Here is a 72,089-nt window from a genome sequence, read left to right on the forward strand (position 1 = left end):
ACAGAGTTGTTCATTGGCAGAACAGAGCCGATTTTATCTTGCTCCTGGATTTATCTACATGAAAGCACATTGTATTTCTCTTTTATATACTACCTTCTCAGAGTATCTGCAGTTTTACTGTGCATCCTCCAATAATATTTCTGAAAATAAATGTGTGCCACTAACAGTTTACTTCCAAATAGAAAGGAAGAAGGAATTTTTTAACTGCATGCTTTATATTCAGACATGTAATTCTTGTCCTAGAGAGGAGTTTGGCGTGTGGAAGTTACATTATGAGCACTGGAGGCAGTCTGTATCCTATGAAAAGTGCTTCATATTTTACAGAATTGTCGTCTTTGCTCAGGGTCAGCCAACAGCATATGTGTCTTCTGTCGGTGATATTTTTCGAGCAGGTGTGAAATTCAGTCACATTTGCCAGTTTCTGGTAGCAATCTGGAAGACACTGTTTGTTAAGGGATTGTTTCCCTCGCAAGCACTGAATCAGCACATCAGTTGTCTTACAGCTCTAGGTCTGCTTCTTGTACTATCAAGTCAGGCCACAGATCCTCATAGCTCGATGTGTTCTTTATAGCAAAAGAATAAATTAGCTTTTCCCAAATCCTTTGATAATTCTGAACACAGAATAGTATCAACTCCAGAAGATTTGTAGGGGTGACTGGGAAATCTTCAAGTATGTTTTTTCTTATGCAGTTGGCTTCCTCTGGAAGAGTATTTTTATCTTTCCTTGGCTAACTTTAAGGTTCAGGAGCCCAGTCAATACAAAATCTCACGGATGATTGAATACCTCTGTAGAATCCTGTCATATCCCAGCACTTTTCCAGTGCCTTTTCATCTTTAGATTTTTTTAAATTTTTTTTTTAAAGCTGCTTTTGTGGTAGACTTGCTTACTAAGTTCCTATTCCCTAATTTAAGGTCTTAAGATGACCTTTTTTAATAAATAGCTGATCATTTGAGCTGTCTAATGTAAACACAAAGAAAGTCTGAATATTATCCCTTGCTCCATGAGTGGGCAACATCATTTGAAAGGGGTGTTTATATACTGTATTGATAGTGAACTGTAAATTTCAGATTAAGTGACTGTTTCTTTTGGTTTTCCTTCCAGTTCCATTCTCCCTTCCCTTAAATCTAATGCAGCTGCACTTGTCACATAGTATAATTTATAATTGTAAGCAGTTTTATTTGTTTTTTAGTGGCCTTATTATGATGTATTTTCTTAGGAGTTTTCACTATATTGGCAAAACAATTAAAAATAATTATATGGAATATAAAGATGTAGGAAAATTTTTGTACTTAAAAATTCAATTTGGAAATGCAGGAGATTTTTGTCATACTTTTTGCTAAGAAAATAGTTGAAAAGCTACTTTCAACTCTTGTCCATCTTTCTTGTCAACCAAAATGTACCAACAAAAATAGTCATTTTATCCTTAATACGTATCATACAGATTTAAGCTAAGCAAATATTAATACAGCCATAAAACCATATGGCTGATTAATAATGGCATATATTTAGGGAAGGAAATGTGAACCAAATATTTCTTCAGGTCTTTTTTTTCTTTGCAAAAGTGTCTTTACAAAAATTAGAAATTTAGTTTGTTAAAAATTCTAGTTGTGTTGCTAAATTTCCAATAAATTAAAAGGTAGTACGGCTTCTGTTTCTTTAACGTAGTCTGTTATAAGTGTTTAAATGTTGGCATTGCCCAGGATAATTTTGAATCTAAATAATCATACGTTTCATTTAAAATGTAATCCTGCTTAGATCACCTGCCTAGAACACCTGCTTAGATCCTGCCTAGATCACATATGTAAGAGACTTCTAGCAGAAGCTTTAAGTAGATAAGAATTTTTCATTTTCTGAATAATCTTTTTCTGGTTAGACTTTTACTGGAAATAATGCTTGATCAGGAAGCGAGCTGAATAAGTAGCTTAAGGTCTAATAAAGTGGTTATAAAGGTCTTGATATAAGCAAATAATTTGGTATTTACATATATTCCAAATTCCTCAACTGTTTGTTAAACAACTATATCATGTGAACAAGCTTTAATAATTATGTATACAGATACTTTTCAGAATGAAAATCTTTGAAGGATGGATGACAAACTCTTCATGGATAAGCCTCTAAAATTACAGATACGAACCTCAAAATTTTGAAATGTATCAAAACTAGTTAAGATATTTTGTTCTGACAAGTTACATGGACATCTTTCAAGAGCTGTGCTTTCTGATCCATGAACTTTTAGAGGATAAGATTATCTTTTGGGGAAGTATCGCTACCTGCTTACTTGTTTCTTAATCTCCTCCAGGCATCAGCTTTAGGTCATTACTGGAAAAGGATTCTAGCTGAACTAGACCTTTGTAAGGCCATTCATAGATTCACAGGACATAAACAGCATAAACAGAAGAATTCCAATTCATTCATTGGAATGACCATTCCATAACGATTGGAAAAACATCAAGGCAGACTGTGAAACACCTCTGTGACTGAAAAGTTACATCACTTGTTAAATGGCTTTATGTTAGGGCCAACTGATTATTTAATGTCCTTTCGTTGGAGTTAAGATAAAAGTTTGTAACAGGAGGATATGGACCTTATTTTATTCAAGATAGTTCACTTCTCCTAGACTGACATAATTTAATGTTTATCAAAAACCAGTGTTTAGTTCAACAAATTATAATTGGCTGTTTTTGATAAAGAATTATACCTTAATGCATCAGCAGCTAGTTGACTGCATTGTGGTTATTTGTGGAATAAGATGTTCTAAAGCAAAGCTACCAGGTGGACATATTCTTAATTAGTTCATAGGTATTCTAGGGTATTTTTTTTTTCTCTTTGGGAAATCTAAGCCAAAATTTCTCATCATAGCAAAAGCTTTGACAGTCATTATAGAGTATTAAACTAGGCTGAGAGTTGGGGAAGAAATTCAGTCAATGACTAGGTGATAGACTATCAAGAAACAATTTGAGTTTAGATCTGAACGCTTATTATCAAGCACCTCTTTTTAACTTCACTTTTTATTACTATGAAGACCCAGATGCTTTGTTCTGTTTCTCTCATGGCGTTGCATACTTTCCCTGAATTTGTTGCATTTCAAGCAAGGAGATCAGAAAGGACTTTTTGGACAGATGGTGGTGCTGACTCTGAGTTGTAATTCATATGCAGGCTTTGTCCAGAATTACATTTGTGCCATATGCACTGACTTTTACATTCCCTTTGGAAATGGTTTTAAGTGCAGGAACAAACAGAATCTCAAAACATGTCATTGTTTTCTCCCCCTGTGGTTATACTAAATGCACCTCTGTAAGATGTTAATGGACAAGGTGTCTCTCAAACCTCATATCACATCCCCATAAGTGTAAGACCAGCCTCAGTTGCTGAGGACAGGTCTCCTAGGAGAACTAGTTATGCAAAAGATGGAAATTAACTTATAATAAGAGGTGAAATTGAAATGAGATATGTAAATTTTAGTTGATATTTGGAGCCAGATACACTACATGAATTGTGGTCCAAAAATCTGCCCCTCTAAAAAGTAGAATTGAACAGAAAGCAGGAATATTTTTCTCTTTACGAGCTGTTATATTAGACTTCCTTCTCCTTTTAGTAACATGAAATGTGATGATTGTGTTTATGAGAATTCATTATACACAAAGATACAGAAGGCAAAATACTATGTTCAAACAGTGCACTTAAAGTGCAGTTTACATTCAAAGGGTAGGGCTTTAGTTTAACAGCAAGATCAACCAAAGGTAGGGCAGACAGGTTAAATTTATTATTATAAATGTATAAACAGGCTACAAGATACAAGGCACACACTAATTGATGTAATTGGGAAGAAAATTCCTTTGTGCAGATTACACCATATTTTACCTCTACAGGTGATTTTTCAGTTTCCATGAATCTTAAGTGGAGAGGTAAAGCAGGCAGACAATACCATCAGGTGAGACCTAACATTAGTCATATTTTTAAAATAGCACCAATTATTTTAGGCTTCTTACAATTTACGGGTCAAATCCTCGACTCTGTCAAAAGAGGATTAGGGAGTCCATCCCTGACAATTTTACAGGTCATTTGAGGATTTCCCTGTTACAGTTATAAAAGAACAGTTCTGGTATTTCATCACCTTTTTCACAAAAGCCTCTGGTAGCAGAGTTATAGCTGCAGCATCTCAGGGAGAATTAATTAGGAATAAACCGTTGGAATTATATTGTTACAAGAAATACTTTTTTCATTTTCCAGTCAGAAAACTGTTATGATGTATTTTCCTGTTAGGAGAATTGAAATTATGACCCCTTGAGTCTCTGCTTTGGAAGTCTTCAGTTTTATTCTCTTTTAGAGTGTCCTGGTTTCAGCTGGGATAGGGTTAAATTTCTTCCTAGTGCTGTGTTTTGGATTTAGTATGAGGAGAATGTTGATAACACACTGATGTTTTCAGTTGTTGCTAAGTGCCCTCCTAGTCCAAGGACAGCTCCCGTGCCTACTGACTGAGCTAGGTACACAAGATGGGAGGGAACATAGTCAGGACAGCCAGCCCAGCTGGCTAATGGGGTATTCCATACCATGTGACGTCATGCTCAGTATATGAAGGGTAGGCGTGATCCAGGAAGTACCGATCGCTACTTGGTTATCGGTCAGCGCGGGTGGTGAGCAATTGCATTGTGCATCACTCATTTTGTATATTCTATCATTATCATTATTATTTTCCCTTTTTCTGTTCTATTAAACTGTCTTTATCTCAACCCACGAGTTTCTCTCACTCTTACCCTTCCAATTCTCTCCCCGTCCCGCTGGGGGTGGGGGGAGTGAGTGAGCGGCTGCGTGGTATTTGGCTGCCTGCCAGGTTAAATCACGACATAGAGAAAAAAGGTAATACATTGCAGGACAGACAAGTTGATCAGTATCCAGGTTGTTCCACATTATGCAACCTATCATCTGGTAGACCTAGACGTAGAGAAGTATAAGTCTTTTCTTTAGGCTTCTTAATATGCCAACACACCTTAAGCTGCAGAAGATACCAAAGAGGTTGTGTCAGAATGTTACTATTTCCTTGATAACTCCCATTCTGTGCATTTAACAAGGGGGAAAAAAGAAGAAAAAAAAGAAAAAAAAAGAAAAGAAAAAAACCCAAAACAATTCAAGACTGATTTTCAGAAAGAAGAAAAGGCTTTAATATATATCTTGTAATCTGGAATGTAGTGGGATATTAGGTACTTTAGACAACGAGGTAAAGCTTGTAGAAGAGCAATGAAAGTCATAAAGATGGTCAGATGAAAATAAAGTAATATTTTTCCTTCTTAATAACAGAAACAACACTGAAATTAATTTTTTTTTCCAACAAGCTTTTTTTTTCATACATGGATTTTACTTGCCTCTGAAAACAGAGCAGTATAAAGGAAATTGTTATTTCCTTTCTTTTAATATTGTACGGTTTAAAAATGCTATTTACAATGACTTTCATGATACTTTCTACCACTGCAAAATATAAACCAATTTCATTATAATGTGATAAAATAACAGGTCCATAAGACATCATTGTGGATTTATATAATAAGACTTGTTTCTGTTTTTCAGATGAAATGTTCTTTTCAGGTCTTGTTAAAGGGAAATTTTGTTCTATGCATAGCAGGTAAGAAAAAATAAAATTCATGTGAATAAATATGCACTATGTATGTAATAGCAAAAATATTCTGTGGTAACTGCCAGATGTGGCCTTTGTTATATTTTCTGTTCCTTGAGTGTAGTGAGAAAACTAAAATTTCTATGTGCTATACACCTTTTTGTCAGCAGGATGGGGAGCTTTCAAGAAACCAATGGGCAGCCTCTGAAAAGCACCATTGGTAAATTTTCATCAGATTCTTACTCCTATTACAGCAATGTTATTTACTGCCTTTTATTAATTATCAGGATTGCTAGTTGTTTTTTTTTTTTACTTTGTTTGTTGTGGTGTGTTTGTTTGAGGGGTTTGTGTGTTTGCGCATAATTTGTTTTTCTTATTTGTTTGTGGAGTTTTTGCACCAAGCTTGGTGCTAAGGACCTTATCTCACCCTGGTCAGCCTTATTGAATCTGATATTCTCCCTCATTAAGTTGATATGATTGAACCCTTGCCAAGTCACCTTGATCTTTAATTATTCTATTAGCAATGCTAGCATTATCCTGAATATGTGTCTTGGGAGGAGGGGATGTGTGTTAATGTTATCTTTAAATTACTTAAATTAACTGAAGAGAAATTGTATTATTCTTAATAATATAAGCTGCCAAAATCTGTAAAGAAGGCAACATTGAAGGGATAAAACAAAAGACATTATTTCTAGTCAGTTATATTTTGTTATGTAATTTATCATAAATATAATGGATTTTGCTAACATTTGTTTACATGTATTTTGACTGCACATTTTTCCAGCCCCCTGCTTTCTTCTTGGAGAGGAGGAGGAATTTCATAAAGTCTGATCTCTGAAGTGAAAAAGATTAAAATAAATCAATGCTTCATTCTTTTACAAAAGACTGTCCCCAAATTTTCAGTAGTACTAATATTGTCTAGTCTGATGGATCCAGTTGTAATACCTTGGAGTGCTAGATATCTAAAGGATCAAGGAAAATTAAGCCTTTTTATTAATGAAAAATTATCACAGCAGATAATTTCTGGATAGAAAATACAACTCTCTGATCTTTGTTTATTACAAAATTGTTGTCTGTATTAATACTGAATTATCATCTTCTGGTCTAGTGTCTCTAAAGATGGTAAACAGGTTTTACCTGGAAAGATTTCTGTCAAAAATTATTTTTTCAAGTAGAAAATAAAGGTGATTATTTATGACAATATTTTAATATAAATTTATATAAAACACTCAAGGGAAATTTTTATTTGACCTGATATTTTACAGTGAATTTTATCCTGGTCTGGATTAGGAGGACCTGTTGCCAGCAGGTTGAGGGAGGTGATCCTTCCCCTCTCCTCATCACTGGTGAAGCCACACCTTGGGTACTGTGTACAATTCTGAGCTCCCCAGTGCAAGACAGACATGGACACATGTCATTATAATTTTGTATTAAATGAATTTTTATTAGATGTCTTCAGTTTTTGCAAATATACAATATGTGTTGTGTATTCTGGAGATTTTCAGCCATAGTAAACGTATATCCACCTGTTCCACTGAAATATAATTGTCAAAATCTTGATTTTCATATACAAGGATTGGAGGTCAGTCCTCTGTCTAAACAAGACAAGAGCACTTCAAACACATGTATTTTATTTACACTGCTTTTTAAAATATAATTTCAATGGGGCTCAAGTTTTCCAACTAATTTTAAATAACTCATTTTATTGTCAGAGAGCAAGGAGTTGACATAATTTATAACAGTGAAATTTAGAGTACTTCAAGTGAAGTCAGTGGGACTGACTTCAGTAGTGAATCAGATTTACTCTTGTGTGCTTCAGATCAGAAATAAAGTTTAATTTATTATTCTGAAAATTAAGGAAGAAAGCGGAATTTGTTATATTTTTGTGAGGAAGAAGGTATTTGGAGAGAGCAGTATTTCTTTTTTTCTCTGTCAGTACATGATTAGTGTATAATAGTGAAATTTCTGGAAAATTTCTGCTGCAGTTGTCTTGCTGTGAGACCATGTTTTACTATTTTATCAACTCTGCCTGAAATGTCTTGTCATCAGTTTTATCATAGATGGATGCTTTTCTGAGGAAAGCTAAAAAACGATCTCTAAACTACTATGAAAAATCCAGGTGAGGACATAGAGGTCAACCTGCACTCTCAGCTTTTTGTTTCCTCAAGTATAAAACTGTTGGCATCCTTTTTTAAAACCTTTAAAATGCCATGTAATTGAGGGAAGAGAGGTTTGACCCACAACTCTGTATGGCACAATGAATGTGGATATCACATAGCTGGAGAGTTAATGAAGACAGAGAATGCCTACCTGCACTCTACCCCTGACTGCCTGGATCTCTGGTAACCTTGTTTCTGAAATAAACAGAATGGACATTTTTCCACAGGAGACATTTTAATAGGTATAAGCACGGTCAAATATTAGTGAAAGTACTCTCTAAAATGACGGTGTCTTTAATTTCCTAGTATTTTTAAAAATTAATTTCTACCTTCACTTTGCTCAGGTAGTGAGGAATAGCTCTTCCAACTGCCAGCTCCGAGACTTGCTTCTGAATTTTAAAACTGTTCTTTGCAGCCCATGCTCGGTTGTGGCTCCTTTTTAAACTAAGCTTTCTGCTGTGCCTATGCTCTTGGTAGTGATATGAGGTAAGCCAACGCTGAAGTACATGGCATTGAACAAGAAAAGAATACACCTATAGGTGAGTCTGCAGGACTTGCACTGTTGTTTTCAGTTTTTACAGTGTGAATTAGCTGAAACTAAAACTCAGTGGGAGCTTATAAATGAAATTTCAAGATGTTGTTTTCATAATATACTTTGTAGACGAGTGTGTAAGAGGTGTGTTTTCTTCCTGCACTTACTCTTTATATTAATGTTCCAGTTTTGATTTTATAAATATTTACTGCTGACTATCACGACACATTGGTCTTCTCAAAGCCAAAGGGAAATCTGCCTTGGAAAAGAAAGGAAGCAATGTTTGAGTCTCAACTCTCCTGTACTTGATATTCTTAAGCAAAAATTCTTAAGCACTATTCCTGCACTAACTCTTGCAAACAGACCCTATTATCAATTTTGCCTGGTTTATGTGAAATGAATTTACCTAAATTCAAAAACGTCTGTAAATTGTTTTCAAGATCAGATGTAAAATATCAGCCATATTAGTAATCTAAAGCCAGATTTAGTTACCAAAGAAATAAAGAAAATAGTAAACATGTAAAGTAAACTCCTGCTGGTATTTATTTCAGTCCAAAAGAAAAAAAAAAAAAAAAAAGAGCCTATATCTCTATAAAACATTGCAGTTGTCCTGTAAAAAGTAGTTTGTTGCAAAATGTGCTTAATGGCCAAAGATCTACATGTAAGTAAGCATGTAACATACTGGACATTTACAGAGTAACAGGGATTCAGGAAATCCTGCCAATGAATTGCAACATATATATAAATATAAAATTCATTGTTGTATTGACAGTATAGTTCAAACGAATATCTTTCTGCAGATGAATAAAGAAAATGCACATGTTCTAGTGACCAACTTTTTAAAAGGCACCTTAGAGTTATTTATAAAAACAGCAATGGAGAAGTCTGGGAAATATTTTAATCTGTTAGATGGTTACTGATTGTCTAGAGAAAAGAAAACTTATACTAGTATGGTACCTATAACTCAACGGCACATAATATCACCAGAGACAGTACTAGAAATTATTACCAGAGTAATAATTATTACCAGAGTACTGTGATAGAAATAGAATTTCTTATCTAGTGTGTTGAAGTAAATTAAAGACCTTCATTGATGGAAGTATGCTGTTGGCCAAACTCAGAGCAAATACTAAGTTGTAACAATGACACAGGGAATAACAAATTTGGGAACTAGTAGTAAACAGTAATGAGAAGCTAATGAAGAAACTAAAGGTTAATGTACATTCATAAAATGTGCTGCTTTGAACAGCAATGACCACACAACAGTGCTGTAAATGATGCACAGAATTGTGTTTTACAGCAAATTACCTTTATTTAAATCAGAAGCTTTCTAAATTCAAGGAAAAGTAAATAAAGTTGTCATTAGCAATGTGTTGCACTAGTGAAGATAAATTGGATAGCTGGTCAATGAGCACCAGTTTAGATTTAAGATTATGAAGAGCTTGCTGTTTGCTTTCCCTGTGGTTTTTCTTTAAGATAGTCTACTCACTGACAGAATTAATACTGAGAATTAAAATGGTAACTGTAACAAAGAGATGAGATTTAATATAAAACCATGTAATGTATTTTAGCAAAGTTGAAAAAAATAAATATTTTGGTTAAGGCTGTAACTGAATACTGAATGTCTGGAATGTTAATTCAGAAGATTCATAAGCATGTTGTAGCTGTATAAATACATAGGTGTTCATAGGAATACATGGATCTTAGAGAGAGTATGGTGAAATGTGGTTCCTTATTGAATGCAATATTGTTTTTACAATGTCATTGTATTAGCAATAATGATGAGCCATAAGCCTTCACAGGTCTCTACAAAGAAAGGGAGAGTACTTGTAGTAAAGAGCTTGCTGTGTCTTTGAAGGAGAAAGAAGAATCCTAGACACATAATGTTACTTTTTTTTTTTTTTTAATCTTAGTAAAAGTACATAGAAATATATCTTTACAAAATATGTCCCACTTGGAGAAAAGAAGATTTTACTTTACATTCTTCTTTTTTCCCCCAACCAGATTGTATTGTACTGTACACCTGAATAGTTCTGTCAGCTCCAGATAAAATTCTTAGTACAAATAAATTTGCCAAAACATACGCTTTTCCTGTATTCAGGCTCATAAGATACTTTGCAGATAAACATAAATAATCGGCTTTTGCCCCTAACAACTGGAAATTTATGCTAGGGATGCCAGAGAACATCAAACTCTACAAAGAGAGGAAGTAAAGGACAGGAAAGGGGCAGATATGCCATAGAATAAATGGGATTAGAAAATCACAAAAGTAATTTGTCAACATGTTTTTGTCACACCCAGAATACACCGATTTTAAGAGAAGGTATCAGGTGTGGGATTTTTTGCCAAATAAATAAGCTTTAACTGTGGCATGTTATAGTCTAAATTCCTTCAGCACTGCAGTAAGGCATTCCAATTATGCTTGGGTAGAAAAGAAATTACTATGTGTGTTATTTTTCTTGCTACTGCATAATAAATTATTGGTTTAAATCTGCAGAATTTTTACCAACAAAATAAAACAAAGTTTTCTTACAAAGACACTCAAATCAACTAGGATGTATAGATGATTGGAATATATGGACTATGATAAAAGTCCTCAGAAAAAACGTAATAGGTGATGTGTTAGGGGTGAAATATTCCCCAAATGAATTCTTTTTAATAATGAATAAATATTTTTTATAAATGTAAGTATTTTACAACTTTGATGTGGAAATTAGGTGCAAGGAAGGATAGCAATGAATAGAAAAAAGGCAGATGGAATTAAGTCAGAAAAGAAGAAAAGAGTTCTGAGGAAATTACTGATTCACTGAGGTTAGTCTTGTCAAAACACAAGTTTAAATTAAATCTGAAGTCTTGGAAAAAAACACTAAGGAAATAAAGTTTAAATTGAATTGTTATAATTTCACATCTCACTCAGGCTTTGATATACTTTTTTTTTTAATTTTTAGAAATAAATTTGTTTCCCTTTTTTCCCCCAATAAGCCAGATATTTGGAGATTTCAAATAGTTCTGAGGAAAATGCTTATGTAATGTGAAAAAATCTAGAGGAAAAAAAACATCTTTCAGAACTTTATAAAGAAAATATTCACTCTTTGCAATCAGTTTTGCTAAAATTGGCCCCTTTCCTCTACAGACTTGAATCCAGTCATTCCCCTGATGAACCTGCACCCTTTTTCTCATGGAGGCTTAAGAGGTAAAAAGAGCCTTTTCTACTCAGTACTGAACATTATCATCCCCACACACGTGACCTATCTTCTCACCAAATGGTCATTCAGAGATCCACAGGGATAATACCCTGCCCTGTTCTGAGGAAAAAAACTGGTTCCCAAAGCATTTGGGTAGAGATGGGAGGAATGAAGAGATGTTTTAACAGGCCAGATATGTTACCTTTTCCTATTGGTGCTCCTCTGCCAATGATGATATCTGTACATCTAGAGAAGAATTTTGATTAAGGTAGTACTTGTCATGGTTTAACCCCAGCCAGCAACTAAGCACCACACAGCAGCTCGCTCACTCCCCCCCGGTGGGATGGGGCAGAGAATCAGAAGTGAGAAAACTCGTGTGTTGAGATAAAGACAGTTTAATAGGTAAAGCAAAAGACACACATGCAAGCAAAGCAAAACAAGGAATTCATTCACTGCTTCCCATTGGCAGGCAGGTGTTCAGCCATCTCCAGGAAAGCAGGGCTCCATCACGCGTAACCGTTTCTTGGGAATACAAACACCATCACTCCGAACGTCCTCCTTCCTTCTTCCCCCAGCTTTATATGCTGAGCATGACGTCATATGGTATGGAATACCCCATAAACCATCAGCTGGTTTAGATGTTCTGACTATGCTTCCTCCCAGCTTCTTGTGCACCTGGCAGAACGTGGGAAGCTGAATAGTCCTTGACTATAGGGTACTTAACAACAACTAAACCATCAGTGTGTTATCAACATTATTCAACATTATAAATCCAAAACATAACACTATACCAACTACTAGGAAGAAAATCTATCCCAGCTGAAACCAAGATGGCACTGTAGCAGATTTTCCAAGGACCCTTAGAGCTTTGATCTGCAGGAGGAGTTGAATCTCTGTTGGAGATGGGCACATGACTGGTTTCCTCTCCGAAGTACATGCAGCATGCATGCATGGGAACGAAGAGGAGAAATTGGAGATCTGTGTGTTATGGTTGCTTTGAGATGAAAGAGGTATGGTGGGATAGGTCATACAACTGAAAGGCTGCATTGAGTGGATATAGATTTTTTAGGAAGGACAGGCTGGGAAAGTGAGGAGGGGGAGTCGCCTTTATGTGAAAGAGCAGCAGGAATGCATGAGCTCTACTTTGGGTTGGATGATGAGCCACTTAAGAGCTCAGGATTAGTGGGCAGACTAACATGGGTAGTGTTGTGGTGGGTACTTTGATGACAACTTCCTGGTACAGATGATTGAGAAGCGGATGATAAGAGGTGCTCTTCCGGACCTAATACTTACAAAAAATGAAGTACTGGTGGGAAATCAGAAGGTTGGGGCAGCCTTGGCTGCAGTGCTTATGAGACGGTAGAGTTCAAAATCCTGGGACGGGGTGGGGCAGACAGGAAACAAAGGCAAAAAGCAGGATCACAGCCTTGAGCTTTAGGAGAGTAGACTTAGGCCTCTTTAGGGACCTGCTTGGAAGAATCTCATGGAATACAATCATGGAGAGAAGAGGTGTCCAGGAGAGCCAGTTGATTTTCAAGGGTGATCTCCTCCAAACTTAAGAATGGTCCATCCTGAGAAAAAGAAAATCAAACAAAGATGGCACAAGGCTTGCATGGATGAGCAAGGAGCTCCTGAAAATACTCAAATATGAAAAAGGAATTGTAGAGAAGTGGAAGAAGGGTCTGGTGACCAAGAAGGAATATAAAGTCACTCTCAAAGTCTGAGGGAAAGGTTTAGAAAGCCAAAGCCCACCTGGAGCTTAATCTGGCAAGGGACATGAAGGGTAACAAGAAGGACTTCTACAGATATATCAACAAAAAGATGCCTTCAGGAAATGAGTTACAACATTAACAATTATCAGAGGGTGTTTGACACAAGTCATACATATGGCATATGACATATTGTGTTATTTAACAATTCTGTAAATGTGTTGGTAAAAGAAAGTGAAACTTTTTTAGGCATTGAATCAATCATAAATCATAAGAAGGAAAGAGGACTAAGTTCAAAGTTCTTGTGAAATCTTTAAAAAATAATCAATTACTTAAAAGTCCATGGAAGCACTTTACCTTTTGTTGCTCTCTGGCAGGTTGATGACTGAATCAGTAGTTCTGAATGAATTTTGTGTAACTTTGGATAGAAATGATATATCTAATGCTAGAAATGGAATGTCAGAAAAATTTATACGTGATAGTTGAAATGAAGGGCTAATTTATTTTGGTTATGTATTCCAAATGCTTTTTTTTTTTGCAATCTGTTCTATTACAAACCCATGCATGCAAACAAAATATGCTGTGATAATTCAGTGATTCAGAGGTATAACTCAGTGTTTTGACTGAGAATCTTTAGGAGAACACTTGTTGCTTGGAGATTACAAAAGTTTCTGAAATGAATTGCCAAAATAATTCAAAGGGGTTTTGAATTGTTTTAGTGGTATAAAAAGTTCTTCAGAAATGGAAGAAAACAGATCTGCTAATGGTAACCTAAAAGGTCAGTGTTGTGAAGTTCAATTTTACAGCCAACCACTGAGGAGATGAAAAGTTAATAAATGGCAAGAAATAAAAAAATTAACTGTCAGCAGCAGGAAAAAATATCCCCCTAACAGGGTAGGGGATAAAATATGGGACCATCTAAGAACATATGAGTATTAGAGAACAGGTGAGTAAGTTAGCATGGATTTCTCTAAAGTACAAATGTATGAACTGTAAATACAGTAAGATAACAAAATAACATTACTTTATATAAGGCAAAATCAGAATTGACAAGTTTGTGCTCACAGTGTGCCAGGCTCTTCTTACTTTCATTACACTGAACACAAAGCAGAGGTGAAAAAGGCTTGTTGAGCAAACCCATGACATCTTCCAGAGTTTAAGTGAGATGGAACCAATCACAAATAAACAATATTGGAAGAGCTCACCTCCTCATATGATCATTGTTTTGAAGTCCTGTTCAAGTTTTCTTTGAAATTTTCATACTGGGTGTCTGACTGTATCACAAAGACATCTCTTTCAGACCTGAATGAAAGTGAAAGACAGGGACAAGTGATGAGATTCCTAATATTAGCTCGTTAGTTTGCCTTATAATATCCAAGTTGTTGTACTGAGATAACTTGCTTAGTGTGGTGCAAGAACTGCTACCGCCAGAGAAATATGTAGGCTCCAATTTCAGAGGAGGAAATAAATATATTTTTACATTGAGAAAGTTCTCTTAACGGTGCCGAAAAAGTTGTTGAGAGTAATGTAGTTCAAGTGTCATTTCAGTCATAGCCCTGAAGAAAATTATCCATGTTTCCTGTCAAATAAGTTTGATGTTAATATTACTGCCTTGTGGTAATGAGCCGCAGGGATTCTATGTCCACGGACAATCTAAGCCTTTTCCCAAACATCTGTGTCAACAAGGTATGAAGAAAACGGACTGATTGCCTGATAAAAATATACAGCACAAGCTTAAACCATTATGCAAAAAACATTACCACACATAATTTAGAGCAGCCTGAAGTGGTGTGTTGCATTGGATTGACTTTGGTAATAAGTACAGGCAGGTACAAAGTTTGTGCTTCTTCAGCCACTAAATGCCTAAAAGAAATATCCATATATTACATAAACACACTATAACCACCTACAGTGTAGATGCTGTAATATAACAGAAAACAATGCCTATAGGTTAATCTTCTAAGGGAAAAGATTAAACTGCCCAGCTACAAGCCATGGTCTTTCAGTGATGCTGAACAGGCATCTGGAGAGAGGGGAGGTTGGGTTTTGGATGTGAGGTTTTTTGTTTTGAAATCATACTCTTCACTGAACAGTTGGTAATTATGAAGTCTGTGTTTAGATGAGCATGAAAGGCATTTTTTGCGTCCTTCCAGCCTTCTACAAAAAGTGACATTTCCTTATAAAAATGCATTTACTGTCAGACTCACACTGGCTTTCCATTGTATTTTTATTTATTTATTGAAAAATCTTCACACAAACCTGAAAATAGGCTAAGACCATCGTGTGAGTTATAATTAATGTGAAAGAATCACAAGTATGTTCATTTTAGTATTCAGTGTAAACTGCACTGAATTCTTCAGTAGACAAAATGTTAACGCTCTTGGCAGTGTCTGTTCCACAAAAACTTGGGAAAGCCCACAATGTTTTTTATTATAAAAACTCATTACTATATTAAATTAAAGAAGGAGATGCAAGAGATTATTTGTGATGCTGTTAATGATTTCCTTAATTTCACAGAGATTTTTTTCCTTTGATTTTTCACAGGCAAACCAAGAAGTATCTCAATGAAAGGCTGAATTGAGCATCTAAATGCCTCCAGCCATAGGAGATAGAGAATGACGCAGCTGGAAACCAGTTTGCAGCTTAGTGTGGACACAGATAGGAGAAAAGATTTGTACTAAATTGTCAGACCACTGGACACTAACTTTTGCTCTGTTGTGAAAAGTATTGAGACACAAATGTAAATGGGATGTTCTAGGATGTAATTCTATCTTGAGTTTTGGTTGAGAAGTATGGTAGGGTGCAAAGTGTTTTTTTCAGGTTTGTTTTGATTAATTTTACAAATCAATGTGCAATCTAAATGTTTCTGAAGAACACGCAGGCACCCATATAAGCAGGAAATCTTTGAATTTCAATTTTATTCTGGCAAGTTAGGAAAGAAAGGAAGAATCAGATCAGTGACTCCACTACGGTTGGGTGCTATTTATGAAAAAACAGAATTAGTTGTCAGAGATATCCCCAGCAAGACAAGTTATTTTCGAGCACTCTGAGAAGCTGATTTTTGTAAACATTACCCACATCTTGCTTCCCCAATGAAATTTTAGTAAATTATTCTCATACCTATGCCCAATAAGCACAGAAAACCGCCAATGGGATGTTACATCTTTTCTGTGGTCGTTCAATCATTTCTGGTTTTTGCTAATACACAGTCCTCAACAGTCCTGGCAATTAGAATTAATTAATCCACAGATAAAGCTACTAATGTGTAATAGTCTTTAATCTGAAGATGGCGGATTGAGAAATTTACTCAGTTGTGAGATATGTGAAGCAAATGAACAATCATGTTCCAAAGTTGCACCTGCCTTTGAGCAAATTAAAAATGCATCCTATTATGTAATTAACATCATTTTGAGTGAAATATGCTGTATACTACAAAAAAGTCCAATTAGTTCCTACTTCTGTATTATTTATAATGAAAGTACTTGCTATTTGAATATAGTTTTCTGGGAGAGTTAATTAAGTCCAGATGATCATTTGTTCCTCAAGAAAACGAACTGTGTTGTTCTTGTAAGGTTTTTATTGCTATTATGTAATTAGTGTTTTTTTGTGTATATATATATTAGAAAAAAGCCATAATATTTCAACACTTTCTACAGCCCTCCCTCCCCCTTAAACTTGTATAACTACTGCAGAACAATGTACTCCAATGAGAGCAGAAAGGTTCTGAAATATGAAGGTGAATGTTAGATACATACCACCTTTTTTGTGCACTTGAACATCACCTACAGAGTCTCTCCAGAAGCCACCGTTTACTGCAGTAATAGAAGAATAATTGTATTACTTACTGGTCTTCTGCAATAGAGTGAGTTAAACAAAGTAAGCCCTGTTAATGAAGGAAGTATGTGCATATTACATATCAAAATCAAACTAGAAGACAATTAAAATGATGAAGAAAGCACCTGAAATTTCTGTTTCTTTGTGTAGCTATTCTTTTATTTTTGGAGAAAAAGTGTATGATCCATTATGAAAACTACAGTAAAGAAAAGACTGTTTTTCTGTAAAGGAAGATTTCCATCTGTAAAAGAAGATTTCCATCTTCTACCTGGGAGCCTCTGCCACTCATGGTCGCAAGCTGTGAAGGGCCACAGATCACCACTGTAATGAAATCTGAGCTCAGCAGGATGAATGTGTCATTCAGAAACGCAAACTCTTACCTTGTCCTCAAGAACAGTAGTGCTGCATCATAGCAGCATTTAGGGACTACAAAATTCAAGACATGCTTTGTAAATCATTAAGCGCTATAGGCAGGGCAGCAGGATCATGCCGCTCTCACCCATTTATCAGATGAAGACAACTTTGAACACACTGGTGGTACCTTGATACCCTGCTACTGTAACTCAAACAATGACTTCACTCTGACGCTTCCAAGGACTCAGAAACAGGCACCTGCCTGAGTTACTGAGAGCATTTCCTTTGGAGCTAGGACCATGAATCATGAAGCAACCTGCATCCTGGATCATGTCAGCTGATAAGGAACCCTAGTCCTGGCTCCTTTTTTTCCCTTTTGTGGCTTCCTCTTGTGCATAAAGTCACCATAGACTTTTCTTCTCTTTTTCTAGACTGTCAGTGAGATCATACCACACTAAACCCAGAATGCTTCTCTTCACAAAGACAACTACTTTAAAATGTCCTGTCTTTTTGGAGCAAAAGTGGTTAGAACAAAAACTCATGAACGAGCAGCAAACTTTATGCAAATGTGATGACCGTGATTTTTTGCTGCTTAAAGGGGTAAAAAGAGCAATCAATCTTTTACAGTTTCTCTGGAGTTGTTAAAGTTACCGATTCAGGTGCTTTTCATTCAATGAAAAACTTTTGCAGTGTGAGAAACCAGAGTAGTTCCTGTGTTTAACTTACTCATTAAACACAAGATTGTGCTGAAGGGTCAAAAAAAGTGCCTTGTCAGGAAGCTAAAGCCATTCCAGGTTCACAGCATAATGTTGGAATATTCACACTATTTTTCTAAATTAAGCTAAATTAGACTAAATTAGGTTGTCAAAGTAAATTAGAATCAACTATACCTTCTCTTTTTTTTTTTTTTTTTAACTATTTGCTGTATACCAAATAAGTATAGCTTGAGCATTTACTAATTAAAATTTTGAATTACCAGAAAATGTAATTCATTGGAAGACTTTTAAAATTTTCAACATTAGGAAAGAATGAATTTTTAAACATTTGGAACCCAATAATCATTGAAAAAGATAGACCGAAAGAGAACTTCAGGCCAGAGAGTCCAACCTGCTGCTCAGAGCTGGTGAACTCGGGCCAGGTTGCTCAAGGCTTCATCCAGCTGGATGCTGAAAATCTTCCATTTCTTTCCATAAATTTTAAAAATTGTAAAGCAATCAGAACTTTAAAGACTTTATTCTTTCAAATTACAGTGTCTTCTAGTGTCATCAAATTTAACTGGCAAACTAAACCTTCAGAACTCTGCCAATGAAGATGAATGGTCCCCTTGGTGGAATGGAGAGCTCTCTTTCACAGCTGTTCTCTTCTTAGAGCACTCCTAAAAAAACCACAGAGAATTAAGGAGTTGTTTGATGAAAACTGTCACAAAAAAAAAGGGCAATATAGTCTATTTGAAAAAAAAACAACAAAACACATAGCTGTATGTTTCCATAGATAAAATGAATTTCCTTGTTAATGTGCTGACAGATTGTTGTGGTTTAACGCGGCAGGCAGCCAAACACCACACAGCCGCTCACTCACTCCCCGCCTCCCCAGAGGGATGGGGGAGAGAATCGGTAAAAAAAAAAAGTAAAATTCGTGGACTGAGGTAAAGATAGTTTCTTAGAACAGAAAAGGAAGGATAATACTACTACTACTACTACTAATGATGATAATAATAATAGAATATACAAAATGAGTAATGCACAATGCGACTACTCACCACCTGCCGGCCAATGCTCAGCCTGTCCCCAAGCAGCGATTGCCCCTCCCTGACCAACGCCCAGTTTATGTATTAAGCATGACATCATATGGTATGGAATACCCCTTTGGCCAGTTGAGTCAGCTGTCCTGGCTATGCTCCCTCCCAGCTTCTTGTGCACCTGGCAAAGCATGGGAAGCTGAAAAGTCCTTGACCATAGAATCATAGAATCATTAAGGTTGGAAAAGACCTCTAAGATCATCGTGTCCAACCGTCAACCCAACACACCATGCCCACTACACCATGTCCCTAAGGGCCTCATCTACACGTCTTTTAAATACTTCCAGGGATGGTGACTCCACCACTTCCCTGGGCAGCCTGTTCCAAGGCCTGACCACACTTTCAGCAAAGAAATTTCTCCTAATGTCCAATCTAAACCTCCTGTGGCGCAACTTGAGGCCATTTCCTCTTGTCCTATCGCTAGTTACTTGGGAGAAAAGACGAACACCCACCTCGCTACAACCTCCTTTCAGGTAGTTGTAGAGCGTGATGAGGTCTCCCCTCAGCCTTCTCTTCTCCAGACTAAACAACCCCAATTCCCTCAGCCGCTCCTCATAAGACTTGTGCTCTAGGCCCTTCACCAGCTTCGTTGCCCTCCTCTGGACACGCTCCAGCACCTCAATGTCCTTCTTGTAGTGAGGGGCCCAAAACTGAACACAGTATTTGAGGTGCGGCCTCACTAGTGCCGAGTATAGGGACACGATCACCTCCCTACTCCTGCTGGCCACACTATTCCTAATACAGGCCAGGATGCCATTGGCCTTCTTGGCCACCTGGGCACACTGCCAGCTCATGTTCAGCCGGCTGCCAATCAGCACCCCCAGGTCCTTTTCCTCTGGGCAGCTTTCCAGCCACTCTTCCCCAAGCCTGTAGCGTTGCCTGGGGTTGTTGTGGCCGAAGTGCAGGACCCGGCACTTGGCCTTGTTGAACCTCATACAATTGGCCTCAGCCCATCGATCCAGCCTGTCCAGGTCCCTCTGCAGAGCCTTCCTACCCTCCAGCAGATCAACACTCCCGCCCAACCTGGTGTCGTCTGCAAACTTACTGAGGGAGCACTCGATCCCCTCATCCAGATCATTGATAAAGATATTGAATAAGACCGGCCCCAAAACTGAGCCCTGGGGAACACCGCTCATGACCGGCCGCCAACTGGATCTAACTCCGTTGACCACAACTCTCTGGGCTTGGCCATCCAGCCAGTTTTTTATCCAGCGAAGAGTGTACCTGTATAGGCCGTGAGCTGCCAGTTTCTCTAGGAGAATGCTGTGGGAGACAGTGTCAAAGGCTTTACTGAAGTCCACATAGACCACATCCACAGCCTTTCCCTCATCCACTAGGCGGGTCACCTGGTCATAGAAGGAGATCAGGTTGGTCAAGCAGGACCTGCCTTCCATGAACCCGTGCTGGCTGGGCCTGATCCCCTGGTTGTCCCGCACATGGCTCGTGAGCGCCCTCAAAACAAACCGCTCCATGATCCTCCCCGGCACCGAGGTCAGGCTGACCGGCCTGTAGTTCCCCGGATCCTCCTTCCGGTCCTTCTTGTAGATGGGCGTCACATTGGCAAGCCTCCAGTCATCCGGGACTTCCCCAGTTAACCAGGACTGCTGGTAAATGATGGAGAGTGGCTTGGCAAGGTCCTCCGCCAGCTCCCTCAGTACCCTCGGGTGGATCCCATCCGGCCCCATAGACTTCTGAACGTCTAGGTGGCGTCGCAGGTCGTTAACTTCTTCCTCTTGAATTATGGGGGGTTTATCCTGCTCGTCGTCCTTGTCTTCCAACTCAGGGGGTTGAGTACCCTGAGGATAACCGCTCTGACTACTGAAGACTGAGGTAAAGAAGGCTTTGAGTACCTCAGCCTTATCCTCATCCTTGGTGGCAATGTTCCCCCCCTCATCCAATAAAGGATGGAGATTCTCCTTGGCTCTCCTTTTGTCATTAATATACTTGTAAAAGCATTTTTTGTTGTCCCTCATGACAGTGGCCAGGTTGAGTTCTAGCTGGGCTTTTACCTTTCTAATTTCCTCTCTGCATGACCTAACGAGATCCCTGTACTCTTCTTGAGTTGCCTGCCCCTTCTTCCAAAGGTGATAAAGTCTCGTTTTTTTCCTGAGTCCCAGCCAGAGCTCCCTGTTCAGCCAGGCCAGTTGTCTTCCCCACCCGCTCTTCTTACAGCACATGGGGACAGCCCGCTCCTTCACCTTTAAGACTTCCTTCTTGAAGCACATCCAGTCTTCCTGGACCCCTTTGCCCTTCAGGACTGTCTCCCAAGGGACCCTCTCGACCAGTGTCCTGAGCAGGTCAAAGCCCGCTCTCCGGAAGTCCATGGTAGCGATTTTGCTGACCCACCTCTTTACTTCACCAAGTATCGAGAATTCTACCATTTCCTGGTCGCTAAGCCCAAGCCGGCCTCCGACCACCACATCTCCCAAGGTAAATATAACTTAGCAACAATTAAAACATCAGTATGTTATCAACACTATTCTCATACTAACTCCAAAACACAGCACTATATCAGCTACTAGGAAGAAAATTAACTCTAACCCAGCCGAAACCAGGACAGTATCCACCTCTTATTATATACCATCTATGTCATGTCCAGGTCTCACATTTCCCAATACATTCCAGTCAATCACCACCACTTTTCCTGTCTTTTGATATGTACACACAGATTTTTTCCCCTTAGTCTATGGGCCATCCCTCTAAAATGTCCATTGAGTTCATTTAGTCCATGACTTTGGGCTCCATCTGTCATAACAGTCTTTCAAGCAGGAGAGGTGGTGTGTGGTGTTGGATTGTTGCATCCTGAAGCCAGTTCTGGTTCCATTATCACTGCACTTTTCTTGGTTTCATCAAAATTCATTCTTCATTAATCTGGGTGATTCTTAATGCAATACCATTGATATGACATATATTATTATACAGCAATTAACATCATACAGTTCAGTTCATTGGCTATTGTCACCCCAGATCAAATCCCCTTGAGGTACACATTGGAATTCCCCATCCTTCTGCATTACCCACCAAGTGTACCCAGGTCCTTGAGCAAAAGCAATCCCACAAATGGGTTTTCCCTTGCCAGAGGCAGAAGTAACCCAGACCGTCTTCCCCAGCATATTTTTAATGTGCCCTACAGGGACTTTATCCCCATCTACAGTACACAGAAGTTTTGACTGGGCAGGGCCAGCTCAAGTGACAGATCCCCTAGTATTGACTAACCAGGTGGCTTTTGTTAAATGTGTATCCCAAAACTTGAATGTCCCACCACCCATTGCTCTCAGTGTAGTCTTTAGTAATCCATTGTATCGTTCGATTTTCCCAGAGGCTGGTGCATGGTAGGGGATGTGATAGACCCACTCAATGCCATGCTCTTTGGCCCAGGTGTCTATGAGGGTGTTTCAGAAATGAGTCCCATTGTCTGACTCAATTCTTTCTGGGGGGCCATGTCACCATAAAACTTGCTTTTCAAGGCCCAGGATGGTGTTCCAGGCGGTGGCATGGGGCACAGGGTATGTTTCCAGCCATCCGGTGATTGCTTCCACCACTGTAAACACATGGTGCTTGCCTTGGTGGGTTTGTGGGAGTGTGATATAATCAATCTGCCAGGCCTCCCCATATTTATATTTCAACCTTTGTCCTCCATACCAGAGAGGCTTTAACCGCTTAGCTTGCTTGATTGCAGTGCACGTTCCACATTCATGGATAACCTGTGCAATAGCGTCCATGGTTAAGTCCACTCCTCAATCACGAGCCCATCTATATGTTGCATCTCTTCCTTAATGGCCTGAAGTATCATGGGCCCACCGAGCTATGAATAATTCACCCTTATGCTGCCAGTCCAGATCCACCTGAGCCACTTCAATCTTAGCAGCTTGGTCCACCTGCTGGTTGTTTTGATGTTCTTCAGTGGCCCGACTCTTGGGTACGTGAGCATCTACGTGACGTACTTTTACAACCAGGTTCTCTACCTGGGCAGCAGTATCTTGCCACAAGGTGGCAGCCCAGATGGGTTTACCTCTGTGCTGCCAGTTGTTCTGCTTCCACTGCTGCAGCCACCCCCACAGGGCATTTACTACCATCCATGAGTCAGTGAACAGGGCATATTGCTCCTCATTTTATGGTAGTTTATTATACAGTAGGACCTCTTCAGCACACGTCACCTCCTCCTCTGGGGATATTCCAAAATCTTTGCCTTCTGGCCAGTTCGTGATCACTTCCAAGATCCCTGGGTGACAGGGGTTTCCTATTCGGGCCCATTGTGTGATCAGTGCGACCCATTTACTCCACGTAGCATCGGTTGCATGATGTGTAGAGGGGATGTTCCCCTTGAACATCCAGCCCAGCACCGGCAGTCGGGGTGCCAGGAGGAGCTGTGCTTCAGTACCAACCACTTCGGAAGCCACTGGAACCCCTTCCTATGCTGCCAATATCTCCTTCTCAGTTGGAATGTAGCGGGCCTCGGATCCTCTGTATCCCCGACTCCAAAACCCTAAGGGTCGACCTCGAGTCTCCCCTGGTGCTTTCTGCCAGAGGCTCCAGGTAGGGCCATTCTCCCCGGCTGCGGTGTAGAGCACATTCCTTACATCTTGTCCTGCCCGGACTGGCCCAAGGCTACTGCATGAACTATCTCCCGTTTAATTTGTTCAAAGGCTTGTCGCTGCTCAGGGTCCCATTTGAAATTGTTCTTCTTCCGGGTTGCTTGATAGAGAGGGCTTACAATCTGACTGTAATCTGGAACATACATTCTCCAAAAGCCCACAATGCCTAAGAAAGCTTGTGTTTCCTTTTTGCTAGTTGGTGGAGACATGATCACATCCATTGGGATCTGATGATGTCCATCTTGCCATTTTATTCCTAAAAACTGTATCTCCTGTGCAGGTCTCTTGACCTTACTTTGTTTTATGGTAAAAGTGGCCTTCAGAAGGATTTGAATTATTTTCTTCCCTTTCTCAAAAATTTCTTCTGCTGTGTTGCCCCACACGATGATGTCATCAATGTATTGCAGGTGTTCCGGAGCCTCACCCTGTTCCAGTGCGGTGTGGATCAGTCCATGGCAAATGGTAGGGCTGTGTTTCCACCCCTGGGGCAGTTGGTTCCAGGTGTACTGGACGCCCCTCCAAGTGAAAGCAAACTGTGGCCTGCACTCTGCTGCAAAAGGGATTGAGGAAAACACATTAGCAATATCAATTGTAGCGTACCACTTGGCTGCCCTTTGACTCCAGTTTGTATTGGAGTTCTAGCATGTCCAGCACAGCAGCACCCAACGGCTGCATGACTTCGTTCAAGCCACTGTAGTCTACTGTTAGTCTCCACTCTCCATTAGACTTTCGCACTGGCCATATGGGACTGTTAAAGGGTGAGCGAGTCTTGCTGATCACTCCTTGGCTCTCCAGTTGATGAATCAGCTTATGGATGGGAATCAGGGAATCTCGGTTGGTACGATATTGCCGCCAGTGCACCGTTGTTCTTTGACCTTCAGCAACCCCACAACAGAAGGGTCCTTCGAGAGACCAGGCAAGATAGACAGCTGTTTAATTTCTTCTGTCTCCAGGGCAGCTATACCAAAAGCCCACTGGTACTCTTTTGAGTCCTTGAAATACCCTCTCCTGAGGTAGCCTATGCCAAGGATGCATGGAGCCTCTTGGCCAGTCACAATGGGATGTTTCTGCCACTCATTCCCAGTTAGGCTCACTTCGGCCTCCAATACGGTTAGCTCTTGGGATCCCCCTGTCACTCCAGAAATACAGATGGGTTCTGCTGCTTTATAGTTTTATGGCATCAGGGTACACTGTGCACCGGTGCCTACTAAAGCCTTATACCCTGTGGATCTGATGTGCCATGCCATCAAATCTACACGGTCCAGTAAACCGGTTGTCCCTTTCCTCCACCTGGCTAGAGGCAGGGCCTCACTTCTTGTAAATACGAGGCAAGAATTCCTTCATTACAATCCAAAGTAAGATCAGCCCTTCTACTTTGTCTGGGGAACTATTCACTGGAAACTGGACCATCGTGAGATAGGTTTTTCCTGAAAACTGGAGCAGCATTTTTCCCAGGAGAACCCCCTTGTGTCATTGTTTTTTCTTGCAACTCACGTACCTGTGCCTCTAGCGTGAAGGTAGGTTTTCCATCCCACTTCCTCATGTCCTCTCCATGGTCATGTAGGTAAAACCACAGGGTGCCCCATGGTGTGTACCTTCTATATCCTCTGTCTTGAGCAGAAAAACGCTGACTCCTAACAGCTGAGATACTGGTACATACAGGTGGAGAGTAAGAGCTATCCTCTTTGAGTTACTGGACCTCCTGGGACAGTTTCTCCATGGTCAAGACAAGGGAGGAAGAGACACTTTCTTCTTATTCCCGGAGTCTGCTAACAACTTCATCCACCGTTGGTGCTTCTTCCTCTTTCCAGGACAGTACTGCCAATGAATTGGCATACGATGCTGGTGCACTCCATACCAAATTGCGCTACATGGGTCGCGTGCACTGGACTTCATCTGGATCTTTGGATACTTGCTCGTTGTTCAGATGACTAGAAATTATCGCCAGCATGCCTAATTCTCTCAGGTACTGAATACCTCTCTCCATAGTGGTCCATTTGCCTAGGCGATATATAACATCTTCCTTGAAGGGATACCTTTCCTTTCCTTCATGCCTAACGGGAGTCATCTCCAATGGCTGAGGGCTTGTGACCCTTTTCCAATCACTTTGTCAATGCCCCTTCCCTAGAAAGAGATCCCAGCTGTTTGGCTTCTCTACCCTCTAATTCCAGATTACTGGCCCCGTTATCCCAGCATTGGAGCAGCCAGGTGACAATATGTGCCTGGACAATGGCTGAAATCTTTCCGCATATCTTGCAGCTCACTCAGAGATAGGGATCGGGTGGCTTCTATCTAATTTATGAATTCTTCCTCTTCCTCCTCCTCTCCTTTTGATGGCCCTCGTTTTTCATCATCCCTTTCTAGACGAGCTGACTTTCGCTTCCAAACTTTCTTCCTGTGTATAGGGACAACCAATACCAGCACAGGTTCTCTGGTTCAGCCGCAGTGACTGTCACCGGAGTTTAAGTAATCGCAGTGCCTGTTGCCAGGGTCTGCATAGCCGCAGTGCCTGTCGCAGGGGTTGGAGTAACTGCAGTGCCTGTTGCGGGCGTTTGAGTAACCACAGTACCTGTTGCCAGGCTTGATCTCTGGACGGTATTCCTAAATAGCTGTTTAAGCCTAAACAAGACCTGAACCACATTCAGGAGACATAACAATAGGAACATGCTTGTTTGTACATCCCAAGGATATTCAAAATTCTCAAGAACTGTTGTGGAGGGCTTCATGAAGAAGATAGAAGAAAAAGGAGTTTCTGAAAATATGAAAGGGAAGGTGAAGGAGTGGGGGAAAGTGTCTGCCCCTGTTTCCCCCATGAATTGGTTCTCCGAGGAGAAAAGGTAAAGAGTATAATTATTAATAGTTTCTGACAGGTGGCTCCCGAGGTACAGACATGATGTCAATGCTGAGTACAAATACCAGGTTAGACTCATGACCAATAATTTTATCATATCATAAAACAGCATTACACAGTGCAGCAAAATGATAACCTTGACCCAGTTCCGAGCGGAGATAAACAGGGAATATATACTGCAAGTAAGGTATTACATAACACAACAGTGAGAGCCAGCCCCACAACTCTGAGAGCCAATAAATCAACATTGTGACCAGCGACTATTAAACCAATATAATGAATGCTTATAACAAATTTGCCTTAACACACTCCAGTCAGATCTGTTGTTATCTCAACTCTTCATACCCCATGTTGGGTGCCAAAAAGGACTGTTGTAGTTTAATCCGGCAGGCAGCCAAACACCACACAGCCACTCGCTCACACCCCGCCCACCCCAGTGGGATGGGGGAGAGAATTGAAAAAAAAAAAAGTAAAATTCGTGGATTGAGGTAAAAACAGTTTCACAGAACAGAAAAGGAAGGGAAAATGATGATGATGATGATGATGATGATGATGATGATGATGATGATGATAATGATAGAATGGACAAAATGAGTGATGCAGAATGCAATTGCTCACCACCCGCTGACCAATGCCCTGCCCATCCCCAAGCAGCGATTGCCCCTCCCCGAGCAATCCCCAGTTTATATACTGAGCATGACATCATATTGTATGGAATACCTCTTTGGCCAGTTGGGTTAGCTGTCCTGACTATGCTCCCTCCCAGCTCCTTGTGCACCTGGCAAAGCATGGGAAGCTGAAAAGTCCTTGACCAATGTAAATATAACTTAGCAACAATTAAAACATTAGTGTGTTATCAACACTATTCTCATACTAAATCCAAAACACAGCACTATACCAGTTACTAGGAAGAAAATTAACTCTATCCCAGCTGAAACCAGGACACAGATTTTTTTCTGCAGCAGTGCTGAATATGACTGAACATCTGCTATGGATAAGTACATGCAGTGTTTAAACAAATATACCAGCTGGCATATTGAAAATGTTGAAACCACTCTGTAGACTTACCTCTGACCAGCTAACCATTTTTCTATTTAAATAAATACAGTAAATGAATTGTAAAAAAAATTGATAAAGCAAAACAAAAAACCATCACTGAAGGAATTCAATAGTGACTCAGTCTAAGAATCTATTTGGGTCATATAACAGATGCCCTTTTTATTAGTATCTTCTGTTATTTTTTTTTCTAAACTGGAAAAGTAAAGAAATACATTGAAATGCTCTGGTAGCTAGCTATAAATACTGTTTACCCACCTTTCTTTTTTCCAGATTATCCTTTCTTTCTTGTAGGACTTATCATGAATGATCTGCAAGGTACATGAATTCTCACAGTGATGTGTGTCTCTTGGTTGACAATCAGAGAAGTTGCTTATTATGTAGTGGTGGTTTCCCCAAGTTGTTGGGAATGGTTCAGTGACCACCACCTGGGTAAATGTATGGTTGAGATGTATGGTTGCATGATGTGCAAACAAATGTTAATTCTCAACAGAAAACCTAAGATTATGTTGATCATGTGTGCTTACTAAACGGATCCAAAGTCATGTGCCTTCCTGCAATATGCATTTCATTCATTTCTTTATACATGTATTAAAAGAGGACAAGAATTCTTATACTTAGTAGCTTGCTTGCCTTTATAGATCATCACTAAGAAAAACATGAATTAAATGAACTGAAACTTCTTTGATATTAAATTCATTTAAATTGTGGTGCAAATAATCTACCCTTTCACTTACCATATTATCACTGATAGTTTCTGAAGTTGTTATGAGTATCAATTATACCATCATAAATGTCATTCATATCTGTGTCAGAATGATCTTGTCAGTAGTATTAGACTGTGTGAAGGGGTTTTTTCTTTTTTTTTTTTGCTTAATGTTCATTTCCAGATCTCAACTGTCAGAAAGAAAAGACCTTGAGAGAAATGAGGGTTCAAATTGCCTAGTTTTAGATACTGATTTGCAGATGACTCTATGAAGGGTGCAAATCCTTTTCATCTCAAAAGAATAACAGAACCCCATCTGGAAAGTGTCGATCGTATCACCTCTGCTTCTGCTCTGAATTGTTGTTGGGAAAAACCTATAATTTCTCATTAACTTTTCCTACGGCTTCAGTTTGAGTTTGTCATAAGCCAGAGGAAGGCCGCTAGTATGTGTCAACACAGAAGAGGCTTGATTCTGGTTTCAGACAGAGGGTGAACGATTTGGAATATAATCTCCTGTACTTTACAGTAAAACTTTACAAGCCTTATGGTAGATGTTACATATATACATACATATGTATATGTTGCATATATTATAAGATTGATAATTGATAGGAATATGTGGAAACTTCCGCATCTTTAACAGCTATATTTTTTTAAATCTTCAAGAAATGTACAGCTTTCTGATTAGGAGAGTATTGTTAATATGCCCAGGAAAAAGAAATATGTCGGTTTATACCTTTCACATGTGTTTGAGACTGAAAGTTTCCTTCTCTGAAAATTTTAGTTAAGAAACTGTTATCAAATTGTTTTCCTTCTCAATGAAATGAAACAAAACAATAACAAACTAACTACAATGATTTCACAGAAAATACTGACATCTCTCTGTAGTGCCTCTTCAAACAAATGTGAGTCCATACTGTACAGTGCAAGAGGAATTGTCAAATAATTCATGTGTTAATGAGAAGTTTTTTTGGAAAGCAGCAAGGCCAAAGATGGGAATGATTTTTTTCCTGTGACACTGTAGTTCTTTACATGTGGCTATGACCACAAATAACAAAGCTTCGCTTTCATGCCTCTTTGTGTCTGAACTAATTTATCGATTCTGATGGTAACTGGACAGACAAGGGTTATCCAATGTAAGACATAAACATCAGGCAGCTGAACTCTGTGGGGCATTGGCGTATCTTCTACAACACCAAGTAGAGTATGCCAGATACATAAGGAATAGAACTAATAATTCCATAAATAACATAAAACTACTAGAAACTGCGTAAGGTATGCCTTGTTTTACAAGGCATATCCAGCTCAACAGCAGAGTCAGTCTCCTGAGATCAAGGGCAGACTTTTCACTGATTTTGACAGGAGCCAAATAAAATCTATGTAGGACGGATTTCATACTGGTAGAAGTATGAAACATATGAACATAGCTGGTAAAAGTAAAGAAAAGAGAAGGCAAAGCTGTTGTGCCCCTAGCAGAAACAGTTTTGCACTAGAAAAAAGCAGCTTACTGATGAAACCTTTGCTGTGTAGGTTTGAAGGCAAGTTCATATCAACAGCTGATAAGGCCTTCAAGGCCTGCTGATTGCAATGGATGCCAGAGCAGTGCGAGGAGCACCAGCAGGGGCAGCAGCAAGCAGCGGCTGGAGCGTGTCCAGAGGAGGGCAACGAAGCTGGTGAAGGGCCTGGAGCACAAGCCTTATGAGGAGCGGCTGAGGGAACTGGGGTTGTTTAGTCTGGAGAAGAGGAGGCTGAGGGGAGACCTCATTGCGCTCTACAACTACCTGAAAGGAGGTTGTAGCGAGGTGGGTGTTGGTCTCTTCTGCCAAGTAACTAGCGATAGGACGAGAGGAAATGGCCTCAAGTTGCGCCAAGGGAGGTTTAGATTGAACATTAGAAAAAATTTCTTTACTGAAAGAGTGGTCAGGCCTTGGAACAGGCTGCCCAGGGATGTGGTGGAGTCACCATCCCTGGAGGTATTTAAAAGACGTGTAGATGAGGCCCTTAGGGACATGGTGTAGTGGGCATGGTGGTGTTGGGTTGACAGTTGAACACGATGATCTTAGAGGTCTTTTCCAACCTTAATGATTCTATGATTCTATGATTCTATGACATATGAGGAGGGATACACGTGGACAAGGACAGGCTTGTCTGAACAGGGGGTGTTCCCCGAGCAATTGACCCTGGACCCGCTGATTGGAAGAGACAGCAAGGGACGGAGCCTGCACCCGGCAGCGCGGGAGATTTAAGCGGGAGAAAACAATCAGCCCCTCTGACTGCAACGGACAAGTATATATATTTCCCAGTGGGCAGGTACGTGGCAGCATGGTGACCACCCAGCAAAAAGCAGTGTCCCCTGCTTCTCCTGAGCTTCTAGCACCTTGTAGAACCAATGCAGCCGCACAGACAGAGCTCCTGTTCAAGCATGCGACCATCCAGGTTTCCGGCTGTGGGATGTGTGAAGGGATATTCCTGGAGGTGGAAAGTGATTGCAAGCAAGAGTGCAGGAGGTGTGACCAGATTGCTGAACTGCTCTGCTTGGTGGATGAGCTGCAGGAGGAGGTGAGCAGACTGAGGAGTATGCCTCCCTGGGGACTGAATTAGGGATGTCACCATAGGACTGAAAAGGCTAGTTCAACCTTCAGACTGCTATCCATTTCTGCTCGTTCATGTGGGTATAAATGATGTTGCAACAAAAAGTCTGAGGTCAATCAAAAGAGACTTCAGAGCCCTGGGAAGAATGCTAAAAGTTTTGGGAGCACAGGTAGTATTTTCCTCAATCCTCCCAGTAATGGGGGGAGACTTCAGAAGAAACAGGTGAGCCCAGGATATCAATACTTGGCTCCAGGACTTGTGCCTCTGCCAAACCTTTGGGTTTTTAAACTATGGAAGAGCCTTCAAGAGACAAGGTATGTTGGGGCCTGACGGGATCCACTGTCCCGATGGGGAAAATGGGTCTTTGGGTGTAAGCTGGCAGGGCTGATCGAGAGAGCTTTAAACTAGAATCGATGGGGGAAGGGAATACCAACAGGACTGCAGTAGGTAAGCCAGAGGGTGGCAATCCTAGTGGGAACATTTACACTGCTCCTGAGAGCATGGAGGGCTCAGGACTGTATCTGAAATGCTTGTACACAAATGCACACAGTATGAAAAACAAACAGGATGAACTGGAAGCGTTGGTGAGTTGCCAGAGCTACAATATCATTGGTATTAGTGAGACTTGGTGGAATGAGTCCCATGATTGGAGGTGCTGGAATGGAGGGCTACCGACTGTTCAGGAGGGATAGGCAAGGCAGGTGAGGTGGAGGTGTCGCACTGTATGTAAGGGAGAGGTTTGTTTGCACAGCCCTTACAGTTAGTGATGATGTGGTTAAGAGCCTCTGGGTAAGGATTAGGGGGATGGAAAACAAAGGAGATGATGTAGCGGGTGTCTACTACTGATCATGCAGCAAGGATGTAAGCAGTGATGAATTATTCTATAGGCAACTAGGAGAAATTTTGGGATCAGTAACCCTTGTCCTTATGGGAGATTTCAACTTCCCAGATATCAGCCGGGAATATCAACACAGAATACTGCTGTGACAAGCAGGTCTTGGAAATTCTTGAAGTTTGTGGGAGATGATAACTTCTTGTCACATGTTCTCAGTGTGCCAACAAGTAAAGATGCCTTCCTAGATTTGCTATTTGTGAATAGAGAAGGGCTTGTGGGGGATGTGATGATAAGTGGCTGTCTTGGTTACGGTGATCATGAAATGGTCGAGTTTAAAATTTTCAGTGTAACAAAAAAAAAGGACAGCAGAGTTCCTATCCTGGACTTCAGGAGAGCAAACGTTAAGGCTATTCAGGGAGCTATTTACCCTGGGAATCTGCTGTTGAGGGCTTAGGAGTCAGCAAGTGCTGGTCAGTTTTTAAGAAGCACCTTTTAGAAGCACAGGAGCAGACAATTCCACTGTGTTGTATGTCAAGCAAGCATGGCAGAAGACCAGCTTGTCTGAACAGGGAACTCCTCATGGAGCTCAGGAGGAAAAAGAAACTGTATGATCTCTGGAAGCGAGGTCAGGCTTTGCAGGAAGATTACAGAGCTGTGGTTCATTTTTGCAGAGAGAAGACATGAAAAGCCAAAGCTCAATTAGAGTTGAAACTGGTCAGTGTTGTTTCAGATAACAAGAAGGTCTTTTTAAAGTATGTTAATAGCAAAAGGAGGTCTAAAGAAAACATTGGAACAATATTTGTTGAAGATGGTCATCTGACTAATGGGGATGAAGAAAAAGCGGAGGCATTCAATGCGTTTTTTTGCCTCAGTCTTTAATAATACTGATAGACCTTGGTCTGCCCAGTCCCCTGAGTAAGAGGACCATGAGTGTGGGAACAGCGACTTTCCATTTGTAGACACTGAAATTGTAAGGGACCAGCTGTATCAGCTCAATGTTCACAAGTTCATGTGGCCTGATGGGATTCATCCCAGAGTTCTGAAGGAGCTAGCGGATGTTATGGCAGGACCAGTCTATCATCTACCAAAGGTCTTGGGAGTCTGGGGAGGTCCCTGCTGGAAGCTAACCAATGTTATTCCAATCTACAAAAAAGGCATGAGGGAAGACCCAGGGAACTGTCTTAAACCTGTTAGTCTAACCTCAGTTCCTGGAAAAATTATGGAGAAGATTTTACTGGGTACTACTGAAAGGCATTTAAAGAATAATCTAATCATCAGGCAGAGTCAACATGGGTTCACAAAAGGAAAGTCCTGTTTAACTAATTTGTATCCTTCTATGATAAGGTCACCCGCCTAGCAGATGAAGGGAAGGCGGTGGACGTAGTTTTTCCAGATTTTAGTAAAGCTTTTGATATTGTCCCTCACAACATCCTTCTGGATAGGTTGTCCAGCTGTGGGGTAAGTGGGTTTATGGTGTGCTGGGTGAAGAACTGAGTGAAGGGCAGAGCTCAAAAGCTTGTAGTGAATGGGGCTACATCTGGCTGGCGACCAGTCACCAGTGGTGTTCCTCAGGGTTCAATTCTTGGACCAGTCCTGTTCAATATATTTATCAATGATCTGGATGCAGGAGTTGAATGCACCGTCAGCAAGTTTGCTGATGATACCAAACTGGGAGGTGCTGTTGACTCTTTTGAGGGACAGGAGGCCTTGCAGAGGGATCTAGATAGATTGGAGCATTAGGCTATGATTAATGGGATGAAATTTAACAAGTCAAAATGCTGGATTCTGCACCTAGGGTGGAGTAATTCCAGGCACAAGTATAAATTGGGAGAGGAGTGGCTAGAGAGCAACCCTGCGGAAAGGGATCTGGGGGTGCTGGTCAACAGCAGGCTTAATATGGGTCAGCAGTCTGCCGTGGCAGCTAAGAGGGCAAACCACATCCTGGGGTGCATCAAACACAGTATAAGCATTTGTCAAAAGAGGTGATTATCCTGCTGTATTCAGCATTTGTGCGGCCTCACCTTGAATACTGTGTGCACTTCTGGGCCCCACAATTTAAGAAGGATGTGAAGGTCCTTGAATGCATCCAGAGGAGTGCAACAAAGCTGGTGAAATGGCTGGAAGGCATGTCTTACGAGGACCAGCTAAGGACTTTGGGCTTGTCTAGTTTGGAGAAAAGGAGGTTGAGGGGTGACCTCATTGCTCTCTACAGCTTCCTGAGGAGGGGAAGTGGAGAGGGAGGTGCTGAGCTCTTCTCCCTGGTATCCAGTGACAGGACACGTGGGAATGGTTCAAAGCTGCATCAGGGGAGGTTTAGACTGGTCATTAGGAAGCATTTCTTTACTGAGAGGGTGGTCAAAAACTAGAACAGGCTTCCTACAGAGGTGGTCAATGCCCTAAGCCTGTCAGTGTTTAAAAGGCATTTGGACAATGCCCTTAACAACATGCTTTAACTTTTGGTCAGCCCTGAATTGGTCAGGGAGTTGGATGCATCTCAAGTCAGATGATTGTTGTAGGTCCCTTCCAAATGACATAGTCTATTCTAGTCTAGTCTAGTCTAGTCTAGTCTAGCCTAATCCAGTCTAGTCTTCAAATAAGTATGTTGATTTTTTGGTTAGAAGGTAAGCGAGTGGCAGCTTGCCTTTCTAGAGACTGTTGGAATCTTCCCAGTGTTGTGAACACATTGCTGTTATTTGGCATATCACATGTAGTCTTAATTACAGCAACACTGGTACTGATGGCATTGTCTGAGATTTCCTGATGAATTCATGTTTTCTGTTGTTTTATTCTATGATCATGAAAAGTAACTGTATGTCTCACTGAAATAAAAGACTGTATGGTGTTAGAATTTGCTTGCTTATCTAAAAGGCACAATAATTAGGAAATTAAGTCTTTGCTGCCCTTTCAGTTGAGAAGGAAATACTGGATGCAGTACTTTAGAGAAAGTGATTGATATAATTGTTAAATTAATGACTGGAAGCCAACAACTTTTAAATTAATGAATGGAAGTCGACAACTCTTGCTATCTATGCCTTGTATATATGTGTGTGTGTGTGTTTGTATTACAGAAAAGCACAGTGAGTTCATAGTCTTCTGGGAGAGCTCAGTCTTCCTTTTAAGTGTATGTGAGGACATTAGCACTAAACAGAAAAGTGCTTTGACTTTAATTTTCTGGATAAGCCTTTTTTATATGTTTATGCTTTAATATGCTTACAGTAGTTTTACGGGCAAGTAAGATTGGATAGTGCATACATTAACTGACTTAGAAAATTATATTCAGTGAAGAAGGAAGTCATGGCACGCAGATAATTTTAAAGTATTTACTGGGTGGAAGAAAAAACATGGGAGATGGATTATAAATAGAGGTTTTTTCAAAAGACTAGTTATTTTTTGGTTAGACAAGGTTAGTTTTTGAAACTTGGGATCCTGAAGTCTATTTAAAATGTAAATACCTGCAGTAATGTAGGTTAATTAAAATCCTTGCAAACTGTTTCTTACTTGCTTACATCAATTACATCAAGAAAAATGAGTCTGTTTTTCTAAGGTTTCTTCAAATATCATCAACACTGTCTAATAGATATTAACAAAGAACTGTAGAAATTGATAAATGAAAGATAGAATTATTTTGGAGTTTATGGGAATTTCTATTAAGTATCTGAATAATTAATAAGGGCTTAAATAAGTACCAAGATCTCCAAATATAGGCTTAAGCTCTGTATTGAGATATATACATTTGCCATGTATTTCTGAAGTAATTTTATTATTTAGAATTTGTTTTAAAACCAAGCCAGGCCATTAATGACTGAAACTGTCTGCTTTCTGTGATCAGACTTTAATGAAAGGACTTGAATGTGCATATTTCCAAATCCTGACTCTCCCAGGGATTAAATATAAGTAAGCTAACATGATCATCTGCTCTTTAAAGATGATTCCACTAATACCTCAGATGAATTGGCAAGGCTGAAAATATTCTACCGTTCCCTTTTGTCTTTATCTCCTTTGTGAACAGATGTATGACTTCTTGTCTACAAGACAAGCTTACAATTTCTCAGGACCACTGGATTCAATTGAAATACAGAAGCAGGGCAGTTCAGGCCACAAGCAGTAGTAAAACAAGAACTTTGACTTCAAATCTCTTTTAAATGTAGTGTGCTTTCTTGTTTTCTTAGCATTTGAGGAAGAACAAGGAGGAAGACATTGTGACATGGAGATGATTAATAGAAGAAACACTGATTCATAAGCATGTGTTAACTAACGTGATGAAACTGATCAGTAATGATTTATGTGTGTTTTCTGCATAAAGCTAGTGACACTCCAGAGAAAACAGATAATAGCTGTATATTAACTTATGTGATATCCATTATAAATGCACTGCAATGGCAGTTCAGTGTAGGGGGTGGTCAAAACTGAAACAGTTGGTCTCAGACTAAATGGTGACAGAAGAAATAATCTTATAGTATGTAAGTCATTTAACTCCTAGAAAAACTATTAAATGCAATTGTATCTGTATCCAATGCCTAAATTCATTTACGTAACAGAAGCATGAAATGCTTGAAACTTCGTACCTATATTTGTAATAGGTGGGAAGCAAATGGCTGGGATTAGGATTAAAGAGAGACACAAAGAATTTGCTGGAGGGAGAACCTGAACAGGACCATGAATAGTCCTATGAATAGGACCACCCAGTTTCAAGAGCAACACACTTATTATCTATGTTCACAAGCAAAGGCAGGATTCATGTGTCACCATGAACCCCTGACTGTGGATTACATCTTTGAATTTCTGACCAGAAGAAGATGAGTACCTCAATAACTATCTTTTTATTAAATGTAATTAGACTATTTTTTGTATTTACAAGCCTTTGGCTCTAGTCTTGCAGTTAAGACCCTGAAGTCTTGCTGAATAAATCCTTTGCTTGTTTTATCAAGACACATGTGATGCTGAAGGCATGGTGATGTATGGTGTAGTGATTTATGGCATGATGCTGCATGCTCACAAACATAGGGTGGTTTTTTTTTTTCCTTAAGGAAAGGAAAGAATCCAAATAAAGAATCATGTAAGGGAACTCCCAAGAGAGATATATCTATAAATATGTTTAGCATAGGCAGAAGCTGGGAAATAATTTGTGCCACACTGCAGAGGAACACTGATAGATGGGAGAGGGATCGTATAGCCCAGTGTCTGCATTGGGTAAGAATTCTTTTTAAAAAAATGCATTAACTCACACTTTTCCTGCAAAAACAGATGGATGTGTAACATATTGCAGTTCAAAGAAAACCCAGAGTGCTACAAGAGGCTGTTCCTTTGAGTAATGAAGCTGGTTATGTACAATAAAAATAAAATGGGTAGCTTTTCAGTTGTCTGAAATAAAGCTGACTTAGTGTGCAATAGGCCTTATTAAAATAGACTGACCAGTTTCATGCCTTTGAAAATGTCTTTATAAAAGACATCCAGGACAATAATGGATTGCACACCTGCAACTATTGTGTCGTATTTTTACCTGTAATTTAACATTGTTCTACCTGATGCTTGATGGAAGCTGTGTCTTCCCTGAAATACACTTTCAACTTAGATGTAATTTCTTATTGAACAGGTTAACAAAAAATAACATTTGTTTTTTAAAAGGCAAAAATATATTCATAAAATTCCATTAAATTTAATTTCAAAGAGTAGGTGAAGTGATGTGGAGCTGAATTAGTAATTGAGTATATGAAAGCAACATTAATGAGCAGATTTAGATTGGCAGCCCTGAAAAAAAAACAGAGCTGCCTCTTCACAAAGTAAAGGGTCATTGGCCATATTTCTTGCCAATATAATTGTTTTGTTCTGTGAAGTGAAAAAATACCTTTGTTTATGAGCATGTTTTTTACTGCAATTTTTGTGACATTGCCCATGAACATGTCAATGAAGAGGACATTACATGTGAATTCCTTTCATATATAAAAACTTTTTAACACAAATTTTATTATCTATGATAAAATACTAATAACTGAACATAACATATCACAGACAAGAAAAAAGAACAATGCTTCCCAGGACAAATTCCACGCGCATCTTTTGAATACATGTGCTGAGATGTGCAAAACTCCAGGATGCATAAAAGCATGCTGAGTGACTCTCCGTCATATTTGAAAAGTGATGGCAGTCAGGTGAAGTTCCCAGTGAGTGGAGAAAATGAAATATCACACCCATTTTTAAAAAGGATGATAAGGAGGACCTTAGGAACTACCGACCAGTCAGGCTCACTTCCATACCCAGTAACATCATGGAACAGGTCCTCCTGGAAGACATGTTGAAACATATGGAAGACAGGGAGGTGATTAGAGACACCCAAGATGGCTTCACTGAGGGCAAATCATGTCAGACTAATCTAGTGGCCTTCTACAGTAGAGTGACTGCATCAGTGGACAAGGGAAGAGCTACAGATGTCATCTACCTGGACTTCTGTAAGGCTGCTGATATGGTCCCACACAACTTTCTTGCCTCTAAATTGGAGATATGGGTGTGATGGAAGGACTGTTAGATGGATAAGGAATTGGTTGGATGGCTGCACCCAAAGGGTTAGAGTCAGCGTCTCAATGTCCAAGTGGAAACCAGTAACGAGTGGTGTCCCTCAAGGGTCTGTACTGGGACCAATACTATTTAATATCTTCATCAATGACATAGATAGTAGGGTTGAGTGCACCCTCAGGAAGTTTGCAGATGATACCAAGCTGAGTGCTGCAGTTGATTCACTTGAGGGAAGGGATGCCATCCAAAGAGACCTTGACAGGCTTGAGGAGTGAACCTCATGAAGTTCAAGAAGGCCAAGTGCAAGGTCCAGAACCTGGGTCGGGCAATCCGCAATATCTATAGACTGAGTGAAGAATTGATTGAGAATAGCCCTGAAGAGAAGGACTTGAGGATACTGGCAGATGAAAAATTATGTATGGCCGGCAATGTGCTCTTGCAGCTCAGAAAGTCAATTGTATCCTGGGCTGCATAAAAAAAGCGTGGCCAGCAGGCCAAGGGAGGTGATTATCTACCACACTCTGGTGAGACCCCAGCTGGAGTACTGCTTCCAGCTCTGGGGTCCTCAGTACAAGACAGACAAGGACCTGTTAGAGCAGGTCCAAAGGATGGCCATGAAAATGATCAGAGGGCTGGAACACTTCTCCTATGAAGAAAGGCTGAGAGAGTTGGGGTTGTTCAGCCTGGAGAAGAGAAGGCTCCAGGAAGACCTTTTTGTGGCCTTTCAATTCTTAAAGGGCGCTTATAAGAAAAACAGAGAAAGACTTTTTACCGGGACCTTGTAGTGACAAGAAAAGGGGCAATGGTTTTAAACTGAGAAACTTAGATTGAATATAAGGAAGAAATTTTTTACGATGAGGGTGGTGAGACATTGGAAGGTTGTCCAGAGAAGGAAAATTTGAAAATTTAGTTGGGCAAAAATGGATCGCATATTTTTTTCCTCTAGCAGAATAGACAGGAAAGTTTCTTTTATCCTCTATAGAGTCTAGAGAGCTCTTGTCAAAAAAGGCGATTGTTCACTAAGTGTTTAGTCCACTTGAAATGTTTTCATGCTTGTTTATTAAGTAATTAAGCAGGAGTTTTGCTCTTTACCAACTGCCATTTCTTAATTAGTAAGTTAACTTAATGCAAATTGCTCCCCTGATGTATCACTATTTGCAACAGAAAAAGTTGAGCGTGTGATCATTAATTCTTTATAAAGTGTACATGTTTGTTACAAAGTTATGCTCCATTTCTCTAAGGGTTTTTTTTTTTGGTTGTGTGGTAGGGTTTTTTTAACTTTATTAACAAAATAGTGATCTTGATTACTGTTTTTCACAGAATCAATGTGGCTATTTGTTACTATTCATCATAATTCACAGTTCAATAAAAAATACCCTTTCCTAATTCACCCGATATTCACTTTGTCACTGTGTACATGGATGAAAAACATTTCCATATAATGTCAATGTCTTTGACATGAATAGCTGAGACAATAAACAATAGTCCACTCAGCAGGGAACGTCATTTTTTGTTTTAAATACAATAAATTATACCAAGTCATATATATGATGGAAATTCACTAGCATAGTACAAAAGTCATTAACTCAGACTGACACCTGGTTTATCTCCAGTGATTTGAGTGGAATTAAGCCAGTGCTAAATTTGGCCCGTTAACTTCTGTATGGTTTGTGCTACGCCTAACTTTGTACATTCTGTATTCAAACATTTTATTACTAAGATTAATAGCCTCTCTCCTATTGCATTAAGAATCCAATAGCATGACAAGGAATGGCTGGCATAATGCAAAACACATAAACTTATTAAAAATAACTTAGTGTGACACAGTGGGTTGTGCTACTCAGGGACTGATTTCAAATCCTGATTCAAAGTCCATTACTTGCTGTACTGGCAAAATGTCAGATTCATGGGATCTCAGACAGACCCTGTCAGCTCTCTGCATACTGTCATACCTAATATCTGTAAATATTATCTGCAGAGTATCTTTCATATTCTAAGAAATTACTGTACAACTCTCATTTATGGTGTAGCAATTAATGTAGCAATATGACTAGATGGCTCCAAAGATTTTTGGAACGTTATGAGATACTTAGCTTTTGATGCTACTTGACCCAAAAGCTAAAAAGAGTTTAATCTTCACTGGATTAGATATAGAAATAGTTAACTTAAATGTAGAATTTCCATTCTTTATTATATTAGGTTCCTATTTATACTATTTCACAAGAAGGTGTGGTTACTCTTGAGACAGAGTAACTGTTTAGATGGGCCTTCAGGACATGTAGAGTATTTCGCCTGCCATTGCTTCTGGTGGTGTTCATGTTGGTTTTCAGTGCTGTTAACTTTGTGCTTTATCTTCAAAAAGTGAGTTGTCTTCATTTAGTTTTCAAAATGGCTTATCTGCATTGATGCAGATCCTGTATCTCTGAGCAGAGCAATGCATAGCTGTAATGGTTCCCAGGGAAAGAAACACAGGGTTCTGCATAAGGAATGAGCTCAAGAGGCTTACTAAAATGAGCTTGCTACCTCTCAGAGTATGTACACAGGTTTTTAACCAGTGGCAGATCAGTTCTTTTTCCTTAGAGTAAATCGTTTCTCTACTGCCACAAGCTGCATGTCATCGTTCATGTCTCAGAGGTAAAATACCGCTGTTCATGTTTTACGTTAATTTTTCTTATCTGTACATAACTAGAGGACTCAGAACAAGGGCAAATCAGGCCTGTTGAATAATTCCTGCATACAGTCTTATGCCATGATCATTTCTTTAAACACACATTTTCTGATAGCTCATTATTTGGTTATGAAGTAATACAGCTGGTGTTCCCATTTGTGATATGGTAACGAAGGATAGCAATGTATTGATTCTTTACCTGTCTACTGTAGTGCAATTTGTGAATTGTAATAGTGAAAAGAATTTAACAGTGTAGTTTATCATTGAGTTCTAAAAAAATCTTTTGTTTCTCATCACTTGAATGAAAGTAGAAATATTAAGCCCCCAGTTGAAAAGACTATTTGGCATAGATTGTGCAGAGCAGTTGACTTGCACTGAACTTACCTGGGAATTCATCAAAACCTCTAAAAACCATGGGATTTATTTTCCAATACCTTCCCCCGAACTGTGTTCAAATAAAATACTTAAAATAGGAAGACTTCAACTGGCAAACCCTGCTATAATGTACTTCTTTTGCATGCACTCATCACTGCTCTTGCTCTATCTATCTGACCAATGACTAGAAAGTCAAAACACAAGGTGGATTTGTTTAGACAGGAAAAGTGTCAAGAAAGGAAAGAACCTCAGCAGACAGGCAAAATAGGACGTGGCAATATAATATCCATGCTTGGTAGTGCTTCACTACTACTTAACAAACTATGAAAACACTCAAACATTCATTGGTTTCTAAAAAATCAAAGCGCTAACAGCCAACCCCCTGGAAGATAACCTGCCAGTCTTCATTTCCAACTTATTTACTTTTGTTAAAATAGCTGAATTAAGCATGATTAATTTCTAAAGCGTACTAGATGAACATTAATTAGTTCCAGTATACATTTTACTCATCTATTTTTCTTTTCCATATGGCTGATATAAAATGATGATAAGTAACATCTTTTACCCCATGTTTTGCCAACTTTTCAGAATTTTTAGTCATTTATTATTGGATATGTTTGCATGCCAGAGCCACACATATCATCTTGACAACCATTTTGTAGGATATAGCTGTTGCTTAGAGGGTAGACTTCACATTTGCCAACGTTTTTCCTCTTAGCATCCATATTCTAGATAACATGCAAACTTGAATCTGAACTCTTCTGAAATTGATGGGTCTTCAATTGTGCACTTTTATTTTGGCTACATCCTCTCTTTCAGCTTTCTTGAAGGCAAATACTGTTCAAATGACCTTAATTTCTGAAATGTCACCAGATACTTAGACTAGTCTAGGCTCACGTATTGTAGCCATGCCCCATCTGCTGAGCATAGAGTCTTTTCCACTAAGCAGAGAAGTTATCTTATTCTAGATTGTGCTAGAACTCTTGTTAAAAGTAAGAACATGAGGAATTCAGCAGTTTCCACCTAGGATGGATAAATATTGCTCTTTGTGTCTGTAGATTTAGATATAAATTCTGTAACAGAATTCAGTCTGGTTTTGTCCCATTTGTGTACCTCTGTAAACAACGACGTAAATTGGCACAGTACAGTTCATTCAGGATGCTTTATTCTGTGACGTTAATAGAACTGGAATAACTACACTGCTAAGACTATAATTCCGCTCTGCTGTTTTACATGGTAAGCTTGTATAACACTTGTCCTTTCAATCCATGCAAAAATCAGTATAATCAGTCTTGCTTTTATAAGCTCTACGTACACTGGCTGTTTAATGTACATAAGCTCTACATTCACTGGATGTTTTTTATCTATATAAAATATTCCATTCCCATTTCTTGGACTAGAAAGGCAGGACACCACATAAATTCTCTCCATTAAAAATAAATTGTGATTTGTCCATCAAAATATCTTATTTTGACAGTGAAGACACATGGAAGAGTCACTGTTTTCCACTTTAGATTGTAATTGTATGTTTTTCTTGATGGCCATAGAAGATGCTTAGTGGACAGAGGTTGTTTTTGCAGGAGAGCCATGTGATTTCAGGAATACCAGAGGGTTTCCTCATTCAAATAAGCATATGTGTATGTGTATATATATGTGTGTGTGTAACATTTCCTCTCTCTCCTTTTGTTTTTAACAGGCTTTTAACAGGATTATGAGAAGACCTGACCCAAGCCCTTTGACATTGTTGAAAATACACCTGTGAAACATAGCCCTTTAATTAAGAGTTTTTTGCTGTTTTCTGCAGAACAATTCCACATAAAAAATAGAATAAATAATTTTTAAAGTCCACGTCCATTTAGTGTATCTATGTGCATCTGATATTACCAAAGGCCTAGATTCCTCTGTGAAATTAGTTTAACTGAGAAGCTGATTTACATTGTCCCATGCACAGAAAGTCTAGTATCTGTTGGGAGAGTGTAAACACTGCCATCAAGAAACTTGTCTTCTGAAAAATACAGGTTGGCAGAAGGAGATCGTTCAGGACCGATGGAGACACAGGTATTCAGTACCTTCAAAACCTCTAATATGCTTCTTTTTAACAATCCATCACTCTTGCACATATTATCATCTCTGGTTTTTGGTTCTTTTTTATAAAGATTTCCCCTTTGTGGGCTGCCTTTTTAATTTCAGATATTATTTCTGCTGCACTCTGCTTGCTTCTAAGATTATAATGAGAAAAAAAACACAGGATCTCAACATAAGGAGTGCTTCAGGTGCCTAAGCATAGGTGCTTAGTTCTGCTTTAGGAGTATGAAATAGCACTAGATATCCAAGGCATTGCACAGGACTGGCTGATATAACAGAGAATCCATGGAAGACCCAGACCATCCTGGAGCAGCAGCTAGAGGCCAGGCAGAATACAATACATATTAGGGAATTAATTCTGCTTTCCATTTCAGTTGAGGTGAAGATAAACATGTAACAAATACCTTTACATGTAAGCATTTATTTTTGTTAGATATCATGTCTGATGCAAAGCCCAGATGTGAAGGTAATGTGTTTTCAGAGATAACCTTACTGTAGTGAATTATACAAGTAATATTGGACATTATATGTGACAGCAATTATCCACTAATATAGTTCCAAACCATAGTACTTCATGTATGTCAGACTTGGTTTGTCTTCCAATAGGTTTTTTACCTAAGTACCACTGTTTTAAAACCGTGTGAATATTTTAGGATGTTTTAGATTAGTAAACATGCAAATGGTAGTAGTACCATAGTAGTATGAAAGTATACACAGTATTGTAATAGTATTGGCAAATGATTATCAGATAGTAAATAAAAATCTCTGTGTTTGGATCACTCCCTGTTTTGCTCCCCAGTACTCATTTCCAAATTGTTCATATGAACAGTTGTGCCCAGGATCACTTTGGGAGGGGAACTATACCTTCCTATCTCTAAGCAAAAGCTAAAAGCAGTTTGATGGACTGGGTTGCTTCAGCAAGCACTCTGATAGACAGTACTGGCAGAACCAAGCCACATCTCACTCAGCTGCACAGCCCCAGTCTTCTCCAGCATTTGGTTAACAGAGCTTACATTCTTCCACAATGACAACTTCTTTGCTGTGCATGCAAAAAAAAAAAAAAAATCTTAGCATCATATCTTAAAATATAATGTGCTGTCCAACAGCCCAAAAGTTACCTTGGGAATATTATAAGAAAACACTAATTATTAAAGACTGTACCCTGAGCAGATTTGGACCTTTCTAGAAATAATTTTTCACCTATACCATATCCTCAGACAGGGGTAAGAGTCCACAAATCCAAGAATTTGCCCAGCCATCTTTTCCAGACATGGCAGAACAGCTCTCCAGAGGTCTTCAGGCCCCCAAAACTACCTCTCACAAGAAGAGAAGTGCGGCCTGTGATATCAAAGACCATGCTAAGAATTTTTATATTCACATGGCATGTGAGTGGGAAGAATACAGGTGTCATATCTTGATTTTGTGGCATGACTGAAAGGCCAGTGTGTGTGTGAATAGACCCAGAGTCCTGCAAAATAGATTCTGACCCAACCATTACCCTGTCTACTCTGCTCTGTGGGCACAATCAGTCCACACTAGAGGAGGCTGGCCATGAGCATGATGGATGTAAGCTAATTGCCTGGACGAAAAGGGATTATTCTCAACTGCAGGTTGTAAATATAGTATAGCTTAGCAGAAATCATGAGTTACAAGGTTGCTGAAATGCTCAGACATACTTTTGAACAGTGACGAGTCTTTGGTAGAAAAAGTAAAAATATATAAGATGATGAAAACAGTGAATGCCTCAGTGTTTTGAGGTATACCTCATTAATTTTGTTATTATGATGAACAGTGACTTTATTTAAATAATTTGTGTTGAAATATTTGGATGTCAATCAATTAGTTTGCTAAAACTAGCGCACTCCTGATTTTCAGTTCCAAATGTCATAGTGTAATTATGGGCACAGTGGAATGATTTTCTTGTAGTCCACTGGTCACATTGCATTACTTTTTATGAAAAGCATTTGCATCTAAAATAGATTTCACCAAGTATAGTAGTAATTCTACATTCAAGGTTCAAGCAGAGTGTGTGATACATGATGCAAATGCTATTCTGTTGACGGGGCTTTTAATAGTAAGCAGCAAAGCTGCATTTAGAAACATTATGATGACTATTAAAAGAAGTCTCAAAGAGATGAAGAGCATAACTAATAACCCGTATCATATCATTCTTACAGGACAGTGAAGAAGCATGCAAAACATAACGAAATTAAAGATGGGCAAAAATTAAATAAATGAATGAAAATCAAGTCAATGGATTTAAGTTTACATGATTGAAGAAGTTGGTCATTGAAGGTTTTCTGTAGCCAGATGCTTAATGTGATTTTTTTGTTTGTTTTCTAAATGTATTATCCTCATTTGACATCCAAAAATACATTTCAAAATTGAGAACAAGAGAAAGATATTTAAAGTTGATGATGAGTGTATTATCATCAGCTAAACTTTTTGTTCATGCCTTCTGATGGGGCTTTTGAAAATATTCATCAATATATCATCACACTCATTTTTAAAAAGGGTAAAAAGGAGGACTCTGGGAACTACCAACCAGTCAGACTCACCTCCATGCCCGGTAACATCATGGAACATGTCTTCCTGGAAGACATGTTGAAACATATGACAGACAGGGAGTGATTAGAGACAGGCTTTAAACTGAAAGAGAGTAGATTTAGATTAGCTATAAGGAAGAAATATTTTACAATACAGGTGGTGAGACACTGGAACAGGTTGCCCAGAGAAGTTGTGGATGCCCCATCATTGCAAGTGTTCAAAGTCAGGTTGGATGGGGCTTTGAGCAACCTGTCCTAGTGAAAGATGTCCCTGCCTGTGGCAGGGTGTTGGACTAGATGATCTTTAAAGGTTGCCTCTGACCCAAACCATTCTATAATCCTGATTCTACATTGTTCCTAAAAATTATATTTTTGCTTTGAAATAGATTGAGCAATTTAATGGATCTCCACTGTTTTTACTTCTTTGATTCAGTCTAACTATTAAGCACTATAAAAAAGAGTCTTTCTATCATTAGGGATAAAAGGAAATTAATATATTCTCTTCTACAGTTAGAAAGAGGAATAAAGAGGAATTGGAAGTTGTTAAAAAGAAACTCTTTCAGCTGGTCAAAATTAGTAGTTTGTAATATCATCTTTTCTAATAACGATTGAAGAATCATAGAATAGAATCATAGAATCATAGAATCATTAAGGTTGGAAAAGACCTCTAAGATCATCGAGTCCAACCATCAACGCAACACCACCATGCCCACTAAACCATGTCCCTAAGCGCCTCATCTACACATATTTTAAATACTTCCACCACTTCCCTGGGCAGCCTGTTCCAAGGCTTGACCACTCTTTCAGTAAACAAATTTTTCTTAATATGTAATGTAAACCTCCTTTGGCACAACTTGAGGCCACTTCCTCTCATCCTATTGCTAGTTACTTGGGAGAAGAGACCAACACCCACCTCACTACAACCTCCTTTCAGGAAGTTGTAGAGCGCGATGAGGTCTCCCCTCAGCCTCCTCTTCTCCAGACTAAACAACCCCAGTTCCCTCAGGTGCTCCTCATAAGACTTGTGCTCCAGGCCCTTCACCAGCTTCGTTGCCCTTCTCTGGACATGCTCCAGCAACTCAATGTCCTTCTTGTAGTGAGGGGCCCAAAACTGAACACAGTATTTGAGGTGCGGCCTCACCAGTGCCGAGTACAGGGGCACAATCACTTCCTTACTCCTGCTGGCCACACTATTTCTGATACAGGCCAGGATGCTGTTGGCCTTCTTGACCAGCTGGTCACGCTGCTCGCTCATGTTCACCTGGCTGTCAACCAGCACCCCCAGGTCCTTTTCCTCTGGGCAGCTTTACAGCCACTCTTCCCCAAGCCTGTAGGGGTTGTTGTGGCCGAAGTGCAGGACCCGGTACTTGGCCTTGCTAAACCTCATACCATTCACCTTGGCCCATCGATCCAGCCTGTCCAGGTCCCTCTGCAGAGCCTTCCTACCCTCAAGCAGATCAACACTCCCGCCCAACTTGGTGTTGTCTGCAAACTTACTGAGGGAGCACTGGATCCCCTCGTCCAGATCATTAATAAAGATATTGAACAAGACGGGCCCCAAAACTGAGCCCTGAGGAACACCGCTCGTGACCGGCCGCCAACTGGATTCGACTCTGTTCACCATAACTCTCTGGGCTCGGCCATCCAGCCAGTTTTTTACCCAGCGAAGAGTGTACCTGTATAGGCCGTGAGCCGCCAGCTTCTCTAGGAGAATGCTGTGGGAGACAGTGTCAAAGGCTTGACTAAAGTCGAGGTAGACCACATCCACAGCCTTTCCCTCATCCACTAGGCGGGTCACCTGGTCATAGAAAGAGATCAGGTTGGTCAAGCAGGACCTGCCTTCCATGAACCTGTGCTGGCTGGGCCTGATCCCCTGGTTGTCCTGCATATGCCTTGTGAGCGCACTCAAGACCAACCGCTCCATAGTTTTCCCTGGCACTGAGGTCAGGCTGACTGGCCTGTAGTTCCCCGGATCCTCCTTCCGGCCCTTCTTGTAGATGGGCGTCACATTGGCAAGCCTCCAGTCGTCCGGGACCTCCCCTGTTAACAAAGACTGCTGATAAGTGATGGAGAGTGGCTTGGCAAGCTCCTCCGCCAGCTCCCTCAGTACTCTCAGGTGGATCCCATCCGGCCCCATAGACTTCTGAGCATCCAGGTGGCGTAGCAGGTCATTAACTTCTTCCTCTTGGATTATGGGGGGTTTATCCTGCTCGCTGTTCCTGTCTTCCAGCTTAGGGGGCTGAATACCCTGAGGATAACTGCTCTGACTATTAAAGGCTGAGGCAAAGGCGGCATTAGGTACCTCAGCCTTTTCCTCATAATTGATGGCAATGCTCCCTCCCCGTATCCAATAAAGGATGGAGATTCTCCTTGGCTCTCCTTTTGTCATTAATATACTTGTAAAAACATCTTTTGTTATTTCTTATGACAGTGGCCAGATTGAGTTCTAGCTGGGCTTTTACCTTTCTAATTTCCTCTCTGCTTGACCTAACGAGATCCCTGTACTCTTCTTGAGTTGCCTGCCCCTTCTTCCAAAAGTGGTAAACTCTCCTTTTTTTTTTCCTGCGTCCCAGCAAAAGCTCCCGTTCAGCCAGGCTGGTCATCTTCCCCTCCAGTTCTTCTTACGGCACATGGGGACAGCCTGCTCCTGCGCCTTTAAGACTTCCTTCTTGAAGCACATCCAGCCTTCCTGGACCCCTTTGCCCTTCAGGACTGTCTCCCAAGGGACTCTCCCAACCAATGTCCTGAGCAGGCCAAAGTCTGCCCTCCAGAAGTCCACCATAGCGGTTTTGCTGGCCCCCCTGCTTACTTCACCAAGAATCAAGAATTCTATCATTTCATGGTCGCTGAGCCCAAGACAGCCTCCGACCACCACATCTCCCACCAGTCCTTCTCTGTTTGTGAACAACATGTCAAGCGAGGCACCTCCCCTGGTAGGCTCACTCAGCAAATGCATCAGGAAGTTATCTCCCACACACTCCAGGAACCTCCTTGATTGTTTCCTCTCTGCCGTTTGGTATTTCCAGCAGACATCTGGAAAGTTGAAGTCCCCCCCGAGAACAAGGGCTAGCGACTGGGAGACTTCTGCCAGCCTCTGGTAGAATATTTCGTCTGCCTCCTCATCCTGGCTAGGTGGTCTATAACAGACTCCCAGCAGGATATCTGCCTTGTTGGCCTTCCCCCTCATCCTTACCCACAAGCACTCGACCTCATCATCACAATCTTTGAGCTCTAGACAATCGAAACACTCCCTAACATACAGAGCCACCCACCGCCTCCCCTTCCTTGCTTCCTTCTGAAGAGCTTATAGCCATCCATTGCAGCACTCCAATCGTGAGAGTCATCCCACCGTGTTTCTGCGATGGCAACTAAGTCATAGCTACCCCGCTGCACAGTGGCTTCCAGCTCCTCCTGTTTGCTGCCCATGCTGCGTGCATTGGTGTACATGCACTTGAGCTGGGCTGCTGATTTCTCCCCTGACATTGGCGTGCCGCCCCTAGGCTCTTCTCTAGTGAGCCTGGTTTTATCCCCTTCCCCCTTCGAACTTAGTTTAAAGCCCTCTCGATGAGCCCGGCCAACTCATGAGTGAGAATCCTTTTCCCCCTGTGAGACAGTTGAACTCCGTCTGTCACCAGCAGGCCCGGTGCTGTGTAAACCTCCCCATGATCAAAAAAGCCAAGACTCCACCAATGGCACCAGCCCCTGAGCCACGTGTTAATAAGGTGTGTTTTTCTGTTCCTTTCAGTATTCTTCCCTGCCACTGAAAGAATTGAGGAAAACACTACCCGAGCTCCTGATCCTTCAACCAATCGCCCCAGTGCCCTGAAGTCCCTTTTGATTGCTTTTGGACCTCTCCCTGCAACCTCGTCACTGCCAATCTGCATAACGAATAGCGGGTAATAATCAGAGGAAGAACAATTCCAGATTTTAGTCACTTTTTGAAGGTCTACATCTCATGCTGCTGTTGAAGTATTAGAAATGAAAAGCAAGACTCTAATAAGTCCAGGCCTAAGGACATCACATTGATCTCAGAAGTTCATAGGTCTGTCAGGACTCAGGCCTTGGGTAAGACTTCTTTTTCAGGCAGTGGCCTCCACTTGGAATGCTGTAAATTTTATCTTCAGGAGAAGCCCAAGGAGAGATGAACAGTGAATATACCTGTTTCCCCTCTCATAAGTAGTGTTTCTTCCTTGTCTAGGGAACTAAGAAGGCAGCAGACACTTGCACTTTTCAGCCATTTTCACCATAGACACAGTCAATAACTGGAGCATCATCTATTGCCAAAGACCAAGCCATTGTTACTAATGTTCTGCTCCTTCTCCAAAGGAAAGAAGTGACAATCATATTTGTCAAGGTCAATTTGGTGCATAAGTTTTTGTATTATCTAACTGATTTCAATGTGGTTCAGTTAAAAACATGAACGTGAATACAATCAAGTCCCTTTGGTACATAAATACTAGGAACAGGGACAGAAAAGGGAGAGGTCACAACAGTCACAAAAACCTTAAATGGATATAAAATTGCAAGAGATTAGCTCAAGAAGAACTCCAAAAGTTTGTGAATTCTCCTGAAAAGCAGAAGATTACTGTGAAAATCATGAAAGGCAAGAGATATGGAATGGGTAATACTAAAAGAGTATATAACTGTCATTTAATGTTGCAAGTGGTGATTAAAGACAGAAGGACTATAGCAAAATAGTAAAAATAATACAAGAATTCAGAAAAGGCAGGAAATGTTAATAGAGGAAATAACAGGTATGTATTGTAGAAGGAGTCTAAATAATCTAAATGTGATCATAGCATGCATGTGAGCATGCATGTGCGGTGAAGGGAAAGTTCTTGAGATTTTTTCTGAAATAAATCATTAGTGGATATACAGAATTAATATAAGGCAGGTCATTCAGTTTACAACAGTTCCAGTGGAGATGAAACATTAAACAGTTGTTGACCTTTCACAGAAAAACTTGAGAAAATCAAATGAATTAAATCATCAGAAAACACCACCATATCTACTGGAAGTTTGATTCATCTCAATTTTTTTTGTTGTTATGAAGGCCAAAGAGGAAAAATATTTTTTTATTTTACTAGTGTTATATGATCTTTCAAATATCAGTAGGTAGTTTTCACATAACTCTTATTAAAAAGTACATGTAGAGAATAATTTGTTATTTTTTTTTCTACTGATGTCATGTTCAGATATGAATGTTGTCTTCTAAGCACAAAAATATTGAACATATTTAGTTTTTTAAAGATCTCAAAAAAGTGAAAATCCACTCTGTACAGTAGTGTTGCAATTCAAGGAGAAAAAGTCCTTCTCTTTATAGAGAAAACTGAGAAAACTCACCAAGTATAGCTTATTAACAATAACTCAGAGACTACACTCTCATCATAAGCAGTTTCCAAAGGTGTAGACATCACTAGTTTTGAAGTACCTTTATGTTTAACTTTTTGATTAAAATATTTTTTTAATAAAGATATCCAATCATCACAAAACTTTTTCTGTATCTTTGTGGAGGCCCAAAGACTTTAGCTTCCCAAGATAAAATATTCTTCCATCATTGTTATAATGTAATATATAATTCTATTATATGTTATCAATATGGACACAGGAAATAGTGAAATGAATTTAAACTATTGAATTGAAACTATTTACAGCAGTCAAGGAATTTTAATCATCCTATTTATATAATAATATAAGATCTCATTTTACTTTTCACTTCACTTGGAGTACACTAGAGAATGGTCCAACATGCCAATTAGTATGTATGCAGCCGTTATTTCAGACAGTTCAGAATATTTTACCTGTTTCCTGGTCTTAATTTTTCCTCAGAAATTGCTTAGGGTGTAGAAATTATACTGAGCATTGTGCCACTCCATCGGGGTATCTCTAAAGTTAATCCAGAGTCATGTCATCATAATTTAGAACAGAATTTTTTTCACTCTGCTCTCATAGATGTTTTAAAAGGTCAGAATTATCCATTCACTTGTAAGAAATGTGGTCATTCTAATTTATGCCAATAAAGGCCTTTATATTTCCATGTTCCCAGTCCTATGCCATACAATAAGATTCTCCTAAACGTGAATTTATTAAGTAATAATTTATGCCTATACACTGCCGTAGCTGTTGACCTTCAGTCTTACACTCAACACATTAAATCTGAATTACTGTATAGTACGTTGAGCTTTATAGTGATTCATTCCTCAGCCATAGTGGTATAGGTGAGGGAAGGACCTAGATAATATCATCACAGTAAATAACTTCTCTGAAGGTAAAATAACTGCATTGTTATAGTGAATCCTTACCATTTCCTTATAAAATTTTATGCATCTAAAGAATATAAGACAAGACTTGTCCTAGTGGGGGATAAAAATGTGAAATAAAATAAAACGGTTTTGTTTAAAGCTCACATTCCTGTTTAGATTCCATCTGGGAACTGAATGCTTAACAGTGCTGATCCCACACGATAAATGTCTTCCATCTTTATAGCTTTATATGCATTAACAATAAAACCATTTTCCTTTTCTTTAAAAAAGCATATTATTAGCTAGCATTTTCATTTGAGATGCAGCTTCATTTTCACAAAATATTAGCATTTCCACAGGAGCTACAAACATTTGTATAACATTACTGGACTTTTAAAAGCATAGCCTGCATCTCCATAGGAGTCCATTCAGTCCTGATTCTGGAAAACTGTATTTCCTGCTATCTTATGTTGAATTATTTTGTTTTTATATATTGAGTTTTCTGAAATGAGTGATCCTCTTTGATTTATTAACTGTATCTCTAAATATGGTTTCCTTCATATCTAGATTTTTTTGTCTCATATGTTGAAGTATAAATCAGATTCACTGTGGACCACAGTGCTTTAGGCACTATAGAACACAGGATACCTATGTCTGTTACTGTTCTGTGTGTGAGCTTTGGGAAACCCTCTCTCATGGCCTACATTTCCTCTTTCTACCTCCCCAGTGAAGTTAGCGACAGGGCCCTGAGAGTACCTACAGGCTCTGCAGCCATTCCCCACTGTGCGTTTAGCCACCTGTGCTTCAGGTTAGCTCTGGCCTGGTGCAGCTGTGGGACCTTGGGTCTGACTGCTGGGCAAGAGCTGTGAGAAGAAAGGGCTTGCCCCTATCTCATGGGAGCTCAAGTGCTCAGCCTTGCTCTTGAACTGATCTATACTGCAACTGTGCACCTCGCTTTCCCAACCTGCTGCCCCAACCACCTGCCCTGCCCCAGAACCTGCCTCATTGCTGCTGCCTTGCCTGAACATCACCAGCCCGTGGCCACTCCTGGCCCCGCTCAGCTGGGCTTGTTGGGGCACAGTGAGACTACACTCAGCTGGGGAGGGGAGGGCAGGGCAGGGGCCCACTGGCCCGTGGGCATTGTGCAGCTGTTTGCATGAAATATACCCAAGTTAGCACAGCTGTTAGCGTAAACCTGGGAGCTCTAACCAACTTTTTGTTTCAGCAGAAGAGACAAAATGTGACCAACACCTTTTTTCAAGCACCAGAATGAACCTTGAATAATTTTTGTGTATTCAGGGAAATAGAAAGCTGAGCTATGCAAACAACCTGCTGATCCTCAAGTGCAAACATGCCCAGAAGTGTCCTGACCACTTCAATTATGGTACCAACAATGGCAAAAGCACATGAGAAAACAGCACAAGTTGAAAACACTAGTCACAAAGGAAATATTTTCTACCCAATCCTGTAACTTGGGAAACTAAAGAAATTTAAGGGAGATTCCAAGGAGAGAGGCTGTGAAAGGAACACAGAATAAAGGAGAACCTGAGAGACTCTGGGGGGACCCAGGGGTCCCCATTACCTTGCACCAGGATTTGGGACCATCCCTGCAACACCCATGGGGAGCCAGGGAACAGGAGAGGACTCCAAGGGACTCGTGACCTCACACACCATGGTTGGGATGGGATCCTGCAGCCCAGCCCCTGACAATGCACCCCATGTCTGGAAGTGCTATGCCAACCCACTCAACTTTTCTCCTGGACCATGTCATCTCTGCTACAGAACAGGGAAGTAATGTAATTTTTAAAACTGTACATATATCTGCAGTTGAAGGGTTTTGGTGTTCAAATCCATTCAGTCTCCACAGTGTCGATTGGTCTTAAACTGTGACACACCCTTGGCTCCTGACTCCTCTCCCCACATGGAGGACTCTCTCCTTCCCCTGACAGTTTGAATTCTGGAGCAATGTTAAAGTTTCTGCCTTAAGTTTCAATGATACCCAGTGCAGCATGTTCCTGGCATATATGGAGGTCTTCTTTGGTATTATAAAGCAAATATCCCATCATACTAACTATTCGTTGTATTTATGTCTATTTGTCCTATTTGTGTGCTCTTTAATTTACCCTACACAGTCCTGAGTATTTTCCTTTTTGTCAAAGTCCTATACAGTTGTCATAATTCATGAAAAAAAAATCGTTGTTGTCGTAACATCAGCATTTACGGTAATTACATAAGATGTTTTGCTGCTATGAATCTCTGCTTCATATTGATAATTTTGTTTTGTGTGTAGGTTTTGTTCGGAATTTGAGAGAGAGGTGTATTTTACATGATTAGAGGACAGGAGCTGAAACAGATAACTCTTTTTATATGCATAGAAGAAAATAAAAAATTATAATGATGGTCATGAGTGTTATTAAGCTAGTTTCACAGTGCTGTCCATGAAAGATCTATGGAAGCAACCTCCTTATTGCTGTGTCTCCCACTCCCATGTAAATAATTATACTCCTTCTGCCCTCTTACATAGAAATGATTAAATGAACATAATCTTGTTCCTTTAATCACTTAGGTTATTAGTGAGTTCAGCCATTGTGTTTTATGTAATTATGAAAGTCTGTTACGATAGTGGTCTACCTGAAAATGAAGCAATGGTGCGTAATACCTCTGTGAGCATCTTGTTATCAAATGCTGACAAGTCTTGTAATTCTGTTATTCTGTATTCTATTATTGTCCTACACATGGATATGCAGTGGTTGATCCAGTTTAAAAGTTAGATTTATGTTGGGAAGGTGTACATTGGGCTGCAGTGAAGAGATGAGAGGATTGAAGGTATTGTAGAATTTGGGAAAAGTCTTTTCTTATCTCAGGGGTTGAAACTCCCAGAAAAAATCATCTTTTTTATCTTTCTTTTATAGAAAAATATTAATGAATAATAATAATAATAATGATGATGATGATGATAATAACAACAACAACAACAATAATAATAATAATAAATTATAGTATACCTTGGAAGACTCAGCTTTGATCAGAAATACCAGGGAGGGAAGGTGTTCCAAAGTCCTGGAAACGTAATCTAAGTGTTCTTTATAGCTGTAGAATCAGTTTTCTATGAACTTTGACCATAGTTCTTTAACAAGAACTGGAGGAATTTGTGAGCTACGTAGAGACAAATGTTTCAGTTAAAGTATAAGAGGAAAAGTTCATCATGTTAACACTTACAATGATTATGACAGTTTTGTTCAAACATCTCAAAAAAATTTTCTCTTTTTCTGAAACCAAGTATAGGAAAATAGTAGTTCCCTACCCAAATTCTCCCTCAAATCCTCAACAACCTCAAATAAAATTAAGATGCTGGGGAGGGAAATAGAGGTGGGAACTCAGTGCTAACAGTCCTAGTTATTATAATCAGATGTTCATTTGTTACCTGCCAAAATATCTGTACTGTAGTGATTTCCAGCTTGCTAATCTGATAGAAGTTGACAAAGAGCTCATCTTATGGAATAGAAAGAAATACATTATCACACCATGTTTTTTTAGATTTTATTCCCTCTGATTACTTTTGGAAGACAGTTGTGCAATGAGTTTGTTTAGAGACTCATAGCAACTGATCATACCAAAATATAACAAATTCCTTAGTAGTTTTACCTCAACATTGCTTTTTCTTGTTGTTACTAACATCACTCTCCTTCTAGACAAATGCAGCTTAATTGCTGTTGCAATAAACAGTTTTAGTAAAGCAATTTTTTATAAATCTCATGGAACTGACATTTGAACCAATAGTGAGTGTGGAGCTGTGATTCATTTTGAAATAAGTGAAATGAAAGTGCTGTTCTCCAAGGAAAGTGTACCACTGGTTTTAAAATGGATTAAGCTGTTATGCTTCAAGGCCTTTGAATACTCATTTCTGTTCTTTGTACAAGTTATTTTTCATAGCAAAGGTTTTTGAATTAGGGTATACTTAAAGCAAAAATAGAATTCTCTTTTAGAACAAGTAAGATATGTTAGTAGTAAAAGGACCTTTAAATATATTTTTAAATTGCTGTAAATCGAAGCACACGTATATTTGAGATGCCATTTTGCAAGTTATTTCATGCGAGTGAAATAAATATTATTCTACATTAATTTACTTTTATTTTCTAGTATCACCAATGCATTTCATTGTCACAAGAAGTAGCAACCTCTGAATACATTTTTGCTTTAAGTGCAGATGAACTTGTAGAGTCCTTCCAAGGGTCATATCATCTACATGAATATCAGCACCTTTTAAAAACTGTGCTTCAGTTGTTATAGTCTTTAACATACCTTATGGTACTTTGCAGAAATTTCAGAAATTTTAAAGTATACCTAGAATTTCTTTGTTATTCATTTGAGAAGGTTCACAGACTAGAATAGGCCTACAAATGATTAGATGATGAACACCTTTGCAAAAATAACAAGTTTTCTTAGTCTTTCCAAGGGGCCGCAGGGGCGTCTCTGCTGGGGCGCCCGGAGCCCCTCTTCCCCTCCTCCTGCTCTCCCCGCGGGGCTCGCAGGGCTGGTTCTCACACGGGTTCCTCAGCCCTGGCTGCCGGGCAGCATTTTGCCCTTCCTTACCCGGGCTCTCCCCGAGGCGCCCGCCCGCGGCTGCGGGGCTCAGCTGTGCCCTGCGCTGGGGCCGTTGGAGCCAGCTGGAACCGGCTGTGTCCGGCCCGGGGCAGCCCCGGCCGCGCCTCACGGGGGCCGCCCCTGCAGCCTCCCTTGCTAGAATGTGGGCATCTCGTACGTCTGGTACAAAAGCAGATATGGAACTTCAGGAGTTCTGAAAATCCAAGTAGACTGATTCAGTTACCTCCTATCATGGCCCCGAGAGCACCACCAGCCCTGACTGTCCCTGGCGAACCTGCTCCGGGGCTTCCTCTACCCTGCCTACAGCCCAGGACCCCATGTCAGCCCCCTGGGGCCATCAGCCCCTGCCCCAACGATGCCACAGCAGGGCCGGTCTCCAGCTCCTCACAGCCCTGCCCTGCCCAGCCATGGGCCCACCAAGCTGGGCCTACCAAGCCAGGCCCACCCCCGGGCCCAGGTACCAGCCTGGCCTCAGCCCGTCCCCATCCCCAGGGAGGTGCCCAATGCCTGGGGCTGGGCCTGTCCCAGTGCCTCCCGGCTACCCTGCTCTTGGTTAGGTAGTGGGATGGGTCATGACTTCCAGGCTCCGCCCTGATGGACGCTTCTGGACTTAGGGAGCTGACAGTGCCCATGGTGCCCTAGTACTAGTTTCACTATGCAAGTTCAAAAGCATACATGGGTACACCATCGAGGCCAGAAATGTGAGTAAAGGGGACGAAAGTGTTACCTGGTACAATTCCTGTCATTGATTCCCAATTATAGATGGGATCAGCTTAGTTTCTTTAGGAAAATCTGTATTTTTGGTGTGGGAGTCTGCTTTATCTGACATTATTTGACTTACTGGATAAATGTTTTCCTGTTTTTTGAACACCATGAGTTCAAATCAAAGCATTCAACCCGTATCTTTTTATTTTCACTTTGAAAGACAGATATAACTGTAATTTTCTTTATCATCCAATACCAGGCTGTGCCTGACACATTTCTGCAAAATTTTTTCCCTGCAGGAAACAGTGAACTATTCAGCAAAATTCCTTGATTTCACAGCAAGGTAGCATAATCTCTGTAGGATTCTTTTTTTCTTTTCTTTTCTTTCCTTTTTTTTTTTCCGTTGGGGAAAATCTCTTTCAGTGCTCCCTATGGTATCTTTTGCAACAGAGATGCATCTACTTAACGGTTTTGTAATTATGAATATTTATAAGACCATGAGAACTACTAACACTCCATGGGGTGTCTGATTTCCAAGTTCTTTGGCTTGCTTTGCTAGAGCATTTCAACAGACTGAGCAAGCTGGTGTGACCAGATCCATCTGAAAGATTTTTACATGAAACACAGCTGATATCAAAGTGTAATGTGGAGCGAACAACTCCCCCTTTTTATTTCTTCCGTGTGAAACAAGGAGTAAAAACAGAAGTGCTATTAATATGTACAGGAATAATGAAGTTTCAAAGAGGAAAAAACCCCTATCATCCAAACACAAATAAATGTGGTTTTCTTACCAAGTAATTATTATTTGAACAATATAAATGAGAGACAGGAATTCATTTGAGTCACTCTGCCTCCCTGCTTATAAACACAGCAGAGGAATAGAGAAGTTAATAGCAATGTCACAGTGCAGTAGGAAAAACATTGAGGAATATTAAGCTGTCTCTATGCTGAGCAAATCAATGTAAATCAAAATCATGAAGTGAAAACCCATGCTGATACAGTATTGTTTAAGGGGTTTATAGCTCTGATTCTGTATTACTACAAACAGTTCTAGATTACTTGTGGAAAACATAAATTTTTCTTTTTCTTTTTCTTTTTCTTTTTCTTTTTCTTTTTCTTTTTCTTTTTCTTTTTCTTTTTCTTTTTCTTTTTCTTCTTTTTCTTTTTCTTTCTTTTTCTTTTTCTTTTTCTTTTTCTTTTTCTTTTTCTTTTTCTTTTTCTTTTTCTTTTTCTTTTTCTTTTTCTTCTTTTTCTTTTTCTTTTTCTTTTTCTTTTTCTTTTTCTTTTTCTTCTTTTTCTTTTTCTTTTTCTTTTTCTTCTTTTTCTTTTTCTTTCTTTTTCTTTTTCTTTTTCTTTTTCTTTTTCTTTTTCTTTTTCTTTTTCTTTTTCTTTTTCTTTTTCTTTTTCTTCTTTTTCTTTTTCTTTTTCTTTTTCTTTTTCTTTTTCTTTTTCTTTTTCTTTTTCTTTTTTTTCTTTTTCTTTTTCTTTCTTTTTCTTTTTCTTTTCTTTTCCTTTTTCTTTTTCTTTTTCTTTTTCTTTTTCTTTTTCTTTTTCTTTTTTATTTTATTTTCTTTCTTTCCCTTTCCTTATCTTTCCCTTTCCTTTTCTTTCCCATTTCCTTTCTTTTCACTTTCCTTTTCCTCCTGTTCCTTCTCCTTCTCCTTCTCCTTCTCCTTCTCCTTCTCCATTTCCTTTTCCTTTTCCTTTCCTTTTCCTTTTCCTTTCTTTTCCCTTTCCTTTTCCTTTCTTTTCCCTTTCCTTTTCCTCCTGTTCCTTCTCCTTCTCCTTCTCCTTCTCTATTTCCTTTTCCTTTTCCTTTTCCTTTTCCTTCTTTTTCTTTTCCTTTTCCTTTTTTCTTTTCCTTTTTTTATTTTCTTTTCTTTCCCTTTCCCTTTCTTTCCCCTTCCTTTTCTTTCCTTTTTCCTTTCTTTTCCTTTTCCTCTTCCTCCTGTTCCTTTTCCTTTCCCTTTCTCTTTCCCTTTCTTTTCCTTTTCCTCCTTTCCCTTTCCCTTTCCTTTTGTTTTCCTTTTTATTCTTTTCCATCTTTTCCTTTTTCTTCTTCTTCTTCATCTTCATCATTTTCTTCTTATTCTTCTTTTTTAAAACCTTTGGAACTTTAAAACAAGATAAAGGAAGCCCACTCTATAGCCGGAGACCATATATCGTTCTTTCAAGTTGACATTTCATATAAGTTATAAGCAGAAGAAGGCAAATACTTCTAATGAAAATAAATAAATAAATAAATTTCAGTTTTGCTTTTCCCATCAGAACTAGAAGAACTGTTAATTTTTATTTTTTTTTATTTTGATCTTCACTGAGTATTTTTATAGTTAATTATATTATAATTAACTATAATTAATTAATTATAACCAGCCTTTGTTTTTAATTCTTCCTATTGAGACTGTTCCACTGATTTCATTTTCTAAAAAATAATGATTGGTTAGAGGTAAAGTGACATCACACGCATAGAACTGAACTGGGCAGCTGTTGGTTGTTCTGAAGTAATGTGAACTCCCACTGTGTTTGGAAAGTACTGATATATCCTGATATAAAGATTAACCATATTTACAGAAATTGATGTTTTTGACAACTGATGGCTTTAAAGATGTGATATCTTTTGATATCATTTTCATGCAAGATTCACAGTCTTAGAACATTTCTTGTGACAAGTGAGAAGTTTTTCTGCTTTCTTTTAAAGTACAGATGGATATGGTGGTGAAAGTGGTGAACTGACAAGATACACCTCCCAGGAAGATGATGATGGTGAGAGAGCACTGTGTCTTTTTTCTGTCACTTGATCCACTTTAAAGAAAAGCATGTGGGTCTGTGTGAGGTGTGGGAAAATAATGGAAGATTGGTGAGGAGGATTGTAAACATGCTCAAGTGACTTGCAGTGACTTGCAGCTGGTGTGTCAAAAAACTAATTGTCGTTTAGCCTTGTGTGTTGGACAAGTAGAACATCTGTGGTAACATAGGCCTTTAATAGACTTAGAGGCACGCTATTGAACACGCTTGAGATTCCTGCCTTGCTGTGGGAAAGACCAAAGCTCGGTGGTAAACTACGCCCGTGTGAATCCCTGATATATAGGCAAAACCAGCAGGTTCAATGATGCTCTAACATGGACTTAGCTCTGCGGTGCCTGCGTCCCTGCTTGTGTACCCCTGCCCGGGTGCTGCTTTGGGGGTCCCCCGGTTGGCGAGGTAATAAAAATAAATTTACTCTTTACATTTCATCTATGGCTGTGTGGTTGTTCCTGCATCCTGCCTGTGCTGGCTCATACAGGGGGTATAACTTTTTTGGTAGCATAGTAGATGCTACCTCTTGGTTAGCAGAGCAAACCTCTCAGAAAAGGACTCAGGTCTTTGGCCCATGGGCCACAAGAATGCTTTGCCAGACTGAGGGAGGTTGCTTGTGGAAGAATGCTCATACAGTATGTCTGATACAGAGGTGTTACGGAGGTGCTCAGTACTGTGAAGGATGGAGATAATCTGGACATCCAGAGAAGCAAAGTCTGGGTAAGGGTAGAGGCTGATGGGGTGTAGGCAACTGCAGGTTAGATGACAGAAAAGTTTTCAGTAGTTTTCAGGGGCAGTTCTGAACATTGGCACCTAAATTCTTCCTAAAATCTTTTTTTTTCTTAATGTACTTGCTAATCTGTTTTTCAGTTCTTCAACAATATAATTTTTACCTGACCATTTGGTCTTTTTCTGTTTAGAAGGTAAATTATCTTGGTCAGGGCCTCACACAATTCATTTGTACAGCATGGTCAATTTCTCTCTCTCTCAAATGATTCTTAAAATATCACCCAGTGTTTGAACTCTGGAGATAAGTGGGTTAACTCACTTTGACAACCTTTCTTTTATAAATTTGTTTTCTAGTGGTAAAGGATCTGTGCCCATTGAAATAAAAAGGAAATTGAACCTCTGATTTAAAAATAAAAGAGGTGCAAGCAGAACATTTTACCCCTTCCTTATTATAATATTCTAAAAATATCTCTAAAGGTTTTTTTTTAAAATCTGATTCATACTTGTCTTGTTTAGCAGTAAGTCCTAAGAATTAGTGCTACAAGAATGTAATGAATAGGTTCTTAATTAATAGTCTATGATAAAGAACAAGGTTGCTAAAGTTATAACAAATCCATCATCAACTATACTAGCAACCATTTTTAGGGAGATAATCTCTACTGGAAGTATCTAAGTTAATGGTTTATGACAGAAACAATTAAAATATTGAAAAAAGCTGAAGCATAGATGGAGAAAGTATGCATGTGCATGTTGTAATCATTGATCTGTGATGGAAAGCAATTTTTTACTCTTTAAACTGAGAGATGTATGATCATAAATCTTACCACATTGAGTGGGATGTCAATCAGTGTTATACAACAAAGTCTACTGAGCTAATCAAATTATCATGACATAAATAAACTGGTTACATCAGCAGCATAATCATATATGCATTGGATGCAAATAACATGGCAGCTCATTATATAGAAAAAAATACTGGAACTCTAATCAATTGCAAGCATAGGAATGTTCTCTTCAGAAAGTTGTTTTGCCTGAAATTAGTATGAAAACCATCAGATTTTATTTGTCAGCATAAATGTTAACACATTTTCTAATTTTAAAATGGTAGCCAGATAGCTGCAGAGTCCTTAGCTTTCCCACTGAAATTTATAATTTACAGTGAATGCTAACTCTATGCCTCATTCCTGTAGTGATCACACTGGTTCCTTACAGACAGCAAATTAAATAAGATGTAGGAATGAGCTTAGTTAACAGTAGGTCCTTATTATTACCATGAAAAGTTTATTTGACAGTAGCATTTCATGTTGTGTGGTACTCTTGGAAACTCTTGCAAGGGAGGTTGGAAGGGAGAGGTGACTTTTTTTTACAAGATTGCCTGATGAAGTCAGATAATTGGAAGAGACTTTTGGCACACAAGTCTTATTTCAAAATAGCTGCTGTGTTTTCCTTCAAGCTAAAAATCTTGTTTGAGATCTCACTTTTATTGTCTCCCCAGCTCTATTAACTGGTTTTAAAAAAGGCTTTGTCTTTCTTACATCTTTAGAACACAATGGTTACTTGACACTCTGGTGCAACCAGCAAATTTTCTTTTTCTCTTGCTCTATCTTATCCAGTATCTTCTGTCTAAAGCAGTAGGCTTGCATGTCTTTGAGATTTAGGAACAAAAGGCTGTCATGGATTACAATGAGGTTTTCCTAATCTGATTGAGAATGTCTGTACTACAATGAGGGTTGTGACTGCATTACAGCAGGTGTATCTAATCTCTCTTCAATTTACTTAGTATCCATGAAATTCTAGCAATACATACTAAATTGTGAGCTGAAACCCAATGGGGACACAACTATTAGCTAGCCTTTATTCATTCAATACCTAATGGTTTGTTTATTTTCAACTCAAAAGCTGGCCTGGAGTTATGTATGCACACCGCTCTGTTTCCTTTTGATAGGATTTTTCATATATGCAAGTAAGATCACTTTGTGAACTATTGTGAAGAATGTAAAAATTAAAAAAGAAGGAGGGGAGCAAAATATCATCTTTCACTTTGTTGTGCACTTCCTTGTAAGATTTTTCCTTTAATATTGAAGTTGCAAGCTCTTTTTATTGGAAAAGATCTTGGAAGGTGTTGTGCCTTCCAGCGTACCCTGCTGTTGATGTTTAAATGATGACACATGTCTACGAGTCCTGGAGGACTGTGCCATTGTAGGCAGTTATGAAACAGTCTTGGTGGAACAGCCTCTTGATTTGGAAATGCCTTCTGAAGTTATTTGTTTCATATCTTTTAAAAAGACTTCGAGAAACAACAGAGGAACAGAAAAAGTTTCCTAACCTTTAAAAAAGTTGTTGTTTCTTTTTTATTCCACCTTGTTTAAAAGTATCACTGCAGGAATTTTATATTTAATTTATATTTTTGTAATTAACCAGTTTCAGTTTAACAGCTCATCTTTTTAAAATCTACTTTCAAAAAGAAATAATATGGAAAATAATATACAATCTGCAAAGGAATCAGAGCACCTGAACTCCTGCTGAGTGTACAATGTATGGGCACATGCAATTTCAGGACTACAAAAATTACAATTTCAAAATAAAAAGCCTTTCTTCCTATCCTTTCTTTCATGCCTTCCTCTGCAAAATAAAGCTATATAATTTTTTAAAAAATTAACCATTCTGCAAAGGAGTGGCAGAGAGGATATCTTGTGAAAACTGAAATTAGACTGGATAATATGATGGCAGTAGATGGATTTTCCACATTAACCTTTCTGGATTCCTTCTCTGCGTAGCCATTTTATGTTTTTTTCTACATAGTCAGTTGCTGGCTGCAATTTATGAATTTATCATAAATCGTGCCTTGATCCCAGTATGCTGAACTTTTTTTTCCCCTTAAATTTGCAATTATTCCAGTTCTGTAGTGGGATCTATTTTGTAATTTGATTTTCCAAGGATTAGAAGATTGGTGTCACTTGAATATGATTTTATCTTGTACCTATATTGGAACTCACATGTATATATTTGGAGTTTTAACTGATGGAATTGAGAAATAGGGAATAGAAATAGTATTTTAAAAGATTATGTTCCCTGTTCTAAGACTAAATCCAAGGTGGTCAGAAAAAGTTGGAAGATTTGGAGAAAGTATAAATCCATCAAAGCAGTTTTGGGTCTTAGCCTTTTAACTAAAATTATCAAATATTTCAGAGAAGGTTGATTATGCTGCAGGCTAAAAGTTGGCAAACTCTCAGCAAGTGTGTGTGTGTGCGTGCATGTGTGCACACATGTGCACGTGCATAAGTTATGCATTTGTCCTCCTAGAATGTTAACTTTTCCTAGAGAGGAAATTTCCTTCCTATAAGGAATTTTCTTAGACTTCTAGCGAAGATGGTTATTTGGTATTTAACCAAGAAATGGAAGTCCATTGGATGGTATTAACAGCATAGTCTTTAAAACATGTCATTTATTGATTTATTATTGACCTAGTCCTGTGTTAATGTAAGACACCATCTTACTTTAAAAGTAGCTTTCATGTTCATCACCTATTTTCACCTTCATTTCTGGGAAAAAAAAAAGTATTGGTAGATATAAGATCATTTTCTGAAGTTATCTATTCCATTAATATATTTTTCTTACACTGTGTATACCAACACCATACTCTTGTAGCTGAGAAAATATACAAATAGAGAACATTTAAGACTGTACTTTCAAGTCTCCTAATTTATGCTGTATGAACAGCATACCAGCCTACCTCTCTAGGATAATCACCTCTTCTGTATTGTCTGTGACCTTTAATACCTAAACTGACCTTTATATGATGCCCTTGATATATATGATGCCCTTGATAATTTAAAATAAATGTTTTTCAGTGAGCTAAGATGCTCACTTTTTTTGTGTCAGCTATTAAAGTGTTAAGAAAATGAAAGCTGTAAGAATCATATTGTCTTCAATAATGTGCTTTCATCTGTACTGTAAGGTACTTAACATTTGGGAGTGAAAGCTGCCAAATCTGTCACAAGAGCAGGACATAATTCCTTTGTGATGCTAGAGAACCTGCTAGTTCTACAGCTCACATGAAGGCCAGCAGTACTCGCAAAACACCTCAGACAGTGAACTTCTTATGGTTTCCTTGAAATCTCTGTCTCACAGAGATTTCCCTGAAAATCACAGCCTCCATGTCAATGCATACAAATGTTCCCGATATTTCATGAGCTGTCTGTGATAATATCACTTCACCAGGCCTGATAAAGGGAATTGACTTTGTTTTAAAGAGAATAGCTAAACCATTCCAATCTTACCGAGAAAAGGAAATGCACAGACAGTGAACTCTTCCTGCTTCAGTTGTTCTTTGTAGCAAAGCACCTGCCCATGCTACTGTGACAGATTTGAAAAGGCAAAACTGCTGTATCTGTTGCTTCTTGGACTTTTTTCCTTATTTAGGATAGACTGAATATTCATCTCTGCCACTTTCTTCTACCAGTTCAAACCCAAAATGTGACATCACTCTGTTTTAATTGTAATTCACATAAATACAGAAGAAATGGATGCAACTTCATAGATAGATAGTTTCTGGTGTGTCATAGACAATATTGCCATCCAGGAGAAAAGTGGAGGAACAATGATTTGGACTCAGTTAAACTTTCTGATTTCCTGAACTTTCAATATAGTATCCTAAACCCAGTAATTTCTGCATTATCCTGCTGAGGATTATCATGCACGGGATGAAAATAAAAACTATAAAGAGATATTTTAGCATTAAGACTTTTTGTTACTATTTTTTAAAGTAAAGTTCTTATCTTCAGGATGCTGGGAATGTTGAGCTGCACATTGTGAAAGGAACGTGTGGTGAAATTAAGTGCACTTCAGGGAGAGGCAGGAATCGCAGTAAAGGTCATCCCTAAATAGTCCAGATGTGAAAAATGTTATCTTCATCAGTACTAGGAACGGAAAATCTGTAACAAAATCTTCTACAGATATGCTAAGAAAGGACATGCAACTTGGATTGACTAATTCATTTTCCTTTTTGATTATTGTCTCATTAAGTGATCATTAAGTAAACTTTCTAAAAAGATAATAGCTCATGCCTCTTTTAAAAGAAGTCTGATGTCTAAAACCAGTCATCTGTTTGGGGAATTGCCAGTTGTACTGGTACTTACTGAGTTCTCTCAATGAATTGGGTGATTGCTACCTCTGTGGATAGGTAGAAAGAAGAAAGATGAGGCATGTGCCAGACCATCCAGTCTAAGCACCACACCATATCTCCGAGTGCTGTGTTCGAAAAATGTTGTGAAATTTCTATGCTATTTCAATCTCTCTTTCTATCCATGTTCCTCCTGTCAAAAGGAATAGCCTTTTTAACACTCCATGCATGATTTGGAACAACATGTATGTTGAAGCAGCAGCAAGATCTTTAACATTCTGTGCAGACAATTTAGTAACACATTGCATATGGGATCAAGATGCAAGACATAACAATTTAGAAATGTCTTGTCTTTTGAGTCATGTAAAAGATGTCAAAGATTCATATGTAAATAAGGCAATGTATGCATTTCCCATAAAGTGTGGCAATGGCACTTCAAATTACTATATATTATTTTTAAAGTTATGAATTAGTTTTAGATGATTCCATTAAAAAAAAAAAAATACTTGAAAGTCAGCTGAATTCCTCTTATCTGTATATAAATGGTCAAAACTTAAAAAGCATTCTTTCAATTTCACCTTAGTTGTGTGAAAAACACTTTGAGAAATACCCTTTGGAAAAATGAATAGTAAAATTAGGTTTCTACAAAATCAATATGAACCTTTCTGATCATCATAACAAATAAAGGCAGCTGCAAACAAACCTCAGAGAACTATTTACACCATATTAGGGGATACAGTTTCTATATGCTTAGATTGCTTCTATAAAGGTAAAATATTTTTGGGCCATGAAAGTATTTCATCCTCAATAGTTAATTAAAACTTGTGCTCAATTAAGTATTAAAATTATTAAAAATAATTTATAATAATATGATAATAATTTATCAAAAATATCACTAACAATTTTGAAAGTTATATAAAAATATATTTTCAACCTTTTCAAAAATGCCACCTCCCACACTATTTTTAGAAGTGTTTCAATTTTTTTTTGTAAATATCAGTCAGCCCCTAGTTGAATAATGGTCCCCCTTTTAGTTATCTGTATTTATATCCTATTTACTTCAGGTATTTACTTCAGGTACTTCATATACCTATTTACTTCAGGTATTTGAAAACAAATACTCTTTTTTTATATGTATATACCATGTGTTCTGCCAGGAACATCTGCCATAAAATATTTTCTGTAATCTTTATGTGGTTTTGATCATCTAGACTGCATTTCTGGAAGGTAATCTTATTCACTAGGTGTCAGTTTAAACATACCTGAAGCAAAAAAACAGAGACTCTAGGATCTCGATTCATTCCACTGAAACTGAGTCACTGCAGAAATACTGAAACATACATTTCCTATCTAATTAGTGGAAAAAGGTGAAAAGGATGATTTGGCTTTTACATGAAACACCTTCTGGAAACACCTTACTAATGAACGACTCAGTAGGACCTCAAACCTGGGTATGCTGCTTAGGCAAGAACTCCAACAAAATTACAAAACAGTTGCAGTGCTTATAATATACGAATGCCTGTTTCTCCTTGTATCAACTTTACAAAACATACACTGTCAGCTGGTGAAAATCTATTCCTTACTTGTTTCTATAGAAATGAAGGTCCTTACATTTCAGCTGATATATTTGTGTTCTGAGAAGTTTAAGGAATCAGAAATAGACCGTGATTTGATTTTCAGATTTTCCTACGATTCCCCTTTTTATTGCTGTTGTGTTGTTGGTTACCACTCATTGGCTAAAGTACACTTGAACTATTAATAGTCCTCTTAAATCTTACTGTGTATAAATAGGGCTTCCAAGAATTTGCTGGCAGTCACTCATGAGACTAATCTTCCACAGAACAGTAAAAGCCTATTGGTTAGGATTTTCCTCTGGATTTGAGAAACCAGAGCTCTGTTCTCTGCCTTACGGATAATTCGAATCTGGAACATTAGCAGATCTGCTACAGTACACATAAATGCCTTAATTACCAAGATACTTTGTTGTGGATCTCTACAGTGAAATCTTTTCATCTTTGTGTAGATTTTCATCAGATCTTGAATAATGTGAATCTCATCCTTTCATGTAAAAAGTTATTGTTGTACACAATGAGGTAGTCTTCCTCCTTTGTTCAATAATTGTTGATGAAACAATAGATTAGCTGCAGCAGGAGAGATTATTAAGGATTCATTCAGTACTCCAGCAGTTGAAGTAGTAAGTTGGGAAGTGAAAGACCAGCATTGAAGTCTTGGTGGAACCATGAAATCTGAGGTGAGGAATATGATCTATGATCTGCCAAAATGGCAGGAAAAGAGAACCAGGACAGGATATTGCATATGTCAGTCTATTGCAACAGTGATAATGAATCATTTTCCATTGCACTGTGTGTCTCATGATGACATGGTAATTGCTGAAGATCAGGAACAAATTGCACAGTCCATTGTAGTAACTGAATATACTTGGGGGAAACAGGGTTTGGTATATCAGTTAGGGAGTTAGAGGTTATTGTGATGGAAGTGTTCAGAAGACTGACAAGTCAGGCCCGTTTTAACCTTTAAAGTAAACTTTACTAAATTCATTCATCGATGACACTTCTGCTAATGAATAATTAGTTCTTACACATTATTTATTGTATACATTACTATGTACACAAAAATTTGTCCTTAACTCTTGCATCTTAAATTACTTTGAGTATACAATACCATGGATCATGTTGGAAGCCTGGATTATATTTTTTCACTGCAGTTCTGTAAAAGTAAAACAAATTAGGTAAAATTGCATATAGCACAGAATAACAATGTAATCTGTTGTCTAGAAGAATCAGTCATTTGAGGAAAATTGCTCAAAAACACTATGGAAAAGATGACAATTTCAGAGTAATAAGTATTGAAATTTATAAGAATTTTTTTTTCAATTGTTTCTTAAATTATGTTTCCTGACAGATCATGAGAATTGACGTGTTTAACAAGACACATATATTTTGTATGACAATCAAAGAGAAATACTATAAACAGTATTTGATTCTTCTTTCAATTACAAAGGCATAAATTGAAAATAGTTCCATTGGAATGTGTAGTTATGTTCCATGAAAATTATTTTCAAGTCAAAATTATGTAATGTTATTTTGAAGAATGTATCTTTTATAATTCATATTTTGTACTCAATAAAAGCATGCTTACTCTGTCTGATTTTAAAGCATCAGAACTGAAAAATCAGGTCAATGAGAGATACAGTGGTGGATAGAAGAATGTTAGAAGTTAGAAGTAAGAATGGCAAAAAGAAAGAAGCTATTAGTATCCTTCTGAGCAGAGGCTGGATAGGTGATGTAGACAATGAAAGAACTGTGTTCAGTTTTCCTAGGAAAGTAGGTGTGAACACAAACAACGGATATGTTTCTGTAATGATGAAACAGGCCTGTGAGAAAACAGAACAAAACAAACTACTGGTGTGAGATATGAAACTGTCTGTTAGAGGGATGCAGAAGAAACACTAATGTGAAAGATGTACAAAAGAGATTGTGTGGTTTCCAGGGAAGGCATAAAAGAAAGTGTAATTTTATATTACTGAGGTAGTAAACTGCAAAGAATGAATAAAGAACATCCTGGCTAAAACAGTCTGTGAGGCAAAATTGTTTCAGAACGTGATTAAAAAGGTGACTAAAAAAAGACAATCCTGAGAGTCCTCTCTGTTGTATTTGAATTGGAATGCCATCAAATAGGTAAACATTTTAAGGAACTGTCTTAACGTTATGTTTTGTTTTTCCAGCTGAAGTCTGAAAATTAATGGAATTTTGATATTCTTATATATGGTAGCTTATGTATTTGTTCATAAAGTTTTAATGTACTACTGATTACAAACAATAGAGTTGAAAGGAATCTCAAAAGACATTTACAGTACTGTTCTGTCTCAAATTAGGTGCAGTGGTATGTAATCCATACTTGAATGGTATCTGCCTAGCCAGCTCTTCAAACTTTCCAAGCTATCTCTACAACTTCTGTAGGGAATCCATGATAGAATTTAGACAACATTAAAACAAAGTTTTCCCCTTATTATAGTGTGAGCCTGTTGCTTCTTGTCATATCCACAATGAGCACGGAAAATTGACTTCCTTTTTTACTACAGTCATTTATATGTACAACGTTTTAATCACATCTCCCTTCATATATGCTTTTCACCAGACTAAACAAACCCCAGTTATAAATAATCAATCTCAAACATATTGTTGTGATTATTCTCCTTTTTTCTCAACTTCCTACAGTATTACAGAAATGTGTGCTGGCTCATGACAATAACACTTCACCCGAGGCCTTACCAATACTAGAAGTATTTCTTCATATGTTCTACATTGCAACTTTCCTGTTAATTCCTCTCAATATGAACTTTGTTTTTCTCTGCTAAATAACATGTTATCTTGTGCTCAATTTGTGAAACACTGTAAGCTCCACATCTTTGTCCTGGTTGTGGCTGGGATAGAGTTAATTTTTTTCCTAGTAGCTGGTATAGTGCTGTGTTTTGGATTTAGTATGAGAAGAATGTTGATTACACACTGATGTTTTAGTTGTTGCTAAGTAGTGCTCATAGTCAAGGACTTTTCAGCTTCCCATGCTCTGCCAGGTGCACAAGAAGCTGGGAGGGACCATAGTCAGGACAGCTAGCCCAACTGACCAACAGGGTATTCCGTACCATATGACATCATGCTCAGTATATAAACTAGGAGGCGTAGTCTGGGAAGTAGCGATCGCTGCTTGGGGACGGGCAGGGCATCGGTCAGCGGGTGGTGAGCAATTGTATTCTGCATCACTCATTTTGTCTATTCTATCATCATCATCATCATCATCATCATCATCATCATCATTATTATTATTAATAATTTTCCCTTCCTTTTCTGTTTTATTAAACTGTCTTTATCTCAATCCACTTTTACTTTTTTTTTTCCCCGATTTTCTCCCCCATCTCACTGGGGGGTGGGGGGAGTGAGCAAACAGCTGTGTAGTGTTCGGCTGCCTGCCGGGTTAAACCACAACAGTCCTTTTTGGTGCCCAACATGGGGCATGAAGAGTTGAGATAACAACAGATCTGACTGGAGTGTGTTAAGGCAAATTTGTTATAAGCATTCATTATATTGGTTTAATAGTCGCTGGTCACAATGTTGATTTATTGGCTCTCAGAGTTGTGGGGCTGGCTCTCACTGTTGTGTTATGTAATACCTTACTTGCAGTATATATTCCCTGTTTATCTCCGCTCGGAACTGGGTCAAGGTTATCATTTTGCTGCACTGTGTAATGCTGTTTTATGATATGATAAAATTATTGGTCATGAGTCTAACCTGGTATTCGTACTCAGCATTGCTGTCATCTCCGTACCTCGGGAGCCACCTGTCAGAAACTATTAATAATTATACTCTTTACCTTTTCTCCTCGGAGAACCAATTCATGGGGGAAACAGGAGCAGACACTTTCACCTTCCCTTTCATATCTCCAGAAACATCTTTTTCTTCTATCTTCTTCATGAAGCCCTCCACAACAGTTCTTGAGAATTTTGAATATCCTTGGGATGCACAAATTGGTCTTTAATAGTCAGACCAGTTATCCTCAGGGTATTCAGCCCCCTGAGCAGGAAGACAGGGACAGCAGACAGGATACACCCCCCATAATCCAAAAGGAAGCAGTTAACGACCTGCTACGCCACTTGGATGCTCACAAGTCTATGGGGCCGGATGGGATCCACCCGAGGGTATTGAGGGAACTCGCGGAGGAGCTTGCCAAGCCACTCTCCATCATTTACCAGCAGTCATTAATATAAAATTATTGTAATCTATTAGTGTTATCAATTAATATAAAAGAATGATGTCTTTATTGGTAACAGACGTTTCTTTTAACTATTAAATGAATAATCAACTAGTCTGGAATTC

The sequence above is a fragment of the Calonectris borealis genome, chromosome 2 (assembly GCF_964195595.1).
Source record: "Calonectris borealis chromosome 2, bCalBor7.hap1.2, whole genome shotgun sequence".
Lineage (NCBI taxonomy): Eukaryota > Metazoa > Chordata > Aves > Procellariiformes > Procellariidae > Calonectris > Calonectris borealis.